Genomic DNA, 72,089 nt, shown 5'->3' on the forward strand with positions numbered 1-72,089 from the left:
ATTAGGCTAATTCAATAATTCAGGTTAGATAGTGTATAGATTTGGAAAAGAGTATTTGGTACTCAGATAAAGACTAGTTGGAAGAATAAAGAGAGATATTAGAGACTGAATAGAAAAGATTAGAAGGGGTTTTGGTTAAAAGATAAGAGAGTACAGAATAACTTCTAGATTTCTGATTTAGAAAATTGGGTCATTTTAGTGGAAGTTATAAGTTTTTTTTTAATTGTCTGTTTCACATTTTTTCTTTTTTCTTTTTTAAAAATTTTTTAAATTGCATTTAGGTTTTGGGGTACATGTGAAGAACATGCAAGATTGTTGCATAGGTACACACATGGCAGTGTGATTTGCTGCCTTCCTCCCCATCACCTATATCTGTCATTTCTCCCCATGCTATCTCTCCCCACCTCCCCACCCCTGTCCCTCTGCCATTTCCCCCCTACCCTTTGGGGGAAAGTTACAAGTTTTATACAGAAGGTGGCATAGGAGGAAAAACAGTTATAAGAGAAAATAAGCAATTTGGTTTTGAACATATGAGGTTTTTATAAATTTGCCCATGAAAAATCTAGAAGGAAATGTTTAGAATAAAGTTTTATCTTCAGATATGGAACCTGAAAAGCAAAACTGATTTTCAGAAATTAATTTGAAATTTATTATTTTATAGGTGAAATGCGAGGCTGTGAAAATGGGGGAGATAAATTTACAAGTGACTTGAGAATAGGCAAAGGATAGGTCTCTGAAGAATGACAAATGTAAGTTTGGAAAACATAAGGTGCCCAGTGGGGGAAAAGAGAAACAAGAAAACTAAAAAGAGTCAGAGAAAGAGCTGACTAGGGGGAGAATAATAAGAAGGATTGGTATCATAAAATAAGGAGGGAGAGGAAATTTACAGAATCATCAGCAAAATATGTATTGTTCCAAGGATGAGATGGTCACTAAATGAATCAACTAATTTTTTTGTTTATTTTGTTTGAGACAGTGTTTCTCTCTGTTACCCAGGCTGGAGTGCAGTGACATAATCATGACTCACTGCAATCTTGACCTTCTAGGCTCAAGAAATCCTCCTACTTCAGCTTCCCAAGTAGTTGGGACCACAGGCATATGCCACCATGCCTGCTAATTTGTAAAGTTTTTGTAGAGATGGGGTTTCCCTGTGATATGCACACTGGTCTTGAACTCCTGGGCTCAGGTGATCCTCCCACCTCAGCCTCCCAAAGTGTTGGGATAACAGGCATCCTGCGCCTGGCCTCAACTGAATTTAACAGTTCCGTTTTGGTGTTATTTTCCATAGTGGATATAACCTGTATACCTGATTTTCTTGGCCCTTTGCATGCAGGAACTGTCAATATTACGACTACTTTCTAGGGAAGCCTAAAGAGCTTTCTATCTGTGCAATTCATATGGAATTAACATTTGACACATCAGACTCCACTCCAAAGATGCCACACTGACCATAGTATGTCTCTTTGAAATCATATACCTGAAGCCTTTGTCAGACTGGTTTAGAAATTCCTTGTATGCTATTCCTCAGCTTTATTGAGTGAAGACATTGAGGTTAGACATGCAGGGTTCATCCTGAGTTCTTCTACTGCCTAACTGCATAATTTGGGGCAAATTTCTTAGTCAACGTAAATATCAGTTTCTTCATATGCGTATTAGGCATAAGAAATTTATTTTCTTTGCTGAATAATTACAATGATTGAATCATATTATGGATATGAAGATAATTGTGTCTGGCATATGGCACATGTTGCAAGAAATGCTGGCTATTGTGGTTTTTTGAATTTTGGTAGTAGCATGTAGTATCATTTATCATAGTGTAGTATTTAATTTGTCATAGTAAAGTTATGGCAAGGTTTGCCTCTTTTCCTCGATTCCTCCCTTCTTCCTTCTTTTTTCTTCCTAGTCCTCCTCATCCTCTTACCCTTTCCTCCTCTTCCTCCTTGTGCTCCTACCTGCCTCCATCTTCACTAGTCTTTCTTTTTCTCCTCCTCCTCCTCCTTCTCCTCTGTCATCTTTGTCTTTTTTCTACATGGCGTTTGATCCAACTTTCTTACATTGGTGGTTTCTCTCAACATTTAGGCTATGCTTTATAAAGATAACATTGGGTGATTAATTGCTTAGTCTTAGTTTGCTCATCTGCAAAATTCATGTACTATCTATCTCCAAGAGTTGGTGTATGGATGAAATTATATAAAGCATATAAAATGTCAACAAAACAGGAAGCTCCCAACTAATGGGATCAATACTTATTTTTCTTAGGGTTTTGTTTTTTGGACCACACTATTATCACATAGATGGGTCTGTGTGTCCCAGGGATATTTTTGGCATTCTTCTGGATATTTTCCAAGGATATCTAATAATATTAACATTTCAAATGTGACTTAGTTTTCTCAGCGTTTTATCTAGAAGCAAAACTTATTTTCAACAAGACTAGAAACCAGATTTCTCAAAGTATTGTTTAGTTATTTTACTGGGGATCTATATTGACAGACATTACTTAATTGTAATGTTTATTGCTATTAAAAAGAATTATAGACAACATACTTAAGAAAATTTAATGTGGCACAGTTCAGGGAATTATCTTTTCTCAATAAATGTGAAACACTGACGGACTGGGAGAGAAGTGTGCAACTCTAGGAAACTAAAAAAAAAAATTAAAGTTCTTTGGAAATTAGAAATGTATGTATTATGTGTTATGCTAAATTACTGAAACATTCCTATCTTCTCAGTTCTTCCCTATGTTGGTCCTCAATAATACCAATGTGCAGCCTCTGTTCTTCCTCCTGATGGGCATTCCAGGACTGAAAGCTGCCCAATTCTGGATCTCCATCCCTTTTTGTCTCCTGTATGCTGTTGCCCTCTCTGGAAATAGCATGATCCTGTTTGTGGTCCTCAGTGAACATAGCTTCCACCAGCCTATGTACTATTTCCTCTCTATGCTTTCAGCCACAGACCTGAGCTTGTCCCTGTGTACACTTTCTACTACCCTTGGTGTCTTCTGGTTTGAAGCCCAAGAAATCAACATAAATGCCTGCATTGCCCAGATGTTCTTTCTCCATGGATTTACTTTCATGGAGTCTGGGGTTCTACTGGCCATGGCCTTTGATCGTTTTGTGGCCATCTGTGACCCACTGAGATATACTACTATCCTTACCAATGCTCGAATTGCCAAGATTGGGATGAGCGTGTTGATAAGAAATGTTGCCGTCATGTTGCCAGTTGTGCTGTTTGTCAAGAGGTTGTCCTTCTGCAGTTCCATGGTCCTTTCACATTCTTACTGCTACCATGTTGATCTCATCCAACTGTCTTGCACAGACAATCGGATCAACAGCCTCCTTGGTCTGTTTGCACTCTTTTCCACTGCAGGGTTTGACTGCCCTTGCATCCTGCTTTCCTATATCCTGATAATTCGATCTGTCCTCAGAATTGCTTCCTCAGAGGAGCAGCACAAAGCCTTCAACACCTGTATATCCCACATCAGTGCTGTTGCCATCTTCTACATCCCTCTCATCAGCTTGTCTCTTGTCCATCGCTATGGCCATTCAGCACCTCCATTTGTCCACAGCATCATGGCCAACATCTTTCTGCTAATCCCTCCAGTGCTCAACCCTGTTATCTACAGTGTGAAGACTAAGCAGATTCAAAAGGCCATTATGAAAGTCTTAATGCAGAAGCAGCTCCAAATCTAATCATCAGCTATCTCTAATTAGAGATAAAGCCATTTTTGAATAAGTGCTTTGTTAGAATGGGGTAATCATCCCAAAGTGCCCACACATGCCTCCAACAGTCCAAATTAAGCAACATACAGGTTATATGACATTTAGTCAATTTCTTGGTCAATAAATCCATGTCATTGCCAACTAAATTATGATTTTGTTTTCAATATAAAGTGAAGAAATGTATATAAACAACTATTTATTTATATTTGTAATCAGCATGAAAGCTACATAAAATATTAAATCAGACTGTGTACAATTATAAAAGTTCACATTTAATGTAAGAAACTTTCTAAAGAAGCCAGTTGTTAATTTCTGAATGACACACAGGAAGCACTTTACTTAGTTTCTTGTTGAAACTCTTGATTATTTGCATGATTCCAAAATAGACATTCTATAGAGTGGATCCTAAAATATATATCAGTGTAATTCCATATTGGATCTTACATAGATGTTGTTATTTTGCCGTTTATGTGCAGGGGATGTCTAATGTAAATACAAGATACTGCGTTATGTGCTCAGCATCAGTTACTGCTGCTGTTAGCTAAAGAGTTAAAAGTTGGTAATTGTATTGTTAACATCCTAGGAGTAAGGATAACACTATTTTTCTTTTTTTTTTTTAACCAATATTAGCCTTGGTATAAGAGAACTTGTACTTTGGCTCATGTTTATCTCTATCTCTGATTTTATGACTCCATTTATAAGCTCACTTTACTAGCAATGACAGAGCAAAGGCTGGCTGATATCCATACATAGATACTTTATAGCTGGTTATTGAATCTCTCCTCTTGATTGAATACTCTCCAGTGAATATTAATATGTGACACATAACTTTTCATCCTTTTTGTCCACTTCAATATACACATCACATGTAGACCTTGTTTTGTTCGTTTGTTTTTGTTTTGTGACAGAGTCTTGCTTTGTCACCAGGATGGAGTGCAGTGGCACAATCTTGGATCACTGCAACCTCCACCTCCCTGTTTCAAGCAATTCCCCTGCCTCAGCCTCCCAAGAAGCTGAGACTACAGGCATGTGCCACCACGCCTGGCTAGTTTTTTGTATTTAGCAGATACGGTTTTTCACCATGCTGGCCTGATGGTTTCAAATCTTCTGACCTTGTGATCCACCTGCCTCAGTCTCCCAAAGTGCTGGGATTACAAGTGTGAGCCATCACACCCAGCCCACATGCTGACTTTTTTATCTCTCTTCTAACAAAGTTGCTAGTTCCATCTGCTGACAAATTATCCAAGCCTTTTAGCAAAGTTCACTAGTCAGTGTATATCCACAGACTTTAGACAACTTCTCTTCCAAACACACTTAATAACCAAGATTGCTACTCACAACTCTGCCCTTTGAAAGTGTTTTCCTTTATCACTCTTCTTTATGCCATCCAAATGTAGGGCTGCTGTGCCACTGCATACAATTTTTGGGTAGCTTGTTTATCTATTCATGAACCAAGACTGAATATATTCCTCCTTTACCAGAAACTTATCAGAAACCCCCAATGAGGCCATGGATGTGAATTAATGAAGAGACATCCATATAACAGTGATAAGTGCCATAGGATTGTGGGCCAACTATTCACATAAATTATTTGTGCTTTTTGACCTTGTACATCATTATCCCTTTAATAATTGTTCAAATATCTCAGATAGGATAACAACATAGCATTTTTCCCATTGCTAAGTATATTATTTTCAATTATATGATTAAGCACTGAAGAATAACCACAAGTAAAGCTGAAAAATTATTGGGCTGACTATGAGATAAATGTTGTTCATAACCCCATTAACCAGTCTCAATAATCTTATAAGTTAACCAAAAGAGAACATGATGATGTGTTTGAATGCCCAAACTCATTAAGGACTCTTAGATACAATGTTAGATAACCTATATCTAATAGTCCTTAAAGAGTTTGGGCATTCTTCTTTGTTTATGACCAGTTATATTTGTAAGTGATCTTAGGGTGTTTGGGGGAAAATCTGGATAATTTTTATTCGATATAGTCAGTAGCATTGTGAGGTACTTCATGGGAGAGACCAAGACTCATATTCAATTATTGGGCACTGTATACATGAAGTGACTTAAATATTTAAACAGGTTAAGGGATCATGATTTCCCAGTATATGGCTGATATAAGCCTGGTGCTTAGAAGTTCTCTATCATAAATGTCTGCTGAGTACACCCTAGAAGAACGTTCATTTAGTTTGTCTCCAGGAAGACTATCATATATTGCAACATATCACTATGGGTCCTGTCACTCTGATAGCCATTCTAGCCTTTCTACCCTCTAAAAAAATTATAACGCCTTATATGATTGTTAAGTACTGCCATGTGGTCTCAGAATTCCTTCATTCTTGTTGTTCATAGGAAGCCCATTTCCACGGAAGCATATTTCATTGTTAAGTGTAGCCTACAGAGCACAGCAACTGCTAACCTTTAAAATTATCCAGACTTCCTCTTATGAATGCATTTCTTTGTTGCCTCTGTAAAGAAATATGTTCTCTTCCCTCATGGAGAAAATAATCAGATGGTAAATTGTCTTGTCTCATGTGATAAACATGCCCTCTTCCCTGGTATTTCCATAGTCTACGTTTTTGCCAAGAATATCTGGCATCTCCACCTAATTTTCTGTGTTCATCATCATATCTAATCTTGACAACCGTCTCAGTAGTGCATCAGCACAGTTTCCGGGTATTCTTGATACAATATTGTACCTAAAATCACGGATCAGTGCCTTAATGTCAATAAACTTTTCTCTATGTCAGTAATGTTCATACCACCACCTACTTCCACTGCTGCCTGGATCTAACACCTTTAAGATTCATTCTTCTCATTTGATTCCAGTTAGTCCAATTACGTAGGTTCTGCAATGCCTTCAATAAATAAGCTATTTTCTCCAAAAAAATGTTAATAAAAATTCTCTTTTCAGGCTTTGCTGAGACCTAACTTGTTATTTTTTTTGGCTGGAATGAGAAATGATAGGGCAGTTCTTTTGGAGGAAAGGTATCAGTTGTGAGGCATCATACTCAGGTTTGGCTTGTGTAAGGTCTCCAGACAGTAATAAATGAATTGTATTTGAAAAGTAAGACGAGATCTGATTCTGCTGCCATGAAATATTGAAAAGTTTGAAGATTTGAAGATTTATGCACTCAAATATCAACATTCCAGGAATGAGGATCTTACTCATTTTCCCTGTTACTGTATTTCTAGTCTTTTTCAAGGTTTTTGATTTTATCATAGAAGATCTGTCAAAACTGAGCATCCAGTCTGCCTTGTAGCTCTGCCACCATTTTCATTAAATTCTTTGCCTGGTTTTTACAGCTATATAATCTATGTCTGAATGAGATAAAGGTTTCTGTCAGTGTTCCTACAGAGAACCTTTGATTTTCGTGGCATACCTGGCATTGTCAGTTGGATGTCCCAATCTGATTAGTTCTTATTTCAAGGTTTCTGAGGCAGATAATAAAATCAGTCCATTCCATAATCGTTAGATGTTTTAGGTAAAAGTGGAAGACTCAATTCAAGATTCTTAGTCTTGGGAGCTGGAAAGATTGATTTCTATAGGAGTATAATCCATTTCCATGTGTGGCTCTGCCTGGGGTGGCTCCAGTCCGCCTTCTCTGGATGAGTTGAGTGACTACCTTGCTAGAAGATTAGTCCTGTGGAGCCTCTGATGTGCACACACATATTCAGGGCTAAGGAGAAGATGTAGAAGAAGCTATCTCAGTTGCAGCACTGGCCTATTATGCCTGCAATTTCAGGTTATGCCATTGTTGTTTCTGTGGAGAGCTAAAGAACAAGCTCAGTGGTGAAATGCTGAAGAAAGCTGTGCACTGCTGGAACTGAGCCCTGGAGGAACCACAAAGAGCCAAGCAATAAAGGAAAGTCATGATTTGTAGGCCTCTGGCTGGCAAACCACAATAAAACCAGGAAGAGAAAAACCTCTTTTCCTTTTAGTGTACCTCCACTACCCTCTACTGACAAATCTTAACATTGTTCCAGCTGGCAAAACATTACAATGTCATCATCGCAGAGCAGGTAAAAAGGAGTTTAGAGTTGAGAAATGGCACATTAATAATAATCCAGACACCATTATGGATGACTATTACCCAATCCTACAGGACCACCTTTGAAGTCTTATCAAATATATCTCAGAATACTCGGCCCAGAAATAGAAAGAAACAATTTATCCACTGGATCTTATTTCCCCTCGTTCAAAGTCTACCCCATGAGTCCTAATTCCCCCCTATTTCTGGGTTGTACATGCATGAATACCAAGTGAGGACATGAAGATGTTTCATCACTCAGCGTCAGTGTTGGGGCAAGAAACAAGAGGTGCATGGTATGGGCCGAGTTTGAGATGTCTTCAGATTCTTTCTGTGTAAAGACAGTCAGTGACTGATGGGTCTGATTGCTGCAACAGTGATTGGAAAACGAGGCTAAAATATTTGCAGTGATGCAGTAGAAGTAGCAAATTCACAGAGTCAACTCAAGTCTTGATATTCTATCCAGGAGCGCTTGTAGGTTCACAGAAAATGCAGTCACCTCAGAATGAGGTATAAGCCATTTCTTCTGCTGTACTGAAAATCTATCCTTGCTCTATTTTGTTATTGTTTTTGGAGCAAGTTCTGTACTTAATCCCATAAATAAATTAAAATTGTATGCTTACCAATTTGTTTCCTTTCTCTTAAACCCCAAATAGAGAAGAGAACTGACCCAGAAAAGGGTATCCACGGGCCAAGTCTTTTAGAAAAGATGGGGATAGCTCCAGGGCAATGGAGAAAGTGCTATGAGCACATAAAGTATACGTAAGTGGTCTCAGGAAGGCCCCTGAGAGAAAAATCCTTTTGCGGGGAATATTTATTATTACTAAGGTTACACCCTTTCATGTTAAAATGGTGATATTAACAAAAATATCATCATTATTTATTTATTGTTGTTAACAATAAATAAAAAGGAGAAGTAAGGTAAAGCAGAAATGGAAGAGGAAGAGCTAGAGCAGCAAGTTAAATCAGAGGAAAAAAATCGAAGGAAGATAATAGATTTTATTTCATCTTCTTACTAAAAATTATCTAAATTTAGCCTTTCTGAGATAAGAGTTCTCACTGTTTTGCTCCCTGAAAAAACACAACAGAACAAAAACAAACTTGGAGTTTTTTTCTCTAGTTCTAGTTGTTTTTTTGACCTGGTGACTCTGTAGCCTATTTTGGATCTGGAGACCATTAAGTTTCCACTCAAAATGATGTAGATACATATCAGGAAGTAATGAAATGATGTACCATAGGGCAAACATGCTACATATTATTCTACTATGATTCTGGACTGATGCTGTTGGAAAAGATACATCAACATTACAAACTTGCGCTGCTTTTTGTAATATTATTAGAAACTTGCACTGCTTTTGGTAATACTGTAGTTAAAATATACATTTTTTGAATATGAAAAATCAAATTGAATTATGTCTCTTATTTTTGTATAAAAATAGGAATATGAGGAAGTATTGCTCTTTGCTTGTTGAAGTCATTGTAGTCGAGGTGCTTATTACCTGCTCAAAACTGCTCTAGGTTTAAGCTCAAGGTTTTCTGGAAGTTTATCTCTGAAAGTTTCTGAAAGCTTTTTATATTTATTATCCTGCTCACTGACTTGATCCATAGTTGTAAACTATAAGCTCAATAAAAGCAATGCATCTATTTTGGTCATCTGTGTTTCTCAGTAGTTGGATACAATACACTGTTCATAATAGGTCATCAAGAAATACACATCAAATAAATGAATGATCATAGCAATAGATATGCTGTTTGTGGTAGGTAACATAAGAATTGATGGGAAAAAGAAATAAAATTTACTTGTATTATCTATTTTAGAAAGGAGGGAGAGATTTTTTTTTTTAATCAGAAAAGGTATTTTCTGAATGGGTGGAGGTTCAAATAAAGATTAAAGTTTGAATGAACACAAGGTCACAGCTCCTTTAGGATTGTCTTCTGTAACTAGGAGAATCTAACTAGGTCTGCAATGTTCTCTTGGTTCCACACCTATGTGCCCCTTTTCTGAGCATTCATTATCTTTTCATGACAACTGCATTTTTTCTCTTTACAGATGCCAGAGCAATAAGTTGAGAAACCTAGGCTGGATATATTGGCTAGAATCAGGGTAGGCCTTCAGGGTTATTTTGTTCTGGTGCAAGAATGATAAAGAGGACCATTCCAAAGGATATTCTGTATCCCTTTTGTCTGTCATCCTCAGCAACCAGTTCTAAACATATTCAGTGCCTAACAAATCTGGTTTCAGTCACCCATCTGTCCAGAGTGCTAGTGCTGCATCTACCCAAGTCTAGTGAAGCCTTGATATAGGGGACCTAAGGCTTTAGGAAAATAATGCAGTGTTTAACTAGGACTGACATTTTCTTGAAGGCAGAATATTAGGCGTCATAATCCTGACTGTATTTATACTGGCATGATCTTGCAGTAAAAGGCTACTAAATACCAAAAAATTCTCATCTTAAGTAGGGTTCACAGCTTTATCAAAGCTCCACGTATTACCAAACCTTCAGAAGTGTTAAGCCAACAAGGCCCTGTTGTAGAATAAGGCTGCTAGTTTATTGGCTTCTTTTCTCCAGTTTCCTGCCTGCCCTAACTGATGACTACAGCCCCCGACTCTATCATACCGCTTGTATTAACCTGAAGATGAAGTCATCATTGTCAGCTATCTAAGTTTGTTCATTTATCTGGTACACTTTGTTTCAGGCCAATAGTACTTGGCTAGATCTTATTTTCTATTTTCTTTGTCTGAAAATCATATGCCCCTTCACAACATGCCAGAAGAACTATAAAACTTGTTTATTTCTAATTTTCTTTGCTTTTTTTTTATTTCTAATTTTCAAAGGTAGTGGGCTGAACAATTTCTCTTCTGAACTTAAGGGTCTGAGATATTAAGCATGCTGTGGCCCTGGGCATTACTTTTTGTTTTGTGAAAGTAAGTGCCTTCGGGGACCAATGCATGTGAAAGGGCTAGATATAAGACAATGAGGAACAAAGGAGTCTATGATAGAGACTTTGTCACTTACTTAAAGCCATCACATTAAAAATATATTTAGACATTGTGATGACCCAGAAGAACACATTTGTGGGCAGGATTGCACCTCAAGTCTGCCTGTCTCTGACCTCTGTGACTGGCTTATGTTGAGTCTTTTAAGGTATACACTGAATCTCAGAGAGAGCCATTGCTGGATTTGCGCTGTCTTTACTAATGCTTTAGAGTGACTGTCCCCAAAGCCTGCACCTGTCATGGGAACAGGATCCCGTCAGTTAAAGCCGTCACTGTGATTCAGAGCCTGCTCACTTAGGAGAGTTTGTTATTGACAGAATTGATGAGACGAATCAAAGCAAAATCAAAACAAAAGTCATTGTTCTCAGGGGAATAGGTGTCTCTTAATTCTCAACAGGATGTTCCTCTGCTAAGGAAGAGTGTGAGGATATAGACAAAGGTGTAGATTCCAGACAGAGTGCTAGAATAGAGAAGCTGCAGAAGTTGTCGGATTTGAAGGCTTTCTATTCTTGGTCTGGAATAAGGTACCTAGAAGCCTCGTAGGTGTTCTGGTGAATGTAACTGAATTTCCTTAGAATGATTTTATCTTTCCCAATGAAAATACTGTAGTTTACAGAGATAAACCTTATGTCTTTCAGAGGAATGGAGGTAAAATGTTTCATGGTTTGTTCAACCTAGGAGATCAAGTTACATTTTGGGCAAGGTTTATGGCTAAAAAGACAAGTGTCCACATGTAGCATGGGGCACTTACTTGTATTTGCATGATGAATACAGTTGAATAAAACAATGTTATCAATACTAACTTATTTATTGAATTATCTGAGTTAGGGTGGAAGCTTGTCAAGAAAGGCCTCAGGAATGAACCTTGGGAATGGCCCATTTTGAGGGGATTTGTTGAAGGGAGATGGATGTTGTGTTACCACTTTTGTCTCTCTGTCAGAATTCTGCTCCTCTGACAAGGACAGGCTGTTAGCCACACTATTGGAGTTTTTAGTCTACAGCTCTTGAAAGGAAAGTTACCCAAAGTGTCAGTAATGCTGCCACCAGGAGTATGAGCAGGATCAAACCTGAATTCCAGAGACAGACAAGTGCACTGGTCGCCAATCTGAAGAGCAAATGCAGAGAAGCCAAGTGCAATAGAAAATATTCTGTGGACAGAGAAAGACAAGAGCTGTGACAATTCTGAGCTGGGCCAGTATCAGTTGCCCTGTAAGGTGGTGAGTACTTTAAACACATACAAATGTGTTATGGGATGCATGGTAAGGAAGCATTGGTCACATATACCACTAAGCCTGCCTCATAGTTCCTAACTGGGTCAACATGAGGCAACGGTCCTTAAAAAATTTTGCAGCGTACAAAATAGGTACTATTTCCCCTTTTCTTCACTACTTTCTATTTCTAACCAAAACTTTCTAGTTTTTCTAGCTGAATACAACCTCCTCTTCATCCACCCTTGCTAAACATGCTTAGAGACTTTCCATGAAAGGACAAATGCTCACACATGGCCAACCTCTCTGTATCACTTAAGGAGGTCTCTTGCTGCCACCAGCCACCTAAGTCATGAGAGCTGGGTCAGAGGAATCCTTCCTCCTCTGCTTACTGAGGTGCTGTGATTACTCACACCGCCCTGTTTCAGGCTACTGTCAAGATCTGGCAAATGGCATTTGCTACCAAGTTTGAAAATCTCTCTGAGGTTTTGGGCCTTTTTCTGTGAATGCTCGAAAAGTAAATCACTTTATAATGTATATAATTTTCAGGCACATATATTCTCTACTACATATGCTTTTTATTCTCTTGTTTTTTATTTTAAAAATAGAAAAATCTCACATGTTGTAGAAAAAAGGCCATGGGCTGAGTTTAACTCTGCATTACAGTTTGCCAGCCTCTGTGGTAGACCAATTATATATGTTTTCACAGACATGTACCAAGATCAATAACATAAGATTCAGGCTTCCCTGAAGTGGTCTTACTATAGTATGAATCCGTGGTTTGTGTGAGCACATGACCATTGACACATTCATGATAACAGATTGTAACAGGTTCCACTTAGTTTAATTGAAATAAAAATTTCAAAAGGTTAGGGTTTCAAAAAAAAAAGGGTATCGAAGCACCTTCTTTCTAGCTAGAAAATTATTCAGAAATATATCAAGGAATAAAGATAGAAAAACAACATAAAGGTTTTAAATGAATCCTGTGGTTAACCTATTTAAATATTTTCCATCATTTTCTTTATGTAGGGAAATGTATATTACCCTTCTTGACACCTAAGATAGACCTATATTTAATTTAACTAACAAATTAATTTAAATATGTTCAGAAAATACAACTAAAAGTTTTTGTCTATTATGCATCTTACTTTAGACCCAGAAGTAGATATGCTAGTGACCGCTCTGTGATGTTTCTGCTCAATAACTCAGAAGTTGAAGTCTCCACATTCCTATTGATTGGGATACCAGGACTTGAGCATGCACACGTTTGGATCTCCATCCCCATCTGCCTTATGTACCTCACGGCCATCCTGGGCAACTGCACCATCCTATTTGTCATCAGAACAGAGCATTCCCTGCAAGAGCCCATGTACTATTTCCTCTCCATGCTGGCCCTGTCTGACCTGGGCCTGTCTTTCTCCTCCCTACCCACTATGCTGAGAATCTTCTTGTTCAACAACATGGGGATTTCTGTTGATGTATGCATTGCCCAGGAATTCTTCATCCACGGATTCACAGACATGGAGTCTTCAGTTCTCCTAATCATGTCCTTTGATCGCTTTGTAGCCATTCGCAACCCCTTAAGATATAGCTCTATTCTCACCAGCTTCAGTGTTTTGCAAATTGGACTGGCATTTGCTATTAAAAGCATTCTCCTAGTGCTACCCCTTCCTTTTACTTTAAAGAGACTCAGATACTGTAATAAACGCCTTTTATCCCACTCTTACTACCTTCACCAGGACGTAATGTAGCTGGCCTCTTCTGACAATAGGGTTAACTTTTACTATGGTTTGTTTGTTGCCCTCTGCCTGATATCAGACAGTGGTTTTATTGCTATTTCCTATGCAATCATCCTGAAGACTGTGTTGGGTATTGCATCCCATGGGGAGCGGCTCAAAGCTCTTAATACCTGTGTGTCTCACATGTGTGCTGTACTCATATTCTATGTGCCCATCATCACCTTGGCTACCATGCATCGCTTTGCCATGCATAAATCCCCTTTAGCTATGATTCTGATAGCAGATGTATTCTTGCTGGTACCACTCTTGGTGAATCCCATTGTATACTGTGTAAAAACTCGGCAGATTAGAGTGAAGGTCCTGGAAAAACTGGCTCTGAAGTGTAAATGATGGGGCAAATGTGTAAGTCACATTTTTTTCCACAATACCTTTTCTTAGGAGAAGGACAGTGTTTCATCCAAATAGGAAATGGTTCTATTTACTTCCCAGTCTTTATTAGCATTAATTAATTAATTGGTCAATCAACTAATCCCTAATGAGCATTAATATCTCACAGCTTTTCTACTTTTGAATAAGAAAAGGCTTCTATTTCATAAACATGTTATGAATTTTTTTTGTCCTCTGGGTGATTGATAACATCAATTCTCAGATACAAGAAGGATGAGTAAAAGTCTTGAGAATTTTCTAATGAGAAGTTAAGAAAAATATCCCTGAACTGTGGCTGGGAGAGCCCTACAAAATTCTGGGACTATTTAACATCTTGATATTGACCTCCTCTTATTTTATTTTCATTGCGATTTACATTAAACTCTATACGGTGTCTGAGTTTGTCTAAGTATGTTCTCTACTTTGCTACTCAAAGTGTGGTCTGCTGACTGGCAGTGACAACATTACCTAGAAAGTTGTTAAAATTGCTTCAGAGGATCTTGTCCTGCTGCAAGCCTGCTGAGCTGGAATCTGCATTTTAGTGAGATCTCGGGTGACTGGCATGTAGGTTAGTGTTTGAGGAACACTTTTCTTGGGTGATGTGAAAGGGGAACATAGAGACCATATCAATTGCTGAAGCAAATTTTGGTGGAAGTCAATTTGGAGAGGAAGTTCTAGAAGCCATGGCACTTGGCAGCATTTACAGTAAAGAAAAGGGGCTGAAACCTTGGTGCTCCATGGTTGCAAGCCCACTGTATTTCTACCACGATGCATATACATCTATCACCAACTGTATTTAAATTTCTATAGGACAAGAGCTGAAAATTACTCAACTTTAACTCTCCTGACAACAAAGTACTCTGTAAATGGTATGTGCTTGGTAGATCTATTAATATGTCAGTTTGAGCTAAGAAAATAGTCTAAAGAAAAAGAGGTAGCATCCTGAAGCCAGATCATCAGGTTTTTCTGGGGTGAAAATTCTAGGGTGCATCGGTGCAGTCATCACCTAGGCTCAATACAGCACTCTCTCCTCTGCACACCTCATAGTAAGAAGTTAACATTGCAGATACATAAGGAGGTTTTGTGAGACATGGGGATTCTTCCCTTGATGCTGCCTTCTGAATTGAGGGGAGCCACATATTACTATTCATCAACAATGACAGCACAGAATCTGCACCACTGGGGCCAACCACACACCCAAATAACTTTAATACCTGAGCCTCCCTAGACTCACCCTCACTTTATGGCATTGTAAGTGGAGCCAGACCAAAGGGCTCCGGTGATCTCCTAATGAGAAATGGTCAGCAAGAAAACTTTAGGAGTCACTCGGACAGTGCGATCCTTATTTAGTACATTAGGGTCCAAGGTTACTCCTAAAGAATAAGATACAGTGTAACTCCGAACTAATAATTTAGAAGATAACTCACAGAAGGCGTAAATAAACACCATCAGCGTTATATGTCTTCTAAACTTTACTGTGATAGCTCAGTCCTGCCAGGGAGGAGATGAAATAAATGGAAAAACAAGGGACTCAGTCAGGAATAGGTCCTCTGGTTTCAGCTCTGCCATTTCCTGCCTGTGCAGTATTAAGAAATTACTTTCTATGTATTATGATATATTGTATTCTGATATATTTCATATATGTTTTAAAATTAAGAACATAATTATTTCTCCATACATTACAGGGATTAAATAAGTTAATATGTTTAAAAGCTGTAAGATCTCAATATGGTCTTCAGACATGTTTGTTTGGACATGGCAGTGTTTGGATGATTTTGTATTAATAGATATCTATACATAAATTATCTTAAATATGAAAAAACATGGAAATACTAGACCTATATTCCCACATGGAAACATTCAAATATTCAATAGACAACCCTCGAAAATTTGTTAGCCTCTTAGTTCATAAAGATCCCACTAGTCACAGTGTGAATATGTACTTGCTCTATAAATTTATATTATTTCCTTGCCTCCTCTAGACATTTGAAATTATGATCCCTGATATGAATTCCCAATCTTCCCCTTCCCCACACCCTCTCTCTCTCCCTCTCTTTGTCTCTGACACACGCAGACACACACACACACACACACACACACACACACACAATTATATATTCTGGTTTTTCTCCTGGAGAGCTTTGTTTAGCAAGCAGACCAACACAGAGATCTGGCTTTTGCAAGGCTTCTCCTGATCTGCAGTTCCATCCACCTCCTGTGTATCACTCCTACACTTTGTTTATAATTGTAAATATATTTGCTAATACTTTCTTCCCTCTGTGTGCTGTTAAGAAAAACTTTTTCCCCCTAACTTAGAGTGAAGTTAATGTGATTTGCAGAGGGAGAATAGTATCCTAGACTGGCCAGGGGTATTAATAAAAACCACTATACACTTGAAGGTTTTGACAGAATTAGCACGGATTTGGCCAGCGTGCAGGAGAGAGTAAGGAAAAGGAGAGAGCAGTTGAGGATCTGCTGTGAAAGAGAGACAGTTTTCTGCTACCCTGATTTAGCAGAGTAATCAACACACGGAGGTAGCCGGAGTATTGGGTTTCAGTTCGATACCTACCACTGACTTATAAAGGACCATTCAAAGCTGGTTTCCACAGGCCAATGTTGCAGTTTTCTGTGTATAAAATGAGATGGGGGGAGGAGATTTTAAAAACTTCCAGCTGTAAAGTTCTTTATTCTGATTAATCATGAATACAAAGTTTAAATAGAGTTACTGTTATTTTTATTATAATTCCAAATCATTTATTGAATATGTCTATGTGCATTATGATACAGATTTTTTACTGTAAGATAAGAACTGCTTTATTTATAATAAAAGACATACATTTATAAAATACATATAAATATATTTAACTTAAGTAAATAATTTTATTGGAAAACATAGAAAAAGCTGTTAATCAATGAAACACGTATCATATACTCTTTCATGTGAAAACTTACCATTAATGTTTATTTTCTTACATTTAATCTATAAATATGATTTAATTCTTCCTAGAAATTCAAAGCATTTGTTTGTTTTGTGAGATGGAGTTTGATTCATATCTCACATTATGTAAATCACACTATGAAGTTATAATAAATAAGTGATATATCATCATTCATAAAAAGATCTGCAAAGCAAAAATGCATACACCCACACAATCTCCTGACCATCAAGCATTATAATAAGTGCTGTGGTGGTGAGCACCTGAGAATTTTTTTGTTGATATATAGCAAAAGTGAACTAAGAGTGTTAGTACACAGTTAGTGTATACATATATACATACAGATATACATTGTATATTATATATACATAAAATATTCTGTATACATATAATTTATAATATGATACACATAGTATTTTATTTCAGTGAGAAAAGGAACGTATTTAACAGGTGATTAAGTTCTTAGTAACTATCCACTTTAATATAAATTTGGAATTCCAACACAAAAAAACTTCTAAATAAAAACTACTGTAACAATTTTAGAAAAAAAGTATAAGAGATGGTGCACTGAATACTTGGAATCCAAGGCTTTTTTTTTGTTTTGAAATGGAGTCTCACTGTGTCACCCAGGATGGAGTGCAGTGGCATGATCTTGGCTCACTGCAACCACCACCTCCTGGGTTCAAGCCATCCTCCAGCCTTAGCCTCTCAAGTATCTGGGACTACAGTCATGTGCCACCATGCCTGGCTAATTTTTTTGTATTTAGTAGAGACAGGATTTCACCACATTGGCCAGGCTGGTCTCAAACTCCTGACCTCACGATCCGCCCACCTTGGCCACCCAAAGTGCTGGGATTACAGGCCCAGCCAAAGACATCTTTTTAATTTAATTTTATTTTTTTATTTTATTACAGTTTAAGTTCTGGGGTACATGTGCGGAATGTGTAGGTTTGGTACATAGGTATAGATGTACCATGGTGGTTTGCTGCATCCATCACCCCATCATCTACATTAGGTATTTCTCCTAATGCTATCCCCCACCTACCTACCCACCCCGCCGATATCCCTCGCCTAGGCCCCCACCCCCAACTGGCCCCAGTGCATGATGTTGGCCTCCTTGTGTCCATATGTTTTCATTGCTATACACCCGCTTATGAGTGAGACATCTTTTTAAAGCAAAATATAGCAAACAGAAAAAATACAAAGAAAAACAAATTTAGATTCGTTTATATAAAACTGTATTTGTTTGAGAATTGATTGACAAAGTCAAAGACAAACACAGATTGGGAAAGGCATACAACAAAAATGTTATGGAAATATTTATTTATTTATTAGGTTGGTGCAGCCGTAATTGCAGTTTTTGCCATTAAAAGTAATGGCAAAACAGCAATGATGTTTGCACCAACCTAATATTTATTTATTTTTGAGACAAGGTCTTGTTTTGTTGTCCATGTGGGAGTGCAGAGGCAAAACCAAGGCTCACTGCAGCCTCAACCTCCTTGGCCTGAGTGAACCTGTCACTTTTGTCTCCCTAGGAGCTGGGATTATAAGCATGTGCCACCATGACTGGCTATTTTTTTGTTCTTTACATTTTTGAAGAAATGAAATATTCTTATGTGGGCCAGTCTGGTCTTAAACTCCTGTACTTAAGCAATTATCTTGCCTCAGATTCCCAAAGTGTTGGGATTACAGGTGTGACCCACCCACTTATATTTAAAATATAAACAACCCAATAGAAAAATGGATGAAGGTTGGATCCAAGAAGACCGAATAGGAACAGCTCTGGATTGCAGTTCCCAGTGAAAATACAGAGGTACAAAGATAACAGAAGACGAAACTGGCAGCAACCCTTACTGCAGCTGCTGCAGATAATCCCCAGGCAAGCAGGGTCTGGAGTGGACCTCAAGCAGCAGTCCTGCAGCAGAGGGGCCTGTTAGAAGGAAAACTAAGAAACAGAAAGAAATAATTTCATCATCAACAAAAAGGACATCCAGAGACCCCATCTGAAAGCCACCAACTGCAAAGACCACAGGTAGATAAATCCACAAAAATAGGAGGAAACCAGCACAAAAAGGATGAAAGCACCCAAAACCAGAATGTGTCTCCTCCTCCAAGGGATCACAACTCCTCACCAGCAAGGGAACAAAGCTGGATGGAGAATGAGTCTGATGAATGGACAGAAACAGGCTCCGGAAGGCGGGTAATAACAAATTTCTCTGAGCTGAAAGAACATGTTCTGAGAGGCTGAACTCGGGTTCTGACAAGATGGCCAGGCTGCCCCACAGGACCATCAAGGAAACCCAGCGTTTGCTGGCAGAACCAGTTCCTGGCATCAAAGCAGAACTAGATGAGAGCAATGCCCGTTATTTTCATGTGGTCATTGCTGGCCCTCAAGATTCCTCCTTTGAGGGAGGGACTTAAACTTGAACTATTCCTTCCATAATAATACCCAATGGCAGCCCCTAAAGTACATTTCATGACCAAAATTTATGATCCTAATGTAGACAAGTTGGGAAGAATATGTTTAGTTATTTTGAAAGATAAGTGGTCCCCAGCACTGCAGATCCGCACAGTTCTGCTATCCATCCAGGCCTTGTTAAGTGCTCCTAATCCAGATGATCCATTAGCAAATGATGTAGCGGAGCAGTGGAAGATCAACGAAGCCCAAGCCACAGAAACAGCTAGAGCATGGACTAGGCTATATGCCATGAATAGTATTTAAACTGATCTGATCATCAAGTGTGCATCACTTCTCCTGTTCTGCCAAGACTTCTTCCTTTTTGTTTGTATTTAATGGACACAGTCTTAGAAACATTACAGAATAAAAAATGGAAAAGCCCAGACATTTTCAGTCCTTTGGTGATTAAATGCACATTAGCAAATCTATGTCTTGTCCTGATTTGCTGTCATAAAGCATGAGCAGAGGCTAGAAGAATCATCTGGATTGTTGTGAAAGGTTTAAAAGCAGCGGCCCCTTCCTGCTCTTACTCATTTCCCCCATCCTGGTTTAAGTATAAAGCACTGTGAATGAAAGTAGCTGTCAGGTTAGCTGCAGGGGTGTGGGTGTTTTTCTTTATTTTTTTGATGGGGGAGGTAGTTTTATTTTAATTTTATGGGCTCCTTTCCCCCTTTTATGGTGATCTAATTGCATTGGTTAAAAGCAGCTAACCAGTTATTTAGAATACGCTCTCTAGCCAAGTCTAACTTTATTTAGACGCTGTAGATGGACAAGCTTGATTGTTTGAACCAAAATGGGAACATTAAACAAACATCACAGCCCTCACTAATAACGTTGTGACTTTACTGTCAAGTGTAGATTCCCTCCTTCAAAAAAGCTTGTGACCATTTTGCATGGCTTGTCTAGAAATTTCTGTAAATCTTATGTTTTAGTAGAATATTTTTTGTTATTCGACTTTGCCTTTGTACAGTTTATTTTACTGTGTTTATTTCATTTTCCCAATGTGACAATTGTATTTTAAAATTAAAACTGATGGAACATTCTGTCCTGGTCCACCATCTGACAAATTGAATGGCAAGGGGTAGATTTTGCCAGTTTCTTTTCACTGATGCAGATTTGCGTTAAGAAAGTGTTGAATGGAGTATTTATAAACTGGCCCTGAGCATGCATAAAGCATCAATATCTGACCTTTTTTAACCTCCTAGGAATTTGAAATAAATGTGTTTGTGTTGTCTGATTAGATGATCATTGGTGTCTTGCCACAATGTTTAAATATTACTGTACAGGAAAGTCACAGCAAAGAAAGCAGTTGTAACTGACATGTAGGACTTTCACACTTGTGCCACATTTTTGCCTAAAATTTGGGTTATGACCTTTTTCTTGGTTCTTGTCTGAAAATTTCATCTGTAACCTTTGGTATGTTGTTAAGAAACGCTGATCTGATAATCATTTGGGATTTGCTGAGGCATTTGTGAATCTTTCTTATAAACCTGCAGATCTCAAGCATCCAGCTTGCGTGTAACCAGAAAGGTTTATTCCTTTGAGAGCATCAAATCCTCAATCAATGATGATTCTTGCTTTCATCCCTCTAGTATTTGCTATAGGAGCTCCTTTTATTCTTTAATTTGAAATTCAGTAATTTTTCTTCTTCATTGACAGAGTTCCTCCCCTCACAAAACTGTTCTTTAAGTCATAAATGTAGCCAGTCATAAATAAATGAATGTTAACTTTTGGGTTGGAACTTTGTTTCTTGCAGTTTAAAGTAATGGCTATTGTAGCCCATTTGAATTTTCTTCATTCTTATTCTCGTAATTCTGGAGTTTCTTCAGATTGTGGTGTATTTTATTGTGCTCCTATGTAAGATGAAGAATTAACTATTACAATTACATTTTCAACGTGAAAAAAAAAAAGAACATGTTCTAACACAACGTGGTGCTGAGAAGAATGTATATTCTGTAGATTTGGGGTGGAGATTTCTGTAGATGTCTATTAGATCTGCTTGGTCCAGATCTGAGTTCAAGTCCTGGATATCCTTGTTAATTTTCTGTTTCATTGATCTGTCTAATATTGACAGTGGAGTGTTAAAGTCTCCCACTATTATTGTGTGGGAGTCTAAGTCTCTTTGTAAGCCATTAAGAACTTGCTTTATGTGCCTGGGTATTCCTGTATTGGGTGAATATATATTTATGATCATTAGCTCTTCTTTGATGCATTGATCCTTTTACCATTATGTAATGAATGGTATGCCCTTCTTTGTCTCTTTTGATCTTTGTTGGTTTAAAGTCCACTTTATCAGAGACTAGGATTGCAACTCCTGCTTTTTCTTGCTCTCCATTTGCTTGATAAATCTTCCTCCATCCCTTTATTTTGAGCCTATGTGTGTCCTTGCACGTGAGATGGATTTCCTGAATACAGCACACCGATGGGTCTGGACTTTTTATCCAATTTGCCAGTGTATGTCTTTTGATTGGGGCATTTAGCCCATTTACATTTAAGGTTAATATTGTTAAGTGTGAATTTGATCCTGCCATTTTGATGCTAGCTGGATGTTTTGCCCATTAGTTGATGCATTTTTTTCATTGTGTTGATGGCCCATATACATCATAGAATACTATGCAGCCATAAAAAATGACGAGTTTCTATACTTTGTAGGGACATGGATGAATCTGGAAACCATAATTCTCAGCAAACTGACAGAAGAACAGAAAATCAAACACTGCATGTTCTCACTCATAGGCAGGTGTTGAACAGTGAGAACACATGGACACAGGGAGGGGAGCATCAAACACTGGGGTCTGTTGAGGGGGGCAAGGGAGGGACAGCAGGTGGTGGTGTGGAGGTTGGGGAGGGATAACATGGGGAGAAATGCCAGATGTAGGTGATGGGGGGATGAAGTCAGCAAACCACATTGCCCTGTGTGTACCTAGGCAACAATCCTGCATGATCTGCACATGTACCCCAGAACCTAAAGTACAATTTAAAAAAAAGAAAAAAAAAAGAAAATGTGTTACATATACAAAATGGAGTATAATTCAGCCATAAAATGAATGAGATCCTGTCATTCATAACAACATGGGTGAAATTAGAGGTCATTATATTGAGTGAAATATGCCAGGCACAGAAAAACAAACATTGCCTGTTCTAACTTATTTGTGGAATCTAAAAATAAAAACAATTGTACTCATAGACATAGAGAATAGGATGTTTACCAGAGGCTGAGAAGGGTAGTAGGAACCTGGGGGAAAGGTGAGCTTAGTTAATGGGTATAAAAAAATAGGAAGAAAGAATAAGACCTACTATTTGATAGCACAATAGAGTGACTATAGTCAATAATAATTTAATCATACATTTTAAGATATCTAAAAGAATGTAATTAGATTGTTTATAACACAAAGGATGACTGCTTGAGGGGATGGACACCTGATACTTCATGATGTGATTATTTCACATTGCATGCCCGGATCAAAACATCTCATGTACCCCATAAATATATACACCTACTATGTACCCACAAAAATGAAAATATTTACATTTTAAAGTTAGTCAATTATTGTGCTACAACAATTGTGCTCCTCATAATGTGCACATAATTAATTGTATTGACATCAAAAAATGAATTAACCATGTTCAGAGAATAAATCTGTAGTTACTCTGTTAGTTAACTTTTGCTGTAACCAACTACAAAATCTCAGATGCTTACAACTACAGCATTTGTTATAATGCTCGCTGGTTAGTAGGTTGGCAGAGAACCTCTTGGTCTAGGCTGCTTTGACTTGCTGGCTTTGCTTCAGTTCTGCAGGTATCAGGGACTGGCTCCAGGCTGTGAATTTGGCTCAGGTTTGCACCATGTATCTCCTTCTGGAAACCAGATTCAAGGGGAAGTACTACTAGGGAAGCACTACCCTAGTACAAGAAATCAAACCTTGCAGCAAAATCACACTGAATTTCTTGCTTTTATCACATCCACTAACATCCTATTGACCAAAACAAGTCATGAGGACCGCATTGACCAGAGAAAATCGTGTGTCTAAAGTCAGAGTGAAGGTAAATACAATCTGTCCACTTTGTCCCTCCTGATGTGGATGTGAATGAATACTGCTGCTACTAAGAAGTAAAGAATTGAGACCGATAATTCCAAATGGCACTTGAAAGATTCCATTTATGTAAAATGTTGTTTTACATAAGTGTTCACTAAATAAGTAATTATAGTTAGGTTTGGGAGATATAATTTAAGATTATTCTTATTTATTTTTTTCTGAAATAAGCAAAAATTTTAAAAATTAAATTTTATTTTAAGCTGACATAATAATTATGCATATTCATAATGTTGTTTTGATGCATATTATGTATAGTGATCAGATCAGGGTAATTAGCATATTTATAGTCTCAAACACTTCTCATTTCTTTATGTTGAGAACATTCAGTATACATATATAATCAAAAATATACTAACATTTTAAAAACTAAATGAAGAATGAAAAAAATTATATTCTCTCTTTGTTTTCCTGGCCTGATCAGAGTTGAATAGCCCATCTCTTGGTGTGAAAAATCTAAATGAGAGACTTACTTGCATTTTCCTCATTTATCTAATTTCTAAGGATTGGTCAGAATTCTTACTTCTTAAGGAATTACAATACAAATGGAAGATCTATATAGCCGAGAAGAATGTTTCTGTCTTATTTTTCCTTTGCTATGTAGATGATTAACTCTTCTAGCTTTATCTAGTATTAAGGTATAGATATAGTGACAGGATTAACAACGATAAAATAACAATGGGCACACACTTGGATGGTTGTGACAAGATCTGGACTCTGGCCCTTCCTGGACATAACCCACCCACTGGCATAGGCCACTGATATGTAATGTGCCAGTGGATGGGTCATGTTCACTCTTTGGGGCTTGTAAACTGTCATCAATATACACAGGCATACTTCCAGGGACAGGAAACTACATCCACATATATGCCATCAATATACACAGGCATACTTCCAGGGACAAGAAACTACATCCACATATATGCATTTATGTGTACGTGAATGATCATTTCATGCCTGATGAGCTGAGTTCTCACAGAAACTTTAGTATCAGGAGGCCTGTACCACCAAACATGAAGGGACATCCTCTTCACTGAGCACAACCCACCTTCCTGGGCTGCAACCTTTGAGTATTCTCTCTCTAATCTCCTTCATCTTGACACTATAGAGAATAGGGTTTATCAATGGAGGAAGCAGGAAATGGACATAGGAGAGAGGAGTATGAGTACACTGAGTGATTGGCAGCTCAAGATGATTAATCAGTGCCAGGAGGATCACAGGGAAATAGAAGAGGAGCACGGCAGAGAGGTGGGCAGCACAGGTTTGACCAGACTTCCAGCGATCCTCCTTGGACTCCACACCTTGCAACACCTTGCCAATCAGGCCATAGGAGAAGAAAATAAGCAGGGGGTCCAAACCCAAGGCTGAAAGAACCACAAATAGGATGTAGGCTGCACCCCAAACTCCTGGTCAGGCCAAACGGGCCACATCTGGATGCAAGCAGTAAGAATGGGTTAGGACCTGTGGGCGGCAGTAGGGCATATGGGCCAGCAGAAATGGCAGGAGCAGATGGAGACTCAGGCATCGAAAAAACAATGGCCAGGATGATTTTGCTAATTACGCTGTTGCTGAGGAGTGTTGAGTAGTGGAGAGGTCAGCAGATGACCAGTGCCCAATCAATGAACATGGCAAGCAAGGCAGAGAACTCCATGACAGAAAAGACATGGACAAAAAGCATCTGTAGAAGGCAGACTGAGGCAGGGACAGTGTGAACACCAGCAAAGGCAAGGCTCAGCAGTGTGGGCATCAGGGCAGTGCGCAAGCCAACATCAGACACATTCAGCAAGAAGAGGAAGAAGTGCATTGGGCGGTGCAGGGCAGGCTCCCATGCAATGATCCAGAGGATAGTACCATTGCCCAGTGCAGAGAGAAGGTAGACAGCAATGAGGGGCATTGTCCACCAGGAGAGTGCACTTGACAGGCCTGGCATGCCCACTAGCAGGAAGGTGGGAGCGATTGAAGTGCTGCTATTGGGGGCTGCTTGAGTGGGTAATACTGACATAGTTCAGGATTCCATGTTGAACTCTGGAACCTGAAAAATGATTAGAAAGGTTTACTTAAGTGCCTGCTAAATTTGCATAAATCTTTCCAAAATAGCCTGCTTGTTCCTTCCTCTGACTCATGCACACACACACAAACATTTCCTCCCTATGCACACACCTATCTTAATAGGATTTGCAGCATTCATTCCTTGCCTTTGAGGTTTTTCTATAGCTGTCCTCATAGCTTTGTGGTTCTATTTCTTTCCCAAATTGTTTTCACATTTTTTTTACCTTGTGTCTCCCTGTAGTGTTATTCCAATTTTTCTCCTCCCTTTATGACAAACATTTAAGGAAACAGTCTATCTACCCATATTTTTTTCTCTTCCCAACTCCAAACAATCTGACTTCTAGAGTGCCTTAAGATATTTACATTTTGGTGCACTTTAATTGTTCTTATTAAGTCACCAATTACTCCTTTATTTCTAAATTAAGGGGCATTTATTTTTTCTAAGGTTGATTTATTTCTTAATGAGCTTTGGCTATTATGGATCCATTTTTACTTTTTTTGTTGTTGTTGTTATTTGACTTGATTCTTCACCACTTTCTTTCTTTCTTTTTTGTTTTTTAATTGCATTTTAGGTTTGGGGGTACATGTGAAGAACATGCAAGATTGTTGCATAGGTGCACACATGGCCGTGTGATTTGCTGCCTTCCTTCCCCTCACCTGTATCTGTCATTTCTCCCCATGCTATCTCTTCCCACCTCCCCACCCCCCATCCCTCCCCCATTTCCCCCCAACGGACCCCAGTGTGTAGTGCTCCCCTCCCTGTGTCCATGTGTTCTCATTGCTCAACACCCATCTATGAGCGAGAACATGCAGTGTTTGATTTTCTGCTCTTGTGTCAGTTTGCTGAGAACGATGGTTTCCAGGTTCATCCATGTACCTACAAAGGACACAAACTCATCGTTTTTGATGGCTGCATAATATTCCATGGTGTATATGTACCACATTTTCCCTATCCAGTCTATCATCGATGGGCATTTGGGTTGGTTCCAGGTCTTTGCTATTGTAAACAGTGCTGCAATGAACATTCGTGTGCATGTGTCCTTATAGTAGAATGATTTATAATCCTTCGGATATATACCCAGTAATGAGATTGCTGGGTCAAATGGGATTTCTATATTTAGGTCATTGAGGAATCGCCACACTGTCTTCCACAATGGTTGAATTAATTTACACTCCCACCAACAGTGTAAAAGTGTTCCTATTTGTCCACATCCTCTCCAGCATCTGTTGTCTCCAGATTTTTTAATGATCACCATTCTAACTGGCGTGAGATGGTATCTCAATGTGGAGCTACAGTATGGGAAAGTTGAAAAACTTTACTGTGATTAAGACAATATTAGTGTGAAGTAGAGAGTGATAAAGTGAAGATGAATTTTGTAATTCTTAGAATAATTACTTAGATGTATATTCCAAAATATAGCTAATAATGTGTTAATAGAGAAATCAAAATGGCACAACCACTGAATGGTTCCATGGTAATGGACTGGATATGAAGAAGAGAGGGAGGAAAGACCTGAATTTTAGTTTGGGCAACTGGTTGAATTATGGTGTGGTTAGTGATTTGCCAAAATTAACCTTAAGCAGATAGCAAGAAAACGTTTTATTTTTGTTTTCATTTTACAGTATTTGCTATGTTAAATTTCAGTTTCCTATTTGCATTACGGTGGAGTTATCAAGTAGGAAGCTGATCTGGAGAATAAAGACAGTATTGTAGCCTGAAGATATACACTTGTAGTTAATCAGTATGCAGATGATATTTAAAACAATGATATTTGACGATATCACTAAGTAAGAGAGTGGAGTTAAAGAAAAAAACATCGAATAAAAGATACACCAGAGCCAGGCACTGTGGCTTATGCCTGTAAACTCCCAGCACTTTGAGTGGTCAAGGCAGGTGGATTGCCTGAAGTCAGGAGTTCGAGCCCAGCCTTGCCAACATCATGAAACCCTGTCTCTACTAAAAATACAAAAGTTAGTTGGGTGTGGTGATGAGCACCTGTAATCCCAGCTATTCGGGAGGCTGAGGCAAGAGAATCGCTGGAACCCACGAGGCTCAGGTTGCAGTGAGCTGAGATCACACCATTACACTCTAGCCTGGGCGTCAAGAGTGAAACTCCGTCTCAAAAACAAATTTAAAAAAGACACACTGACATTTAGTGCTCTAGGAAGAAGACATATAATCAAAGAATAATAAAGAGTGTAAATTAAAGTAGGAGGAAACATCAGGCAAACATGGTTTCAGAGAAATCAACAAAGAAAAATAATTCAACATTGCAGCAACATTTTACTGTATTGAAACCTGAAGAACAAGCAGGAGAGTAAGACAGAATTTTTGCTGGGTTTAGCAATAAGCAGGTTATTGGTCACATCTGCACATACTCTTTCAGTGGTGTGGAAAACAGCATTTACTGAAGTGAATTGAAGAGAGAATGGGAAGTTATTGACAGGGATTGTAGACCACAATGTTGAGAGGCTTTGCTATGAAACAGAAAAGAGAATGAGACAATAACACAACGACATGTGAAACAAGGGTAATTTTTTCTTTCACCTTGTTTTTAGATAGAGAATTATAAAAATTAAGCTCTAGGGTATAATTGTATTTTGATGTACTTATTGATGCACATTCATATAGGACTGAGAATAATTCTGAGTTTGTATGGGTTGCTACCACAGATCTGTATTAAGCAAAACCAGGTCCTCTGGGAACAAGACAAAGTAGTGTAGCATGCTCAGAAGCCTGGTTCTGACTAGTCTTTGGTCCTGGGGCAACTCCGGAAAGTCACATGTTCATGTCTCCATAGAATCATTTCAGAGGAAATTCTGGGCAAGGCTGCTGTTGGTTTTAAATCTCTGTGCTGTGGTGGTTGATACATCAGAAAGGACTCTTCTAGATCAGGCTTTGGGTAAGTTGGGGAAAAATCTGAGCCCTCAGAAGTGCTTTCTGTGAGGATCTTGTCACAGAATGGCAGAGACTGCAGTATGGACAGTTCGTAGAAAAATGTAGGGTCTCCTGGGTGTTAGCAGTGCTGAATGCCTTTCTGGCTGCTCCAGAGTAGAATTCATTAAAAAAAAAAAAGAGAGAGAGAGAGAGAGAGAGAAATGTAAAGGTCAGCACTGAGTGGTAAAGGTAAAGGAGATTGTGTATTGAGCACAGTTCATTATGTTATCTCCAATTTGAATTTAACGGCAGAAATTTTCACTAAATGTTGATCTTCTCCTTTAGAACCAAATAGAACTTCAAAGCACAATAATCAGAGAGCTTATATTTAAGCTTTAGTTTTGAGACGTGATACAAGTTAATCAACTTTTCTGACCCTTGTTTTTCTAGTGCATGCAATAACAGTAATAACAGGTTTTGTATCTTTAAATGAGATAGGGCATGTAAAGGGCTAAGAACAGGGCCGGGAACATGAACAAGCACTCAATAAATATTAGATTGTTTATTATTAAAGTAGTAAAATAATTTTAAAATATTGGCCCATTATTCCTTTTATTGTCTATCTAGGGCAACACACAGGATATTGCTTGTGCTTTTTACATTGCTTGTGCTTTTAAATACCAATAAAGAGTCTATAATGATCATAATGCTCAGCAAGCATTACTTCTTCGTTTTCTTCTCCTTTTCATTAAAATAGAACTAATGCTTCTAACTGTAGATGTGGGAATTAGGCAGAAAAGGAAGTATGTGTTTCTACCAAAAGCTAGTCAGCAAAACAAGAGTCCTACAGATCATTGTCCTCCTATGCCCCTCACCCCTGATCCCCTTCTTCTGAGTCCCAGCTCAAGGTCAATAGCAGATAGTTTCTTATCCTAGTGATACTGGTCTATGAATCTCACAAGAAACAAGTCCAAAGGGCTAGCTTTTACTTAGCAGCTCAGATCCTTTAAGAGTATAGTATGCTCATGCCTGTTTCTTAGAGAGCAGCCTTTCCACCTTCCCGCCTAGGTAGAAGAGTATAGAAGTGAAGTTGAATACTACATAGACAGGAAGGAGCCTCAGTGCTCGCTCCTTCTCCGTCTTGACCTCCACATACTTCTGAATCTATGGAAGCTCCTGCCCTATTGCTGTGAGGAAAGTTCAGGCTCCACTCTCTCCATGGTCTACCACTATTATTGAGGGAGACAGAATTAAGCTAAGCCCAGCTGATGAGACATGCTGGACATAAGGACCCACCTGTAAAGCATGCTTTCATTCAACTCCAGCTATACAGTACACTCATGTAGCTCATCTTGCTTTCCATGTGTTCTTTGCTAACAGGTCTTGGAAGAAAAAAGAAAAATCCTTCTTTTTGTCCTCTGATTACTCATGACACATTGGTACTTTGCAGAAATTTAACAGATTTGAAGTCATTAATCAATAAGTAAATTAAACATGGTTAAATTTCCTTGGTTCATGAAATCTTAAGGAATCAGGAGCCTAGTTTACTATCCATGCCCCAAATTCTGGAATGTCTTGCAGGTCTCTAGGATGAAGCTGCTTGGATTGCCAGTGTAGTGTCTCTTTTGTGGCTGCTCATCCCTCATAATCAATTTTCTTATTCTTTGCTTTTTCTTACTGATTTTTACTACATGTGAATTCTACTAGTATATTGTCTTTTCATCTTTGGCTTATCTGAAACTTGCTTTCACTAAATCCTTTACAGTAAGCATTAGTGATGAAGTGCAAAGTCACTGAGACAGAGCCACAGAATCCACTGTCTTGAACCCTGCAACAGCCACTGCCTGAAAGCCACTGGTATTAAATGTTGGAATAAACTGGCTGACGGATAGACAGATTTAGGCAATACAGAATTTGATCAAAATATATAAATTATATACATATATATGTAGGTGCATAAATTTAGAATCATATAAATAGATTTCATGACAAATATTTTGAGAGACATTTTTTACAGTCAAGCAAACATTACTGAGTTTATAGATAATACATGGGCATTTATTATATCTGAACTTTATTGAGTCTTTACTATTTTCCTGGTGCTCATCTAAGTGCTCTATCAATATTCCAAACACATACTCTTAACAACCCCATGGTAGGTACTATTATTTTCATTTTTATTTTAAAGAGGTGAGGAATTAAGCACAGTGATTATTAAATAACATGTTCAAGGTCATAAAGCTAAGATTCAAACCCCAGAGCCTTTATTTTTAAAGCTATTTTTCTTTTCAAATTTGCCAAACAGAGTCAAAGACAGAGAGATATAGGTAAAGAGAGACAGAGATATAGGTAAAGAGAAACACTTATTATATAACTGATAGACCCTCAATCCAATTGGACCCATTATTTTTCAAGAAGTCATTGAGGATGTTGGTATTTTTTAAGTCTGCAGTCTGCATCTGCAATTGTTGAAGTTTCAATAAAATGTTCTGCAGTGATGAAAGTTTTCTAACAATCATAGTTTCACATGCTCTACAGGGAGTAGGAAGACGAATACAGCAGGTAGCAAGTGGTTGAAGTTTGCTTAAGAATGAATTATCAAACAGCTAAAAATTGACAATTTAAAGAGGTTGTACCTTACATAGCATTTTATTTTTTATTCCTGGGATGATTGACAATTTTCTTGGATGAAAAGTGGAATGATACTAAATCATGAATGCAACTGCTATACTGTCATTCCCATTAACTCCCTGTTTGTTTTGTTTATTCATCATTCATGTCTGCAGAAAATGATGTGTTTTATGACAGACGGACAAAGCCACATTTTCATCAAAGACTTAGATGACAATATATTTTTAAATGAAAAATAAAACAATTGGTGTTTGGCTCATGAGTCTTTCATGGTCATTTGGAACTGCCAATGAAAATAAATATTGCATAGAAAAATGTAAAAAATATTGAACAACCATTTTATCCAATTCAGTAGCCATTAGTCACATGTGGCCATTGAACATTTAAAATATGGCTAGTACCAGTAAGGTAAAATTGTAATTTAATGTAATAAATTTAAATTAAAATGGATGCATATTTCTGGGGACTACCATATTGGAAAAAAAAATACTGCACTAAACTACTGACTGAGAAATTTGGAGTAATTTCTTCTATCTCATTCATTCCCAAGTATCCAGAGCCCTCTGTCTCTTGTGTGTAGCTCTGGATTTTGTCTGGTGGATTTGTTCCTTTCAGTGACCAAGGCTACTACTTCATTTTTTAAAAAGAATACCTTAAAGAAAGAGTTCTTAACCTAGGTCCATAGATGCTTTTCAAAAATATCTGAATTCATTTAATTTTTATGCAGAACTTTGCTTGTGTAAGTGTGTATGGTGTGTTGGTGTGTGTGTGTGCCTGTGTGTGTGTGCATTCTTAACTGAGAGATTCTTTGTGGGATTCTCAAAATGGTTATGATAAATGCAAAGTTCAGAGCCACTATAGCACTACTCTTTCTTTAATCCTGAACCTTTGTCAGCTGTGGTTAGACTGGCCTGAAAAGGAGATTAGCTCAGCTGCACATTTGAATATATGTTCTTAAGATGACACCAGAATATTAAAATGGAAGATAATTGATTGTGTGGCATCAAGATTTTAATCTTTTTTTTTTTTTTTTTTTTTTCATGTTCTCACTCACAGGCGGGTGTTGAACAATGAGAACACATGGACACAGGGAGGGGAGCACTACACACTGGGGTCCGTTGGGGGGAAATGGGGGAGGGACGAGTCGGTGGGGAGGTGGGAAGAGATAGCATGGGGAGAAATAACAGATACAGGTGAGGGGAAGGAAGGCAGCAAACCACACTGCCATGTGTGTACCTATGCAACAATCTTGCATGTTCTTCACATGTACCCCAAAACCTAAAATACAATTTAAAAAAAAGATTTTAATCTTGATCTTTAATCTTCTTCATTGCAAGCAGTAGACATTAATGTCTGTGATTCCCCATAGACTTAACTAGGCCTTACTTGGAGTTACAGTGAGAAATGTAATTGCTGCTAACTAAAGATGACATTTATTAGAACAGTCACACAGGAACATGGAAGAAGGAGAATGAATCTTTTTTACGGAGAAACAGGAAAACAGGTCTAGATGAGTTTTGATACTCAGGGCATTGACTTCAGTAATCTGAACATTATTTGAACCTGTCTTTTGGGAGATTCTCCATGGATAGATTTAATCTGGCTGAACCATATATTAGTTGTAAAACTCTTTAAAGGTATTAGATATCATTCTGCTTCCTAATAAAGAGAAAAATGAATCTCAAAATTCCTTTCTAGATGCACCTTAGGACAGAGAAATCTAACTGCAAGGAAGAACATATTGAAGAAAAAGGGCCTCAATAAATGAAAATGACAATGGGAAGACTGGATATTTCTGAAAAGGTACTAAAGCATCTCTTTTCTGGCTCCTGGGTATCTGTTTTGTATTGCTGCCATGAGAAGTTACTACAAACTTAGTGGCTTAAATTAATATATATTTATTTTTAACAGTTCTTTAGATCTGAAGTCCAAAATGGGTCTCACTGGGCTAAAACCAAGATTTAAAACATTTTTTAATGCAATATTTTCTGGAGACTTAGGGGACAATTCTCTTCACTTACCTTTTCCATCTTCTAAAGGCCACTCATATTACTTGTCTCCTGGGTACCTTCCTTCGTCTTCAATGTCAGTAATTCATGTTCAGCCCTGCTCATGCAGCCATCTTTCTGGTTCTCTGCAGCTGACAAAGATTATTCATTTCTAAGCAGTCCTGTGACTTGATTGGACCTACCTGGACAATGCAGAAGAAACTCTAAATCTCAAGGTTCTTAACTTTAACTACATTTGAAAATCCTCTTCTGACATGCAAAGTAAGATGTTGATAGTTTTCAAGGATTCAGATCAGGAAATCTTTGTGGGCTATTAATCCTCCTACCATAGTAGGTCTTTTTAAAGTTCCTTGGGATCAACGTGACTTCTTCCTCCCTTGCTTGCTGCCAGCTCAGATCCTTTTAGTACTCACAGACTCTTAAGAATACAGAAGTTCGGAGCTTTAAATTCCTTAAAGTGTATCTTTCCTCCTCCATCTCACATCACACAAGTGCCAAAGAGGGGAAGGATTAAGAAATTGAGTACCACAGAGGGAAAGGATCGTATCAAAAACAAAACAATTTAAGATCACAACCAAGATGTACACACACACACATCCACACATATTTATATTTGCACATCTATGTTTATGAACAGTCCTTTTATTGGGATTGTGGTTGCCTGTCCATGTCTGTCCCACAGACCCCAGCTGCATGATGGTTGAATAAATGCACTCAGACACAAATTGCCAGTGAACGAGTGGGCTAAGGGGTCATGAGCCACTCACAGAGAGAGATTGCAGCTACATGACCCTGACCAGTTCCCCCCTCCTCATTTATTTAATATAGATTTAATAACAGAGGCTCTAAGTCAGTACACTTGTAGAGAAAGATTAAAGGCCAAGTTCCAATGTCCAAAGCAAACACCATTAGTGGGTAATCTCCCTCATCAACCTGCCCCTGAGAGGGTCATCTGGCTCAAAGATTCGTTTTAATACCACATGAGTAAACAAGCTAGCTAGGCAAACTACTCACTTTCTATTGTATTTGCACCCTAATATCCCTGGCTCTTGCAAAGAGATTCTAGCTGCCTTCAGTCAAGAACTATAGAAAAAACTCTTAGACCTGCCAAACGAGTTTGACTATGTTCTATAACTTTCTCTACTATTTTTCTCTTAGTATTTTTGCCACTACCCTGAGTGAATTCCCACAGTTGCCAATATATTCTTCATGGTTATTGGTGTTACTGTTTATTATATACATAAATACACAATACCAAATTTTTCCCTAGTATTGTAGTCTGCAAGACCGGTAGCTTCTTGATATTTTTGAATTGCATATGTTCCTATTAGGTTCAGATGTTGACTGAGGTTTTTTGTTTGTTTGTTTCCTTTTCTCCTAGATATTTTAAAATTTGATGGTTAGTGAAAGCATTCTTGCTTCATGCAGCAGGGGCTATTGGTTTCTGTATCAAGCTGAACATGGATGTTCAAGAATAATATTTAAGTTACTTCCTCTTACTGCTACCATCTCAACACTTACAGTTACTGATTCCATTTGAAGCCTGTTTGACTTAATGAGCTTTTCTCTTTTTTCCTAGTCAAACCTCTATTCCACTATGTCATTACTCAACCAAACTATTGAGAACCACCAGAGCTTCTTCATCCTGACTGGGATTCCAGGAATGCCAGAGAAGAACTTATGGATGGCCTTGCCCCTCTGTCTTCTTTACAGTACCACAATCCTGGGAAATGTCACCATCCTAGTTGTCATCAAAGTTGAGCAAAGTCTCCATGAACCCATGTATTATTTTCTAGCCATGTTAGCTGCCACTGACCTCAGCCTTTCACTGTCTTCCATGCCTACCATGGTCAGTGTTCACTGGTTCAACTGGCGTTCGATAACTTTTAATGTCTGCCTTATCCAGATGTTCTTCATCCACACATTTGGGGGAGTGGAATCAGGTGTTCTGGTGGCCATGACCTTTGATCGCTTTGTGGCCATCCGCTTTCCTTTGCGCTATGCTACCATTCTCACTCACAGTGTAATCAGCAAGATTGCAGCAGCAGTCCTGCTACGGAGTGTGGTGACTGTGCTCCCTGTGCCTTTTCTTACCAAAAGGTTACCTTTCTGCCACTCCAATGTCCTCTCTCATGCATACTGCCTCCATCAGGATGCCATGAGGCTTGCCTGTGCTGACACCAGTGTCAATAGCATCTATGGCCTGCTGGCTGTGATCCTCATCATTGTACTAGATGCCTTGATACTTTTGGCCTCTTAATTCTAATTCTCCAGGGAGTATTGGACATTGCTTCCCAGGAAGAGAGGCTCAAGGGTCTCAACACCTGCCTCTCTCATATCTGTGCAGTTATGCTTTTCTATGTGCCTCTCATTGGCATGACTCTAATTCATGGCCATGGGAAGCATTTGTCACCAGTAATACACACATTCATGGCCAATATCTACCTGCTTCTCCCTCCTGTGCTCAATCCCATTGTGTACAGTGTTAGGACCAAGCAGATCTGATGGCGGATTGTCCAGGCCTTCTGTGGGGCTAGGGTTGGCCATTAATGGCATCTACTATTTCCATGTAAATGCAATCGAGTTAGACAAGAGTATCAAATACAGTACTATCCAATAGAAATTCCAGCCTAAATGGATATTTTCTTATTTCTCTTCTGTTTAGTAACCAGTAGCCATACATGGCTATTAAATGCTTGAAATTTTATTAGTGCAAGGTGAGGAACTGAATTTTAAATGTACTTAATTTTAGTTGATTTAAATGTAAATTTAAGTAGTCATATGGGGCTAGTAGCTGCTGTATTGAACAGTACAAATGTAATGGGTTGTCAAATTAAATTGCAAAATGGTTTTGATAAGAGCAATAATTTATTTTAGCTTAATAAAAACATAAAATTTTATACTTTAACATAGTATTAAGTAACTTTCAAACATTTATGTATAATAAAATTTACTCATCTTGGTATATTGTTTCATAGGTTTTGACAAATGCATTGTGTTACTTACCACCACTGAAACAAAGATACAGAACAATTTTATAACTTTCCCAAATTTCTTTATGTTGTGCATTTGTGGTCAATCACTCTATTATCACCCACCCTCTGGCAAGCATTGATTGGGTCTCCCTCCCTGTATAGATTCCTTTTCCACAGTGTCATGCAAATGAAATCTTGCATTATATAGTCTTTCATGTTTAGCTTCTTAATAAAATGCTTTTGAGATTCACTCATGTTATTGCATGTATTGGTAGTTTATTCCTTTTTATTGCTGAGTAGTTTTCTGTTGTATGTCATGGTATAATAACTTTTTTTTGAGAATATAGCTCTTATACTCCATTAGAATCACTCTGGTATTCAGTGATGAACATAGAGCATTTCTTTTCTTTTGTCTTTGTTTGTGTATTTATTTATAGATTTTATAACATAAGGCATACATTTTTAAGAGGTTGGAATCAGAAAGGAAAAAATATTGAAAATAAATAGCATGTGCAGAGTTTGAGGAAATGGTGTAGTCAGTGAGTTGGAAAAATAAGAAATTTCATATAAGCTTTATATCTCAAGCCGGACGCGGTGGCTCAAGCCTGTAATCCTAGCACTTTGGGAGGCCGAGGCGGGTGGATCACGAGGTCAAGAGATCAAGACCATCCTGGTCAACAAGGTGAAACCCTGTCTCTATTAAAAATACAAAAAATTAGCTGGGCATGGTGGTGCGTGCCTGTAATCCCAGCTACTCAGGAGGCTGAGGCAGCAGAATTGCCTGAACCCAGGAGGCGGAGGTTGCGGTGAGCTGAGATCGCACCATTGCACTCCAGCCTGGGTAACAAGAGCGAAACTCCGTCTCAAAAAAAAAAAAAAAAAAAAAAAGCTTTAGATCTCAATCTCAGCCTCACTTCTGTTCAGAGGGCTTTTCTGACTTGCACTTAATATATACTCTGTATGAACAGGGACACTTTTATCCCACTTCATTGTATCCCAAGTGTGTAATGTAGGTTAGAAAAATAGTGGACACTTAATATATATTTTTGAATTAATTAATTAATGAAAACTATATTATATTTGATTTAATACTTCCTATTTTTTCTGTTCCTATTTAAAATTCATAAATCTTATTTGGAATTTTCACAGTCACATATCTTCACTGATAGGAACCAGGGAAAGAGCGTAGTGTTTACTTATGCATCTGAGCATTACCTGATGTGCAACTCTATGAAGTTACCTGATCTTCCTTGATACTCAGTGGGATAAGCACCTTTGCTCAGTCTGACTCATACATACATAATGAGAATATATTTGGAAAATGTTTTAAGAAGCACATAAAGGGCCAGGTGCTATGGCTCATGCCTGTAATCCCAGGACTCCGGGTGGCCTAGGTGGGCAGATCACGAGATCAGGGGTTTGAGACCAGCCTGGCCAACATGGTGAAACTCTATCTTTACTAAAAATACAAAAATTAACCAGGCATGGTGGTTGGTGCCTGTAATTCCACCTACTGGGGATGCTAAGGCAGGAGAATTGCTTGAAGCCAGAAAGTGGAGGTTGCAGTGAGCCGAGCTTGTGCCACTGCACTCTAGCCTGAGTGACAAAAAGACTCTGTCTTTTTGGCACCAGGGGATGGGTGGAAAGTACAAAAGGCCAGGGTAGATTAGATATAATCAGGATTGTTAATTGACTGTCTACTGTGAATAGCTGGATTCCAGTCTAAACGAAGCTTAAACCAGATGTGGGCACACAGTTGGGAATCAATCTATGAAACTGACAGATTGAGGGTCATTCATTTAAATCATAGTTCCTGAAGATATGAATGGAAGCAGTTGGCATTAGAAGGTAATATAGCATGTTGGTTAAGATGAAAAGCTTTGAAATAAGACTTTTTTCGAAGTCTTGAGTACCATTTCTGGTACTATTTCTGAAATAGGCTTGAGTACCATTTCTGCAACTTACTAACTTTTAGACAGGAAAGTTACTAAAAAATCTCTCTGAGCTTCAGTTTCCTCAGCTGTGAAATAATAGGTAATAATACGTAACTCATAAGATTGATCATGAAAAAATAGACAATATATTTGAAAGATATAGTTTCTGGCATGTATTATGTGTTTATCAAATGTTAGGTTACTTATGCTTAGAAGGTAGATGGCTCCAGATATGACTTGAATAGGAGGGGTTCTTAGGAGGAGTTCCTGTGTAAGAAGAGGGATATAGGATTAGCCAGGGGAGTAATGAGACCTCTTAGGAAGAGGACATATTGAAAGCAGAGAACAATGGGATGACTCTTTCTGCCTTCCTAATCCAGCTCTGACATTCAAGGAGCCTTCCTGCATGAGAGTCCTTAGCCTAAGGCTAGGTAAAGAGGAATGGTTATGGTTATTTGACCCAGGCAGGCAGCTTTTGCAGATATCCATTACTGTCAGCCTCCAGGGCTAGGGCTCTTCTCCCAGCCCCTGATGGATGGGATTTGCTTGGGCCTGGGAGCAGGGTTTGAAGGTAAGTCTCAGAGATATGGCTGAGTTGCCTAGGGGAATATAAGCATATGGGTTCCATCACTCTTACTCCAACCAGAATGCTTACTAATCAAGAATGCTTTCTGTTGCCTGGGGACTCTACTGGGTTGCCTATAAAGTCCTTGCTTTGGAAGCTGGTTTAGTCCCCGCTCTGTTACGGGACTGAAGAGAAGTTGGTGGTGTTTCCTGCTGATGTGACCAGGTAAGGCAGGAGTGCAAATCTGGGGAAAAAAAAACTGAAGGAGAGGGAGTTTTTTAAAAATGAAGGATGGTAAGATAAGGAGAGGAAGAAGATAAAACAATAAATTGATGGGAGTTTTAACATGCGATGAAGAAAGAGAGGGGTGTAACAGATACTGGAAGAAATTGAGATAGGGAGAGAGAAGACAGGAGGAGAGAGAAGAGACAAAGGCAAAGGGCAATAGAACTCAAAACTTTCTTTCCATGGCGATAGTCGTTTGGCAATCAATCAGTGTTGCTAAATGAAACTTTCTGTGTTTCCTGATCCTGTTACTTTCTGATCCTATTACTAGATAACTAGTAACTAGCACTGAGAGATTAAAAACATGCATGTCCAAACTTTAAAAAAACTCAAACTTCTGGCAGAAAAAGAATATGGTATTTGCATATGTAAATGATCAATATCAGCTGTGCCTCATTATTAAGCACCAAGTGAAAGGTCCAAGCAAAATGTGGTGCAAAGATTGAAGTAGAGGATAGTTTTAGCTTAATATGTCACGTAACTGTCAGGGTAGATTCTGAATTGTGTAGGAAATATAATTGTGTTCACAAATTAACAGAAGGTAGGGTTGGTAAATGAAGAGGATGGGTCTGTTACATTACTGAGCCCAGAAAATCTGGATGTTGACCTTTGGGTCACTCAGTTATTGAGTGGAGTGAGTGTTATTCAAACAATTTCACCTGGCCTTCTGTATATGAATGGGCAGATGCTATCTTCTTCCTGGCCAGTAGGATGGAGGCTTATACCTGAAGAGAGAAAGCACTAACATAGTGCTCTGGTTAGCTGGCAATGTTGAGAAAACCTTGATAAACTTAGGCACTGAACTGGGACCTACCACTGGCTTCAGAGTGTATGAGCTCACAGAGAGAAAGCCCTCTCCTTCTTTTTCTGTCTCCATTACACAGAAAAATTTCCCCAGCAGCAAACGGAGCCACTGTCTCCTCTCCTTTTACCCCACTCACATTATCCAGTGTCATTTCTTTTTTGTCTTTATGAGATATCATTCAAAGAACTGAGGATAACTGCTATCTGCTTTACAAACATCTCATCTCTCAGTTACTTTTCCACCCCAAACACCCCTCTGCATTCATCAGCATGATGATAAAACCAATACAAACATATGTAGACTTTTACACATAGTTTCAAAAACACTTGGACTCCACATTCTTTAGATGAGTCATGAGAATATAGCTCTCTATTTGCTTATTTCTCATCTCTATCCCTCCTGTAGATTATATACAAATATAAAAGAATGTTAAAAATGTTTATATTTTAAAAGAAGGAAATTAACATTCAGCCATCCAAATTTGTCTCATTAGCCTGGCCTCTCAGATCATCTGAAGTTCAGTAAAAAATAATAGACTTTGGAGTTAATAAATTTGGTTTTGAATTTGAATCTATTTAACTATTTTAGCCTGCATATACTATTTAACCTTCCCGTGTCCATTTCCTTTCTTTAAAACAGATGAAAAAGTCTACTGTAAATTGAAAATTGTATATAAAATGACTAATAAAATGTATGACACGTAATAAGAATCTTAATTATTTTTCTTTCCTCATAGTTCAGTGTCTTCAACCAACCATGGCGATATTTAATAACACCACTTCGTCTTCTTCAAACTTCCTCCTCACTGCATACCCTGGCCTGGAATGTGTTCATGTCTGGATCTCCATTCCAGTCTGCTGTCTCTACACCATTGCCCTCTTGGGAAACAGTATGATCTTTCTTGTCGTCATTACTAAGCGGAGACTCCACAAGGCCATGTATTATTTCCTCTCCATGCTGGCAGCTGTTGATCTATGTCTGACCATCACGACCCTTCCCACTGTGCTTGGTGTTCTCTGGTTTCATGCCCGGGAGATCAGCTTTAACGCTTGCTTCATTCAGATGTTCTTTGTGCATGCCTTCTCCTTGCTGGAGTCCTCGGTGCTGGGAGCCATGGCCTTTGACCGCTTCCTGGCTATCTGTAACCCACTGACCTATGCTACTGTCCTCACAGACAGGATGATCCTGGTGATAGGACTGGTCATCTGTTTTCGACCAGTAGTTTTCTTACTTCCTGTTGTTGTAGCCATAAACACTGCGTCTTTTCATGGAGGTCAAGAGCTTTCCCATCCATTTTGCTACCACCCAGACGTGATCAAATACACATATTCCAAGCCTTGGATCAGCAGTTTTTGGGGATTGTTTCTTCAGCTCTACCTGAATGGCACTGACTTATTGTTTATTATTTTCTCTTATGTCCTGATTCTCCGTACTGTTCTGAGCATTGTGGCCCCAAAGAAGCAACAAAAAGCTCTCAGCACTTGTGTCTGTCACATCTGTGCGGTCACTGTTTTCTATGTACCAATGATCAGCCTGTCTTTAGCACATCGCCTCTTCCAGTCCACCCCAAGGGTGCTCTGTAGCACTTTGGCCAATATTTACCTGCTCTTACCACCTGTGCTGAATCCTATCATTTACAGCTTGAAGACCAAGACAATCCGCCAGGCTATGTTCCAGCTGCTCCAATCCAAGGGTTCATGGGGTCCTAATGTGAGGGGTCTTAGAGGAAGATGGGATTGAAGGTAGGAAATTGTCAGGACATGAATTATATTTCAGAAAGGAAGGGATTTGGGGCAGTCTTATCCACAGACATTTTGGTTGCTGAGTCAATTCCAGTTGAATTTTTGGAGTGGGAAGAAGACAGTAACTTCCCCCGAGTTTATCAAAGAGTTTCATTTTTTAATGCCATAATTTAAAACCAAATTAATTTAGTTTAGTCCCTGAACCATTTTAAACAATGACATGACTCCTGTGCATATGAAAGCAGAATAAAGTCACTTTAATATAGTGGAATAAGTTAGTTATCTCCTTTAAAACAGTAATTTTTAGAACAGAAATAAATTACAATTTTTTTTTCACATCCAGCTGAACATTTTTTTAACCCTGAGGTGACATTTCCAGTGAGGCAATGAAGGTTGTTACTTGAGCTGGTAAAAGGAAAAGTTACATATGTGCACAAAAACACACACATAGAAAGTTTTAATTAAAAACTTTAGGAAAGCCTTGCCCATTGGTTTCAGTTCCTGGAGTCACTTCCAGAGGGCACTGTATCCTTACAAATATACTCCCTATACCTCTATCTTTCTTTAATCCCTTTTCTTCTTAATAGAAGTGATACTTTTTCAGTTTTAGTTAGTACTTTGCATACCTCCAATCCATCCAATATCTAACATTACATATTGACTTTTGTTATTTTCCATTGCCTGTGTATTCGAATACAGTTCTAATCCTGATTCCATAGCGACTCCACTGCTAACTCTCAGAACTGCAGCTTTTTGTTTGTTTGCAATTTTTTCTTGGGTTGTTAATTTTTTACCTAGCTATTAACTGCTTCTACTCCGTAGTATACTCATCACTGTAGAATTGAACAGTAGTTTTGATGCTTTTCAGCTGGAAATTTCTAGATTGCCTTTATTAACCATATTTATTTTGTGAAGAAGTAAATTCAGGTGCAGGGTTGTTAGGGTGCTGGAGATAATTCTTCAATTTTTTTTTTTTCACAGTTTTCACAATTTCATCCTACCTAGGATAATTCATGTCTGAGCACTGCCGATCAAGCAGGTACTTTGATTTGAGCCACCTGTTTCCTCCCCTTATCTCAACTTCCTATTCCTTGGCAGATAGGGAACACCTGTCTCAATCTGGTTTCTTGGCCTCAGTTTTCTTTCAAGCTGCGTTGTTCAGCTCAAGCACTGACAACTTTGTGATTTTGCTTCGCTTGGGCTCCAATCCCTTTTACTAACAATAATCACATACCATTTATATTTAAAATTATTTGCATGAGTTTCCTTTTATACATCATATTCAGGTAATTGAGATTGCGGAAGAGTGTGTGTCAGGACTCACACACTTTTTAGGTGAGGAAACACAAGTGAATGACCATCCTTAAAAGTAATGCAATTATAAGTAAAATTCAGTTTTTCAAACTCTAAGTCTCTCATTGTAGCCAAAATGTTTCTTCATCTTGTGCACTCAGAGGGAAGTCTTTGTATTTTATTATACCACAATTCAGTATTTTATCTTTCAACTTTTGTTCTCATATTGCTGCTAAATAAATGTCTCTGTGGTTCGGTCCTCATCAAAAGGAAAATAAATACAACTATTATTCAAAAGTGCAAGAATCCAAAGATACAGGATAGATATAGAATCCAAAGGTATAGAAAAGATGTAGAATCTAAATACATATCTAGTTTCTAGACATCTGATGCCATACAATTTTCCTGAGTGTATCATACTATGACAGTATCTTTGACCCTGAAATTAACTTGTGGCAGGGCAGACATCCCAGATCACACACTAATCTAACCATCCAAACTTTTCTGCCTCAGTTATTTCAGATGTCTCTGGCTTTACAGTCGCTCCTTTTGAAGACTTTTCTAAAAGTTTTCCTTGGTAAACTTACAATTTTCTATTCACAATTTAGAAGTTTCAAAATATCTGGAAAAACTGCTTTTTTGTTGTTGTTGTTCGTTTGTTTGTTTTTTTAATTTTCTTAAGTTTGGTGTCAAAATTTATTGGCTAAAAAACCTAACAGGACATTGTATGAACATACTAATGGATCATAATTTACTTTACACATTTCATTTCAGAAATATTTCTATGTTTGAGTGCAGGGTAATACTTCCAGAGAGATATGGCTCTTTTAAAATATGAAATATAATTGAATTCCAAAGGTTTTAGATGAACAATTGTGAGAATGTGTGATACTTCTTCCAGTTTTATGACAGTCATAAATAGTGTGCCATATGTGTGTTAATCTTTGTCTACTCAAAGATGTAGTTTTTAATACCTGACTCAAAATGCAACATTTTCACTCAACACCAAAAACATTTTTATCAATGTACTCCATTCCTATAGTAATTGTTAATAGGCAATGAATTTGTGTTTTGTGATTTTAAGCAATGTATTTTATATATTTGGAGTTTTTCTGATTATGAGTGTAATATATAAAATTAAAATGTGTGAATGTGTTCAGAAATAGAAAAATATTTAAAATATAATAACAATTATTTGCAATCCTATAGGGAGATTACATAATATAGGCATGTGCCCCATAATTACCTTTCAGTCAACAAGGACCTCAAATGTCTTATGGGACCACAGTAGTCCCATAAGACTACACTACCAGTATTTTTGCTGTACATTTTCTGTGTTTAGACATACACAAATACCATTGTGTTAGTTACCTCAGTATTTAGGACAGCAAAATGCTGTACAGTTTTGTAGTCTAGGAGCAATAGGTTATCTCATAGGTATGAAGTAGGCTATACCCTCTAGGTTTGTGTAAATACACTATATGATAGTCACACAATGATGCATTTCTCAGAAAAAATTCCCCTTATTAAGCAACTCATGACTGTATATAACCTAAGTGTATTAAACCTGTTTTTTTTAAATAAACCAACACATGGGCATACATACATGTACATTTAGAAATTAAGATAATAGTTTATATGGAAATGTATGTCTTAAATATTTGCGTGCTATTATTCATTATTCTCTATTAAACCATATTTTATATTAGATTTTACTTCTAGGAAGCTTTGCTTTCACTATCCACCAAAATAGGCCCTTTATTAGATGTATAATTAAAATGATCATACTTTGCTAATTTGTTACTTATTTACTTATTTTCCCCACCACCTGAACTACATGATAGTAGGCCTATGTCTAATGTTTCATTTAATTTTTAAAACCAATTCAGGCTTTAGCAAGCACACTTTGTTGTTGATGCTGTGTTGCATTGGTGAATAACATGTCATTATATTTGTATGTCATGGTTTATGCTACTATTTCCTATTGCTTAACACTTCAGTAACCCTTGATATATTTTCTTATAAATATATATTTGATTCTATCTCTGATTATAGATTTCCAGAAATATAAATGATTAAATTTAGAAGGAGGCAAAATAACTGTTGGTCTCCTTGGGTTGACCAACTGTAGTGGCTGAATTTGTGGGCTCTGAAATCATACTTTCTGAGCTTAGATTTAAGCTCCTAACACTTTATTGCGCTATATTACTGGAAAAGTCATTAAACTTCATAAATCTTTAACTTCTTAACCCAGAGAAGAAGAGGAAGTAATAAAATCTACCTTTCCAGTCTCTTGCAAAAGTTGATGCTGTTAATTCTGGTAAACATATAGCCCAATGCTGGCACCTGGTTAGTACTAGATATATTCTATTGTCATTATCTTCTAAACTGTGACTTAAACGTTATTCATATAACTAATTGCTTTTCAATAAATATATGTAATGCTTTTGTTCTCATATTGCTGCCGAATTAATATATCTTTGGTTCTATCTTCATCAAAAGGAAAAAAATACAACTAGTATTCAAAAGTGCAAGAATTCCAAGATATATATAGTTTGTAGCGTCTGACCCTAAACAAAGATTAAGGACAGAAGACTTTATTTTAGACAGACAGCCTGTTGGCAAACCCAGAATAAAACCACAACCTTAAGGATTATTTGTAAGAGACTTTGTGAACTTTGACAAGAATTACAGGGTTGCTTTTTTCTTTTTACTTTTCCATTGTAATAGCTTTGTAGTTATTTAATCAAAGAACTTACACCATCCAGACATAATTTATTTGCTTATATTTCAGTAGAATTTAAAATTATCTTTGTACTTATTTTTTTGGTGGGTGATAAATATCACATGCACAAAAATATGAAATGTTGAATAGGTTTTCCTTTTTCCTCCCTGTGTTATTTGACTACTCCATCAATTTTATATTAGGTTCTGATATTTCTTGATTATATCTTACATTTTCAGATCTTATATATGTTGCAATGTGATTATTCTATTTCCTTGATCTAATCAATTTGTTGAGTAAACTGGACAATTTTACAGCTGTTTAATAAATCTTACTATTATATTAAGCTTTATTATGGTTTGTAATGTATTTATTTTTATTATATATTTTCCAGTTTACTCTTATATCTCTGTTTTAAGAATTATTTTAGTTATTACAAAATAAATGTTACTGGAAGCTTAATTAGAAGTATATTAAACCTGTTAGATAACTGAGAGAAACAGATAATTTTTAGCCTATTGACTCTTGATCCAGAAACATTTATTGACATTTTATGACTTGAGTCATTTCCATCTAGTACAGATTTGTATTTCTGAGTTGAGGAGAAAAACTAAAAACTTCATTGTTTCTTTCACAAAAATATGTTTTCTTTTTCTTGTGGTTGAACAAAACATGATCTGTTTTTCAGGACAGCTTAATTGACTTGAAATTTATAGTTACTCCTTACTTATTTTGGCAATAGGTGTTCTATCATTTGAGATGTTTGTTGTGCTTGTAATTTATCAGCATATTCTGAGTTGTTAAATACTTTTTTGTTGTTGTTTTGGTTTGTTTTACAAAACAAGCTGGGAAATGTGTCAGACTACTAGTCAGATGCCAGTTTTATACACTGTACAAGTGCTGGACACATACCAATACATTTGATCAATGCAATTCCTCTGAGGAAACAAAATACAAATTAAGAGAAACAGACAAGCAACTAATATTTATGGCATAAATGGAGACTGAGGTCACAGAAAAAGACTTTAATAATGCCGCCTGGGAGGAGGCAAGCAAGATTGTTCTTCCCTTCCCCAGTGTGGGCATAGAGTCAGGATCAACCATCAGACAATAAGAACTCACCTAAATTCACCTGGGGACATAGACTATGTAAGATTATTTCACCATATAAAATATAAAAGATTGCTTGAACCTTCTTCAAAATGGTTCTTTGAAACAGAAATAATAGTAATTATTTGTGAGCTCAACTTAGGTAATAAAACTGAAATAAATTAACAATAGTTTTCTACTAATTCATAGCAGAAAATTGTTAAGGATTGACTTATTCTAAATTTATGTTTTATATCTTTGTACTAAGTACCCACAAATAAAAAATAGACATGAGACAAACGCATTTTACAGAAAATAATTTGAGGTACCTAAACATCTTTGGTTGGCTATTTTCTTTAAAAAATATGAAACTATATAACCATGCATATTATGCTATATTAAATATTACATAGGTATTTCATGCTAGTTTAAAGTTATTTCTAAGCTCTTTGTGACACTGAAACATTAGATAGCAATTTAAAATATGAAATGTCAGTTTGCTGAGAATGATGGTTTCCAGGTTCATCCATGTCCCTAACAAAGGACACGAACTCATCGTTTTTGATGGCTGCGTAATATTCCATGGTGTATATGTACCACATTTTCCCTGTCCAGTCTATCATCGATGGGCATTTGGGTTGGTTCCAGGTCTTTGCTATTGTAAACAGTGCTGCAATGAACATTCGTATGCATGTGTCCTTATAGTAGAATGATTTATAATCCTTTGGATATATACCCAGTAATGGGATCGCTGGGTCAAATGAGATTTCTATTTTTAGGTCATTGAGGAATCGCTACACTGTCTTCCACAATGGTTGAACTAATTTACACTCGCACCAACAGTGTAAAAGTGTTCCTATTTCTCCACACCCTCTCCAGCATCTGTTGTCTCCAGATTTTTTAATGATCGCCAGAACAGAAAATCAGACACCACATGTTCTCACTCACAGGTGGGTGTTGAACAATGAGAACACATGGACACGGGGAGGGGAGCACTACACACTGGGGTCCGTTGGGGGGAAATGGGGGAGGGACGGGGGTGGGGAGGTGGGGAGAGATAGCATGGGGAGAAATGACAGATACAGGTGAGGGGAAGGAAGGCAGCAAATCACACTGCCATTTGTGTACCTATGCAACAATCTTGCATGCTCTTCACAGGTACCCCAAAACCTAAAATGCAATAAAAAAAAAGAAAAAACAAAACAAAAATATGAAATGTCTAAGCAACCATAAGACCTATTATTTTAGAACATATGTTTTAGATACATGTTCTCATCAAGGATATTAGTACTTAAAAATACTGTATTTTAAAATTTTTTTCCTATTTCTTACCAAGAGCACAATCATTCCTCTGTTCTTTACATTAACTATGGCTTATGGCACCTTGGATTAGCATAGAGAAAAGTTGTTTTTTATTAAGAAATGTTATGAGATAGTTTATTGCTATAATTCAAGGCTGTGAAAATGACAAGGTAGAAGACTTACTGGATCTGCCTTATAGGGTCCAGCCCTATAGGGTTCTGTGAGCCGCTCCCTGCTGGTGAGGAGATGAGAAACTGTAGAAATAAAAGACACAGACACAGAGATAGAGAAAGGAGAGTTTGGGCTCCAGGGTCCACTGTCAACCAAAGCTCGGAGGCCTGCAGTGGCCCCGAGTGCCTGGACGCTCTGACTTTTATTGAGTACAAAGCAGTGGGCAGGGAAGGTAAGGTGAGGTAATGGTGGTCGGTGATAGGGTCAGGTGAATCACGTGTCTTAAAGATAGGGGACCCAATGCTTTCAAGCAGCCTAGGGGAGGAGAAAACCTAATGTGTTAGGAGCTCTTCGCATATTTGTTAGAAATGTCAAGGACATTAATTCTTATCTTCTGAGAAAAAGAGAAACCAGGTGCAGAAGCAGGGTGTGAAAGTAGACATGGAACTTGACTGCTGAAGGACAGCATCACATAGAGACAGTTAAGCCCCTGGATGTTTGTGGGCTTTTCTGACAGCTGTCAGGCCTTGCCACAAGAGCTTGGAGAAGCGGAGTTTTCTCGTAACTTCCCCAGGAAGGAGATGTCCCGGCCATTTTGGACATCTCCGTCCCTAGCTGGCTCAACAGCGGGGTCTTTAACAGCGCTGGCACTGCCGCACAGCCCAGGCGCCCTCCAGCAGCCCTTATGCGGGTGTGACAGAGGGCTTAGAGCATTTTGCCTTAGGATCACTTTGTTCACAATGTCACCTCAGTTCCATGCTTCATAACCCGGTAGTCAGTAACATTAAAGGTTATATTGAGTATATATCTTTATGTATAAGTAACTATAAGATTACATATGATTATATAAAGGAATAACTATGTGCCTACATTTCTAATTCTTTTCTAAATCAATATTTATATGAGAACAGGCTGAGGCTTCAGACCCTTGCCATGGCACTTGCAGGGTTTTCCCCCTACACTACATATTTAATTGTTAAGGAAGACACAAAGTGAGCGAATTGTTAACCAACTCATACTTGACAATAGACTTCTTTCACTTAAATGGGAAATCAGTAATTCACACAAAATTTGACTGAATGCTTCTCAGCAGATGCCACGTGTCTGAAAATCACCTGAAAGAAAACCAGCAACTGGATTGCGGTGATAACCTTTAATCTTCGGCTCCTTGATAGTCTTTCTCTGCAAGGGAATACAATCCCTGCTTTCACATATACTTATCCTTGTGCTATAAACAGTGTAACTAAAATGCTGTTTCAGTGTGTTGGGTCATGAGTTCAATAATATTCTAAGACTGTCACATACGTACTTATCAACGGCCATGTGAGTCCTTTGTTCACAGAACCCTTAAACAGCTTATATGCTGTACTGATTATAGTTATCCCTCGTTATCCACAGGAAATTGGTTCCAGGATTATGGAATCCTAAGGATGCCAAAATCTGAGGATGTTCAGTCTCATGTAAAATGGCATAGTATATGCCTCTTACCTGTACACATCCTCCCATATACCTTAAAGTGTCTCTAGAATATTTATGACCAAATACAATAAAAATACTATGTAAATAGTTGTTATGCTATATTATTTAGAGAATAATAATAATAAATTATCTATATTTTCAGTACAGATGCAATCCATTATACATTTTTTCTGAATGCTTTTTATCTGCAGATGTGAAACCTATGGGTAAGAAAGGCCTATTATATACGAATAATTTAAAAAGATAATGATAAATCACTGGTCATACTTTGCTTAGAAAGATATTACTTTCTTTCTTGATCCCAGCTGATCTTGCACCACATTTACCTACACCATTGTTGTAGACCCAGTTTTCCCAAAACCTTTTCACGAATTTGCCGTGTCTTCACACAATATACAATGGGGTTCATAAGAGGTGGCACTAGCAAGAAAACGTCAGCAATGAGGATCATGGCCACTGGGGACTTGTGCTTGCCAAAGCGGTGCATGGATGCCAAAGCAATGATGGGCACATAGAAGATGAGCACAGCACAGATATGGGAGACACAGGTGTTGAGGGCCTTGAGCCGCTCCCTGTGGGATCCAATTCCCATGACAGTCTTCAGGATGAAAACATAAGACACAGCAATGAACACACTGTCTGACATCATACAGAGGGCAACAAAGAAACCATAGAAGAAGTTGACTGTGTTGTCAGAGCAGGCCAGCTTCATGACATCCTGATGGAAACAATAGGAATGAGAAAGTAGGCTTTTCCTACAATATGTCAACCTCTCAAGAGTAAAAGGAAATGGAAGTACTAAGACCATGCTTTTAATGAGAAACGCCAGCCCCATTTTGGCAACTCTGGCACTGGTGAGGATAGAGCTGTATCTCAGAGGGTTGCGTATGGCCAAAAAGCGGTCCAAAGACATGACCAGAAGCACTGAGGACTCCATATCTGTGAATCCATGAATAAAGAATTCTTGAGCAAAGCAAGCATTTGGGGAGATTCCCGTGGCATTGAATACAAAGATCCTCAGCATAGTGGGTAGAGAGGAGAGGGACAAGCCCAGGTCAGAGACAGCCAACATGGAAAGGAAATAGTACATAGGCGCATGGAGTGAGGGCTCAGTTCTGATCACAAAGAGGATTGTGCAATTGCCTACGATGGCTACCAAGTACATGAGGCAGATGGGGACAGAGATCCATACATGAGCACGCTCCAGCCCTGGTATTCCAATCAGAAAGAAGGTGGAAATCTCAATTTCAGAAGAATTGGAAATGTGCATGTTGAGTTCATTGAAAAGTCTTTATTCTCAGGTCTGAAATGACACTCAATACAGGTCTCCTTGTTCGTTTCCCTCCTTTCAGCATGTCGGTCTAGGAAATAAAGAAAATGGAATTGTGAAAGATTTATTATTTTAAGAAATAAAAGAGAGATATTACTTCTAAACAGATTATTAAAAAGTCAGATGTTAATTGAAAAGGAGAACCAGGAATATGGGTACTATAATATGTCTTTGTTAAATCCTCAGAAAACATATCCACAGAAAGAGCAGTAACTTTCAAACAAATTCCTCTTGTGTTATCAGGATTTGTCTTACCCCATTTCAACAAAAAATTGTATAGAGGCAGAATGGACTATAGGGCTCCCTTCCCTGATCTGGAATGAACCTAGAATAATAATAATACTAAAAGAAAAAGGACTAGGGAACCCCAGGGAGTAGTTACTAGTTTTGAAGAATGAATAAAATTAATGGTTTCTTCAATTTCTAGTCATTTGCTACAAACATTTTTTTCAGGGAAGATGTGATAGACTGTTCTCCCATTGCTATAAGAAATGCCTGGAGCTGGGTAATGTACAAAGAAAAGAGGTTTAATTGGATCATGGCTCTGCAGGCTCTTCTAGCATGGCACTGGCATCTGATTGGCCTCTGGGAGCTTTTACTCACGGCAGAAGGTGAAGCAGGAACAGGCATGTCACATGGCAAAAACAAAAGTGAGAGAGGGAAGGGAGGTATCACATACTTTTAAAACACCATATTTTGTGAGATATGTCCACTATCAAGAGGACAGTACCAAGCCATGAGGGATCTGTCCCCATGACCTAAACACCTCTCAACAAGCCACATCTCCAACATTGAGGATTATATTTCAACATGAGATTTGGGTGGGACAAATATTCAAACCATATCACCAGGCTCTCAGCTTCTAAAGCTGTTTTTACTCACAAGCTCTCCAAAGGAAGCAGTCCAAAGTAAGGACACAACATATGCCATGTATGATTGACTATTAAACCTCTCTTACAGCATAGTGAAAATCCCACCTTTTTGTATGGCAATGGATACAATGTCCTTACGTATGATCAATCCATAATGGTGCTCTCCATCTTTGAGGATGGGAGGAGAGAAGAGATTCTTGGACTTTGTAGTTCAACGTATCAACGTACACTTTCACAGCTACAGAGTGGCCCAGTTAACTAAACTATAACAAGATTGGAGACCTAGTATGTAACAGATGAAGTGGGTTGGTACTATCTGGGTCCATTTTTTCCCCGGCATCATAAGATAAATAGCTGTTCCACAACTCTAGAGTGTTTTCATTGGTAACTGAATCAACTATGTATATTTGAGAGTTTTCATTTGCTTTATGGCATTAAGCATATCCAAGCTGATAAGGCTCCAATATATATAAAGCATCCATCTCTACTCGTTGGCCTAAAAAATAAGGTTTTATTGAGGAAATAGGGCATGGTAAAAGAACTCTTGACAATTAGGAACAAAACCACACACTTTTCAATGAGTTTACCCTCCAGAATGGGACTCTCATGAGTCATTAAGGGCAAATCCTCTTCTAGAAGACCTGGGCCACCTTCCAAAGAGGATAAAGCAGCTGTTTTGTCATGATCTGGGTAATAGCAACTCTCTTACCTAAAGTCCACAGGGAGAAAGTGTGCAGAGATCCTTTTGGATAGTGTATCTTTAATTCTTTAGCAACTCCACTAGGTCAACTTAGAAGTGTCTTGCTCCTTAAAAGTCTTCCCTTCTAATCACTCCAGGCAGAGTCCATGTATCCCTACCGTAATTCACATTGCAACTCTGTTACAATACCTCAATTTTCCTGTGATTTGCTATTTATGTGTCTGCCTTTCACAGTAGCCAAACAGAATCATTAAAAGCCTAGTTTGTGCTAGACCAATCTTGATATTTTCTGCACCAAGCACAGTGCCTGGCAAATAGCATACATCCAATCATTATTATTTTAATCTTATTAAATTAAATTGATTTCCATTTGCCAAAACTAATATTGAGAATTATTTTTGTTCTGTGTGAGTCACTGAAGCGTCTTTCTTTCAAAGCAGGTACTATCTGTAATTTCTATATGAGGATCTTCTCTGATTTGAGGATGTAAGAGTCTTGCTTTGGCATGACCTTTGTCATTTTCCTGTAGCCAGAGAGCAGAGTGCATTGATGCATTTTCCTTATAGTTATTCAACTGTTCAGATTTGTTCCAGTGTGAATCTCATGTTGATTCATTATTAATATTAATTTAACATCTATTTTAATAAATTATGATTAATTCCTTTCACTCACATAACATTTTACATTTTCTTCTGCTAAAGTCAATCTTTTCCCAGCCTGGATTTAACCCTCTGGCTTTGGAAGATTTTGAAGTTCTACTTGATTCCTATCTCTTTCTTCTTGATACCCTGGGCTTTTCTCTCAACTCCATTCTATATGCCATTGTCAAAGTCATGTTTAATGCCTTGCTTTCTCCCCAGTCTGGATGTAAAAAGGGTCTATGTAGTATAATATATGTTATATGATATCTTATATGTTTTATGTAAAATATAATATGGATCCAATAAACTTATGTTTTAAGGTTTAATTATCAAAGTCAAAGTAAGTGAATTAATGAATGATAAAACAATGTTTACTTATATAATCCTTCATTCTTCTAATATTTCCCTTCATATTTATATTAAAATCTATACTTCTTACCATAGCTGATAAGGCCCAATAGGAAAAGACCACTAGAAACTTCTTTAGTGTACTACAATCACACTCTTTTCAGCAGTCCCTCAAACATTCCAACATCCTTCCATCTCAGGACCACTATACTGCTGTCTTCTCAGCTCAAATGCCCTTTCCACAAATGTTTGGGTCATTGTTCAAAAGTCATGTCCTCAGAAAGGTCTGCTTTGAACACCCTCACTGCCTGAGTCATTCTCTTTCTTTTTATTCCTATTCATTTCTTTTAAACAGTCTTATCTTTTTAAGTGTTTACAGTAAGAAGAAAAATCCAACTCTATCACTATATTGTTTTATGTACCTCTGCCACATAGTAGACCTTCTTTAAATAATTTTAGATAAAATGGAATAAATACCTTCTATTAAGACAACATGAATATATTTTTGGTCTAATGAGATCAATTCTGGATTTATAAAATTTATCTTATTAAAATATCTTGTGGTAAGCATTAGTTAAAATAATGTTATTGGCTGGGCACAGTGGCTCCTACCTGTAATCCCAGTGTTTTAGGAGGCTGAGGCAGGAGGATTGCCTGAAACCAGGGGTTTGAGATTAGCCTGGGCAATATAGAGAGATCCTGTCTCTACAAAAATAAAATAAAGTAATATTCTTTAAATATTAAAAATAATTCAATATTAATGGAGTGGATAAAAATAAAATAAAGTTATTAAGATAGCTCATAAGCCTTTGTATATGTCAGTATAAAATTAATTAATTAGGTGCTTTATTTTACCCCAAAATGCCAAGGTGTGGGGAAAGTAGACATAGAAGCAGAGTGGGTTAAAAGAGAAAATATAAAAATCAGGGAAATAGGCGTTAATTGTTATTGCATTATGCTAGATCTTTTATATCTGCTATTTCATTCAATCTTCACAAGTAGTATTATTTTTTATTCACAGATTTGAAAACTGAAGCATGGAGGAATTAACTTCTCAAAGAACGGATATTATTAACACGTGATTTGAATAGATGTCTGATTCTAAGCTTTTAAATCTATATCTTGTTTTTGATCTCATGTTAATTAATATGATTTAAAATGTTTCAAATGGAAGGAAATTGCATTCTAATTGAGGATATATACAAATTAGGTTACAGCATGCAATATAAATATTAAGGAAGGCCAAAGCCTTGGGATTCACTTCATGTCAGCTTCTTTGCCCTATAGAGTCACCTCCAGACTGATTTTAATCAACAAATGTCTTTTCTATCTAATTTCTGAAGAAATACATCATATAAGAGGAAAAAATACCTGTAATTATTGTTGGTAGCAAAACTCAACAAATGGAGCCAACTCTGAAACACAAGAGCAATATCTGCTAAGCCAGATCAGGAGGGAAGCAAGGTAAGAGATGGCTGAAGCCTTAAAAAGCTGAGAGGAGAAAGAAGAGAGGGTAGCTAATTTTAAGAGAGGAGCAAAAAGAAAACATTGGGAACTATTACTGTGTGCTAGATTATTTTTATATTCTAATACTTCTGCTTTCCAAATCAGTTCATTTTACTTGTTTAAACTTGAAAATATATATTTATGTATGCAGCCCTGTGGTTTTATTTATGAACAGGAAGTAGTAAAATACCAAAATTTCTACTTTGAGAATAAGAGATGGAGTTGGCACAGCCCTGATCAGTCAAAAACATAATATACCTCCCATATAGCCACATTTTTAATTAAAAAGGGACTAATGCATTTTCCCCAAGTATAGTACCTTATGTAGAAAATTTACTCAAATATTTTTAAGTAAATTAGTTTGCAAAGAAAGCTTCAGATTTAATACTAACAGTTATTAAAATTCAGCATCATCTAAGGATGCATTTCCTAGATGATGTCTTAAATTCTTTATATACATCACTCTACTTAATTATCAGAGCATTCCTATGAAGTATTATTAGCTCTGTTATATAAGTTAGGAAAGAGAGACAAATGAGCAGGTAATAGAACTAGAATTCAAACCTAGGTCTGTGTCATTCTTCTGCTGAATGCCACGTATTACCTTATACTGCTTCCTCTCCAACTGTATATTACCCATTTGGCATAACCAGGTTGTTCTTTGGTCTGTATTCCAAAGTTCTTAAAATTACTTGAAATCATAATGTCATTTCACCTGCTCTTTCTTCCAAGACTGAAGCCCTCACCTCTGAGTCCACTCTAGTGGCTAGAACCCTGTTATCTATGGTCTGACTTCTGACCCTGAGAAGTCTGCTTTTCCTGTTCTTTGCTGGGGCAGATCATTTGCCCTGCTGTCAGAGGAGTTGTCCTATTCCACAATCCCTATCTCCCACAGAGTTCTGAGTCTACCTGTATTTTCTCTAACTGTGAACAAACAATTGTATGATTTCTGAGATGAACAGTAGATAGGTGAAGTGAAGTGAATAATGCCAACATTAAGGGATAGCTGAAAGACTTAGTGGCTGGGCACAGTGGCTCACACCTGTAGTTCCAGCCCTTTGGTAGCACAAGATGGGAGGATCACTTGAGGCCAGACATTTGAGATCAGCCTGGACAACACTGGGAGACCTTATCTCTACAAAAAATAAAAATAACTAGACAGGAATGGTGGCACATGACTGACTATAGTCCTAGTTACTCAGGAGGGTCACTTGAGCCTAGTAGTTTTAATCTGGAGGAAGCTATGATCACATCACTGCACTCCAGGGTGAGTGACACAGCAAGACCCCATCTTGGGGAAAGAATAAATCTCACTTATAAGTGGGTGATGAACAATGAGAACACATGGACACATGGAAGGGAACATCACACACGGAAGCCTGTCATGGGGAGGGGGATAAAGGAAGGATAGCAGGGCATGGGGGTTAGGGGAGGGATAACATTAGGAGAAATACCTAATGTAGGTGACAGGGTGATGGATGCAGCAAACCACCATGGCACATGTATACCTATGTAACAAACCTGCAAGTTCTGCACATGTAGCACAGAACTTAAAGTACAATTTAAAAAGATAAAATAAATAAATAAAGTTTTCATAATTTTCCAAATTTTAGTGAATGTCTCCTCTTGTCTGGCAAAGATAACTCCAAGATAAGCTTCCTGTATTTCCCATTGAGATCATTTTGTTTATTTGCTTTTCACAGCTAAGTTCCTTCTATGTCAAAATTTTGGAGTTTCTATTACAGCCACCTTCATGTATGTTCTTTCCAAGTCTCAGTTCTTAGAGCACTTATATTTCAGACACACTTGAGGAGATGAAGACATATTACAAAGCAATATTATGTTATGGCCCTATTTTACTTACCATTTAATCACATAGAAAAACAGAAATGAGTTTATCCTAGCGTCTTCTCTGCCTCAATGGCCCATGTCTGCTTGCCAAGACTTTTATCTACACACCACCGATTCCTTGATCTGTCTTCTGAGTTTTGCTCTCATGGGACACTGGTTCCTTCAGCCCTGCCACCCTCTGTAAACAAATGATTTGCCTGAAACATTTCCTGGAAATTCTTAGAGGAGAGTCTGGGTCAGGATCAGATCACAGCTTTAACTCACTAGTTCCCACAAGGCATTGCCATGGTCAGACAGTGATGGACTGAAAGTTTTGAACTAAACATAGCAGAGAGTTCACTTAGAGATTAGGAAATCAGCTGAGGCTTCCAAGAAATCACTTAACTCCAGATTAATCGATGTATTATTCTAGGTTCATGTTTCTTTGCTGCTGCTTCTTTTTTCTTATAAACAAGGGAAGTGTTTTCCCTTTTTTATGAATAAATTATAATTCACACATAGTATGATGGATAAACACAAAGTGTACAGCTAAATTGATTTTTAGCCATCTATACAAACAAGTAACATTAAAAAAGAGGAGTGCTAAAATCGGAAAATCTGAATGTGTATATTTCTTTGTTATTTCTGTTATTTTGTTGTGTCTTTTGAAACTTTGCTACCACATGTAGATACATTAAGATGGCTATGACTTCTTCATGAATGTACCTTTCATCATTGCAAAATGTCTATTTATTCCCTGGTAATATGTCTTACTTTAAAGTCCGTGTTTGCTAATAATAATATGACTACACTGACCATATACATTCATATGCATAACATATCTTTTTATATCACTTTACTCTTAACCTGTCCTTATATTTAAAGTGCATTTTATAATCAGCATGTATATTTTTAATTCATTCTGACAAGTGCTATTTTGTAATGAGGTCATGCTATCAATCCATTTATTTTTATGACTATCATTGTCTTACTTATTTCCCCCATCTTTTTCTTTTCTTTGTTATGGCTTTCTTACTTATTTTGAATCTTTGAACCCAGTAAAATCAAGTATGTTTCAGTATTCTATTTTATTTCCTCAACTGGTGTCTTAGTTATACTTGGTTGTATTTTTTTAAAGTTGATCCTTACAGTATGAATCCTTAACTTACTATAGTCTATCGTAAATAAATATTATATTGCACATATGTAATACAAGAAACTTTTAATAGTATACTTCCATTTAACTCATATTTATCCTGTATGTAATTATTGTTAAGCACATACTTCTACCTGTGTTACAAACCTCGCTATATGCTGTAATTTTTAAATGGTAAATAATTGTCTAGCAATTAAGAAAATATTAAAAGGTTTCTATTTGTTCAAATATTCACCCTTTTTGACATTTTTTATTCTTTTCTGTTCATTCCACTTTTCCCCTTATATTATTTTATTTTCCCTAAAACCTTCCTTTAGCATTTATAGTGTGAAGGTCTTATGGCTATAAATTTTCTCAGGTTTTGTCTGTCTGTAAACATGAATATATATATATATATATATATATATATATATATATATATATATTTTAATTAATCTATTTTACTTTAGGTGCATACTATATCTGGCATTTCTCCCCATGTTATCCCTCCCCGCCTTCCCCTCCCTCCCCACATTTCCTGCTGTCTCTCCCCTACCCCCCGCAACTGTCCCCTGTGTGTGATGTTCCTATCCCTGAGTCCACGTGTTCTTATTGTAAACATGAATATTTTACTGTCCTTTTAAAAAATAATTTTGAGGAATTTTGAATTCCAGGTTGACAAAATGTTTTCTTAGTACTTTCAAAGATAATTCTATTGTTTTAAGTATGAGATTGTTTCTCAAGAGATGTTTACTGTCATTCTAACCATTATTTCTCTACATGTGTATCTTCTTCCCCTCTTATTTTAATATTTCTCTCTATTTTTTTGGTTTTCAGGATTTGACTATAATGTGTTTATGTGTTAATTTCTTTGTGTTTATTCTGTGTGGGGTTGTTTGCTGGGCAGCTCTTCTCAAACATAAAGGGTTCATTCCTCTCAGAGTTTCATTTTAAGTCTTTCTTGTACCTACTATTCTTTTATTGTCCTGCAGAAAATTGTTCTGTTCAGGACTTTCTCGTTGTTTCTATGACATTTAATGTATTTCATATCTTTCCACATTCTAATGATGAATGTGAATCTGTGGGTTATATTAACAAAAATAATTTTAAAAGAATATTTATATTGTTAGCATTGTTTATCTTTGTCAAAAATGTCCATGGGTATGTTTTTAATATACAAGAGACAGACATTTACTTACCTCCACCATATGAAGAAATCCAAACTTATCTATTCCAGAAGTCACTGGATCTATTATTTAAAGTGGAATTTATTAGAAATTCAAGAAATTGACTCTTAATGAAGATTAGTGTTCAGGAGTTTATTTATTTTCTATTTATTTTATTTTTTTTCTTCTCTCTCTCTCTCTCTCTCTGTATGTGTGTGTGTGTGTTCTTTCAAGAAAGATACCTGTAAGAGTGTAAAGGAAGCTTTATTAGTTAGTAAGATAATTTGACAGTCAAGACAGTAGCAATTGGGGCCACTGTCAATGATACAGAAAAGTATGAAACAGGAATAGCCCTTCAAGATTATCCTAAATTGAAGCAAAGTCTTTGTACCCTTGCATTAACCAGTAACTGACTGTGGCCTGCCCACGAACAAAGGTTTTAAACTGGGTGAGGCAGAACAATTTCGATCAGAACAATTCCAAGAAAGGACTTATCTGTATTCCTATAGCAGCCCCAAATCCAGGAATCTAGGAGCTGATGTCTCAGTTCTGAAGTAAGGCTGACAGAGAAATTCACTGCATAATTTTTTGTAGTCTACTCTTGTATCACTCAGATTCAACTGCTTCATTTGGGAATAGCTCTTCTCATGTTTGTGTTGCTTATTTCCCCCAAAAGAAGACACAATCATGAAAACTTTTTGAATGAACTACAACATACTTCACTGAAGCTGTTCTTAAAACCTCAACTGATCTTATCATCTGCCATCTCTATAATCCATTCTAAATTCTTCTTTAGTAAAGCCTACAACCTTTACTGCCTAGGTGTCTTTCATGGTAAAGTGACCAGATCCTTTTTCACAAGAGGTAAAAATGTCTCTATAGAATGACCTTTTCAGGCTATGGCTACTGCACTTGCTAATTTATAAATTTGCCAGATTAGTACCAAGAGACAACCAGTCAACTATCTGGGTACTGAACATATTCTTCCATTCATTAGAAGCCCTTATCTTTTCCTGATTATCAAGGATTAACTAATTACTCTATCAGGTTAATGACTTCTTTCCTTGCCAGCTTGAATTTGAGATCAAGGTTATTAGGCAAGAGCTTAACATAAATTTTATTTATTTATTTCATTTTAAAAAATTAATTATAAGATCTTCACAATGTCTCCCACTCTGAAAAGGGGGAACTTTAGCTCAACAGAACCTAAATTGCAGAAATGGGAAACACAAATTTCCCAAGTAGGTCACTAAAAATGGTAAGTGGGACTACTTCTAATTTCAGCACTTTTGTTTCCAAATACATGTATTCAATTATTTCAGTCACAGCTCTATATACTGATTGTTGGTATGTTGTACATGATGCATCTGGGGTGTGTTGTCTCATCATCACTAATGTCGTCTCTAAGGTGGAGACTCAACTGCACTTATTTTATTACTGTACCAGCTTGGAAGGTTTTGACACACAAACATGATTGTATGTCTACTGTTACAATTATTCTAAAATGTGTTCCTTTTTATGAAGTGATATAACATAGTGTCCTATGCTGGTGTATTAAACTTTCTATAAGCCCTGAAATACTAGATTTGGCTATGGCCCTTCAAGAGAATAAAACAAACCTATACCCATCATATGTGTTAATTTCTATCAAGTTCATTTGCTGCTTTTTGTGGGGTAGAATAATTTTCCATTAAGTGGCCACTTTCTACTCAAGGAGTGATGCTGCATTGGGCACTTAACATTGTTTTCTATCATTGCCAGGTTTATGTTTAGTAGAAAGGAAGTTTTATCATCCTTGTTGAGTGGGAAGCTATGTTTTGAGTTTATGCATATTTTTCATCCTGCCACTATAGCTACTTCAGTTAGGAGCTCATTATGCCACCACTGAGGTTGCTTATATCAGAAGCTAGCTGATACAAATTGTCAGATCCAGTAAACATTCTTTATAGTTTAGGTTGTTTTCCATGATATATGGACTATGATGAACATTTATCTGTTACATAAATATCTTCAAACTTTGTTCTAACTTCTAGAACCATCCACATGCCACATTGTCCCTCTCCCTCTTTGCCACTAGCATTCCAATATTTCTCCTTCCAACAGCCTGGTCAATCAGCCAAGTTACCCACCACTAACAATAAGTTGAATTTTTGTATATTCTTACATAGAGCCACCTCCTTTTTATACAAAGAGGATGAGTATGTCCATCAGCTGATTTATCCATTGGATATATTTCTCCTCAGCAGTATCTCTCAGGGTCACTCAAAAATGCATCAGTAATACATCTACAGTTCATTTTTGGCATACCAACTTTACTCATTTATGAACTAACTTGGCTTTCATCTTCCACCAGCTGATCACAAGGGATCATCCACGTAGCTTAGGGAAAGTACACCACATTGCAAGAGTAGTGCACTAACATCAGTGAGTTTTGCATGACCTCTTTGTGCTCTTTCAGTTCTGCTTGACGATCTTACTTGTGCCTCAGCCTGAGTATACTTCTTTCTGTTATGTGGGTAGAATTAGCACTCAAAGTGAGGCACACGCTGCCTTCAGAGTTTCAGGAGGTCACTACATGTGGTACCTTCTTCTTGGTGGAAAAGGAAAAAAAAGTGTATTAATTTGTCTATTACCTCAGAGAGGCTGTCCCAGTTTTTCCTATACCACAGGATTCCTAAAAACTTCTCTGATGTTTAAGATTCCTACACTTCTGTGTGGGTGTTTATCTCTATCCTCTACCACCTATGGGGTACTGTGTTTTAACAAGAATGCCAATACCCTTGCATTTCATGCTTGCCTACCAGATTAATATAATGTCATTGATATAGTGGGCCAAGAAAATATTATGCAAAATGTCCAAAGAAAACAAGTATTTTTAAATTATTATAGAAGATGGAAGAGAATATATTTGCCACATCAAATGCCACATACTTGATAATCAAGTCCATGTTAATCTTCCCTGGTGTAAATACTGCATTTGACATAGAACTTTCAACTGGTATTTCTACTTGGTTGAGACTGAAGTCCACAGTAGTCTTCCATGACCCTTTTCTTTACACACTCAAAAGTAGCCAGTAACAGAATCTACTTTACAAAGAATTCTCTACTTACAAAGAAATCTTGTGAGCTATCTTCCCTCTGAATGCTATCTCAGTTCACTTCAGATGACAATTTTAACAATAAGTTGCTACAGCTGTCAAGGACCATCAACATTTCATCTTTAACCAGTGATGTGGTTCTTATTGTGATGCATGAAGTGATTAATCCACCTCCCGAATTTCTTCTTGGCAATCTGTTTTTTAGAATCTTTTCTGGTATCAACTGGCTTAGGTTGGATTCTCTGGGAACAGAACCTGTGATGGAGATTTTTGTGAAAATTATCTACCAAAAGGGTGCTTTCAAAATAAGGGGAATGAAGAAGGTGCAATAGGACAGTAGATGAAAGATGAGCAATGAAGTGTTTTTGCTTTGTGAATGATGTCAGCCTGATCTTACAAGGAGCTCTAAAACATAGGTCGAACCACAGAATTTGTCTAATTTTGAGGCAAGAGGAGAACCTTTTGCATCTCAGATCAGCAAGTCATTTGCCACTGGTTCCCCAAGGTGAGAGACATAGCTTTCTAAGCAAGGCAGATCCCAGTCGGCTCAGGGTAATTCTCAGGGGATAGGGTAGAAACAGGTTTGAGCCATTATCGGCCAATATTCACAGCATCTGTGACACTGATGAACCACTCTAGTGAAGGACATCTCGGCAGGGGACCAACAGTACACACACATATGATAATGTTAGACATGTGGGATATTTCAGATACATTTATCTCCTTTTGCCCTTTGTATTATTGCTGGCATGCATTTAAAACTCTACGTGTACTTAAAATTTGTATGACATTGCTATGAATATTTTTGTGATCCTGTTTGTTCATATTTAACTACTTATTTTCTTTATTCTCTGCAATTTTCTTTTTTCCATTAGTGGGCATTTTATTCTGCCTGGACCACCTTCTATTATTATTAGTAGTAGTTATACCAACATTAAAAATTGCACTATTATTTTGTATTTTATGCTGTTAATAAATTATATTTTTGTTTCCAAAAGAGGAGTAGGAAAAGAGAAACAGGTACATCTAGGTAAAGTGAAGGTCAAAGTGGAGAGTTCTTGCTTTTATCCTTCAAGAACTTACTGAGCATCTGATTCTGGTGAGTTTAAGGAGCTATAAATCCTTTTGGAAGCCTAAATCTAAGATTTCACTAAACAGCTTATATCTGTCTATGGGGAGGAAGAGTAAGTGGCTTCAGTGTGTGTGCATACATGAAGAAAAAATATATTATGGCCTGAGGGTTAAATAGGAAGGTTAAATATCAGGGTGTTTTTCTAATACCCTAATTACTTAATAATATGACAAATAAAAGTGAGCTTTATGGTCAATTAAAAAATACAAATTGCTATTGTCCAGTCTAAGACTTGATGTCTGGAGGGAATGGCTAGGGAAATTTTGTTGAAGTAGTTATTTGTCACTGGTATTTACTGATTATCTTCATCATGTTAGAAACTGTATCAGACAGTCCAGCATAAGTCTGAGGTAGGTACCATTGTTTACAATATTTCACAGAAGAGCAAACATCTGCTTAAGCAGCTTTCCCGGATTCACACAGGGTAAATTGCCAAGCTGAGATTTATACCAAGCTGTTTGTGCATTAGTTGGAGAACTGTTTTTGCCTTAAAGAATAGCAATGCTAAATGGCATGGGCAATATTTGATCTGTGGACTGTCTTCCTTGAAACATTCCCTTCTTTTGGCTTCTATTATATTCTGCCTCTCTGAATATTCCTTTGCAAGATGCTCTCAACAACCTTCCTTCTCTTTAGCATTCAATGGGATTTAAATTTTGTATTACTATATGATTTCATTTACTCTTTGGTTTCAGATACCATCTATCATGTCGGTACTACTGAATAAACAGCCTTGTTGAACTATCTCTTCTGAAGTTCGTCCACATCCAAATGCATAGTCTGTGTAATAATGAGTTTACCACTGAAAATATGAGAGGAATAGACATCAATATCTCTTAGTTCCTGCCCCAGAAGAAAAGGGAGAAGGTGCTAAGAAATGATTCTACATATTTTACATTCCTTCCATTCATATTCATTCTTTGCATATTTGCTGAGAGCCTCTTATGTTCCACATATTATATTGATGACAGATACATGAGGATAAATACAACCTTTTCCAGACCTTTTAACATTGAGTAGTCAATGTGTATGGTAGTAGTGGAGTTGGGCAGGATACGTTATAAAACACTGCAGAATCTTCTATAACCAAAGATGCATGAGAGATGCATTCTCTGAAAGATCTAAGTCAGTATCCTTCAGCAAAAGGGGCGGGGGGAAGAATTCCGAATTAAGTGCTGATAAGAAAGCATAGTCCAACAAATACCAGGAGAATGGTTTTAATGACATCTCACAATCTGCTACCATCTTCACAATATACTTATCCTTTGCATTAGGTTCACTACCATGGTGGGAGATTAAAGTTCAAACTGTTCAAGGCTTTTTCCGTGTAAAAGATGCAGATCCATTCACAAGCTGCCAAAATGTTTCTTTTGTTGTTGTTGTTGTAGTATTTTAGGTTTTTGGGTACATGTGAAGAACATGCAAGATTGTTGCATAGGTACACACATGGCAGTGTGATTGGCTGCCTTCCTCCCCATCACCTATATCTGGCATTTCTCCCCATGCTATCTCTCCCCAACTCCCCACGACACGCTGTCCCTCCTCTATTTCCCCCCAACAGACCCCAGTGTGTGATGCTCCCCTCCCTGTGTCCATGTGTTCTCAAAATGTTTCTTAGAAGACAGTACCTAGCAAAAGTGAAATATATTGGTCCAGGGCTGCTTGTTATTTACTACGTACTTTAAAAATTATCCTCAAAAAAAATCACAAAATACAATATAAATTCACAGTTAAGCTTTCACAGAAAGGAGCTCAATAAATTTTCAGTGCCCCTGTGTTCTCCACTGAAGACTGATGACATTTTTTTTCCTGCAAGCTGAAGTTTAAAAAATTCTGGAGTGAGGATACCATGTCCTGTTCTCTCTAGCCTTCCATTGGTTCTACCTTCAACTTTTGTATTTTTGCATTTTTAATTGAAAGTATTAATTTCCTAATTTTTATTTATGCATTTACTTAGAAAGCTTATTAAATAATAGCTGGAATATATGATGGTTATCTTAGAGATATCTGTTTCTCTGATAGTTTTACTAATTTTGACCTGTTTATCTTGAAGGCCAAAAACTTGATGATAAGTTGCAAGATTGCATAATTTACTTCTGAAAATATAACTTGTATATTTTTAAAAAGAGACTAAAACAAAACCAGGTTCAGTTTATTATGTAGGTAAATTTTTAATGTTTTATTTCAAACAGAAATTGGGAGGTTTGGATTTTTTTCATTTAGAATTTATTTGACTAAATATGCATTTATTTGACAAATTTCTATGACTAAATTCAGAGATATGAAATAAAATCTAATCAAGATAGATAAGATAAACATGCACACGATACTGCTGTAAAACTTAAAATTGTTTCTTGAAATAAAATGATAACATGAAGTGTGAATTGTAAGTGTTTGGGCTAGGAAGTATCACATTTAATACATGAATATATACATGAATAAATAAGGATACAGAGCTCCAAAGGATTCATCCTCTGTTTTATTTCTCCAACATGTTCTATTGGAAACTACTGTGTAATCGATGTTAATATTTAAAGAAATTTGTGGTTTATAAAGATCTGTGTTTGGAACTTCATAAACATCTATAATCATCAAAACATACCAAAATTGTATTCATTTTACAGATTTAAAATAAGGCCCAAATAAGTTAAAGTCGAACAAAGGGCAAATGTGTTTGAACAGAAATCATTGTGTTTATTGTTATATAACACTTGATATAACATATATATTTACTCATGTGTAAAATGTGCGTAAGTACCTACCTATTAAGTGTAAGAGGTAGTCTATAAACTTATTTACTTTATAGCATTTAATGACTTAATATTTTCCAAATATTTGCAGTGATCTCTGAATATTTTCTTAGACCATTTCTTCTTTCTTTTTTTTTTGTGGGGGGGGACAGAGTATCCCTTCGTCACTAGGTGCCAGGCTGGAGTGCAGTGGTGCCACCTTGGCTCACTGCATCCTCCGCCTCCTGGGTTCAAGCAATTCTCCTGCCTCAGCCTCCCGAATAGCTGGGACTACAGGCGCGTGCCACCACACCCAGCTAATTTTTTTGTATTTTTAGTAGAGATGGGTTTCACCATGTTGGCCAGAATGGTCTCGATCTCTTGACCTCATGATCCACCCACCTCAGCCTCCCAAAGTGCTGGGATTACAGTTCTTAGACCATTTCTTTCAAACTTTCTACATAAAGCTCAGATATCTTATTTTAAAGCCAATATAGGTACTGCTGAAGACCATGGAAAAAGGAGTAGGAAAGACTCTAAGTGTCTTATTACCATTTCAAAGAAGCTCCACTTTGATATGTTTTATATATTTGGATAGAAATTTTAAAAAGTAGGGCCAGGAGTGGTGGCTCATGCCTGTAATCCCAGCACTTTGGGAGACTGAGGCAGGTGGATCACCTGAGGCCAGGAGTTTGAGACCATCCTGGCCAACATGGTGAAACTCCATCTCTACTAAGAATACAAAAATTAGCCAGGCATAGTGGCACACACCTGTAATCCCAGCTACCTAGGAGGCTGAGGCAGGAGAATTGCTTGAACTCGAAGGGTGGAGGTTGTAGCGAGCTGAGATTGCACTATTGCACTTCAGCCTGGTGACAAGAGCAAAACTTCATCTAAAAAAAATGTAAAAAGTCACCAACTTAGGCCAAGTTGTTAGAAGTGACTTTACCATGCTGGAGAATATGAACATGCTTAAGAGCTTCTGGTTAATTTTGAAGAGTGCAGTTGATTAACAGCCAAATATGCTTTTGAGTATAGTATATGAATGAGCCCCTTATCTCCACAAAACTGAGTTTTAACCAAAAGCATGACTGCTTTTCATTTATATGGTTTCAGATCTGGCTAATGAGCTCGTATCTGCCTCATCATGTCTGATCTCAATAACACCGAAGTCAAGTTTTTCCTTCTGATTGGGATCCCAGGACTGGAACATGCTCACATTTGGTTCTCCATCCCCATTTGCCTCATGTACCTGGTTGCCATCATGGGCAACTGCACCATTCTCTTTATCATAAAGGCAGAGCCCTCACTTCATGAGCCCATGTATTATTTCCTTGCCATGTTGGCTGTCTCTGACATAGGCCTGTCCCTCTCCTCCCTTCCTACCATGCTGAGGATCTTCTTGTTCAATGCCGTGAGAATTTCACCAAATGCCTGCTTTGCTCAAGAATTCTTCATTCATGGATTCTCTGTCATGGAATCCTCAGTACTTCTAATTATGTCTTTGGACCGCTTTCTTGCTATTCGCAATCCCTTAAGATATAGCTCTATCCTCACTAGCAACAGGGTTGCTAAAATGGGACTTATTTTAGCCATTAGGAGCATTCTCTTAGTGCTTCCATTTCCCATCACCCTAAGGAGATTAAAATACTGTCAAAAGAATCTTCTTTCTCACTCATACTGTCTTCATCAGGATACCATGAAGCTGGCCTGCTCTGACAACAAGATCAATGTCATCTATGGCTTCTTCATTGCTCTCTGTACTATGCTGGACTTGGCATTGATTCTTTTGTCTTATGTGCTGATCTTGAAGACTGTACTCAGCATTGTATCTTTGGCAGAGAGGCTTAAGGCCCTAAATACCTGTGTCTCCCACATCTGTGCTGTGCTCACCTTCTATGTGCCCATCATCACCCTGGCTGCCATGCACCGCTTTGCCAAGCACAAAAGTCCTTTTGCTGTGATCCTTATTGCGGATATGTTCTTGTTGGTGCCACCCCTTATGAACCCCATTGTGTACTGTGTAAAGACTCGACAAATCTGGGAGAAGATCTTGGGGAAGTTGCTTCACATATGTGAGAAATAAGAATGTGAATAATCGGGTAATAAATTATCAACCGGTAAGCATTTACTGGCATTTGCTGTGTGTTTAATGCTACAGAAGTCACAAATGAAGGAATGGAGGAAGGAGTTGAAAGCTGTGTAGTGCAGAATTTATAATAAAGTTGAGAATATAATTTAACAGGATAGAAAAAATAATCAAGAGATATATAAGATATAGAAGTTTAATCAACATTTTAGGAGGAGTTGAAACAAAACACTTATATGATGAAGCAGCTGGATTTGAGCCAGCCCATAAAGAATTAATAAAATTAGGGCAGATTGAGATTTTCATTCAACTAGTATCTATTAAAAGTACAGATGATATACAAAGTCTAAGCTCATACTATCAAGGAAAGGTAAAATGGCAGAGCACATAGCAGCTATGAAGGATGCTGATCTGATTAGAATAGAAAGCATAATTTAACAAATAGCAAGTGATAGTGTTGCATAAGATAAGTGAATCAGATTTTGGAGCACTTAAGAAAAGCTTTGAAAAGTCTAAATTCAGGAGGTATTGGAATGCCAATTTAGTCTCTGCATGATAAATTTAAAGAAGAGTGTGCCTGTAAGCATGAGCAAGATGGATTGAATTTGCAAAAGATGAGGAAGATTGACAGGACAAAGCACAATAATCCTGCTGTAAAGTAATGACTTAGGAAAGGCAGAGAGAGAACAAAATCATTTAGCTGTCATTGTTATTTTTTTTTCTAAAACCGACATGTAATTTATAGAAAATTCGCACACATTTAACTAAGTGACTAAAAGATAATTTTAAAACCCCTATGATTTTGCTGTTTAGTTTTTTCCTGTGATTTAGTCTTTCCCTTCACCTTAAAAAAATAGCCCTTCTAATATGTTTTTAAAAATTGATTCCTGCTGGACATGGCATTTGGCGCCACAGTATTTTTCATGGAAATTTATATTTTAAACTGTTTTCTCATGTAGAGAGGACATATTTTATGGAAAAATCAAATGATTGTATATTCAGTTGAAAACACAATTTGAAGGATGACAAACAGTTAAGACTGACATAGCAATCTCTCTGGGCTACTGAGGTAAGAGTATCTTAAACAGGAAAGAAAAGCTTTTCGAAGTAACTGGAGGTTTGAATGACAGATTTGAATTTTGTCTTGAGGATTTGGCACAGGCAACTGAATATTCAAAAACCGGCAACTACAGAGAATTTGAAACAGGAAACCGGGATGCTGCTTATCTGCCATGACTAGGAAAGTAGCCATGGCCCTCTTAGACAACGATCCTTGGATATAGACATGGGAGTAGATAGATATTTTAAACCAAGTTTGGTTGTCAAACTGTGAAGATCCTACCTTGCTAAAGTCTCTCTAATATGCTTCTTTACCCATGATTTTCCACTACTGTTATTTTAACTCACATTTAAAACTTCCCCTGGATTCTCCAGTCAAGCTATTTGAAAGATCTTTCTAAAATGTAAACTTAACCAACTTAAAATGCTTCGATACCTGTGCAGCAACTTACAAGATAGTGCCAAGGCTCTGTATATGTATAAAGCCTTTACCATCATTCAGAACCTGCTTTTCTCACTGTGTTCTCTGTCAATATTCTCTGTCTTACACTTCAACAGAGCAACATAAACACATCATGTTACTTATATCCAAACCTCAGCTTTTTGTGTGTGTGTTTTTTTTGTCAGAAATGCTGCATTTGTTTTCTATTTCTGCATAACAAATTATTAAAAACTTAGTGGCTTAAAACCATACAAATGTATTGTCTTACAAATCTGTAGGCTGGAGTTCTGACATGGGTTTCATTGGACTAAAATCAAGATGTTAGCAAGCCTGCATTCCTTTTTTAAGAAATAGAGGAAGATGTGTTTCTGTGAATTTTCTGGGTTCTAGAGGTAACCCACAATTCTTGCCTTAGGGATCCCCTCCTTAATCTTCAAACCAGGGACTTTGCATCTCCTGTGGCTTCATTCTATCATCTCATCTCTCTCTGACCATGGCCAGTAACAAGTCTCTACTTTTAAGGACTCATATAATTAGATTAGGTTCACCTGGATAATATTGGCTATTCTGCCTACATTAAGGTTTTGAATGTTAATTAAACTGCAAAGTATCTTTTGCCATGTAAAGTAATATATTTACAAATTTCAGGGATTACAATGTTGAAATCATTAGGAGAAAGTGCACTCTGCCTACCAAAAATACATTTCCTCAATTTCTCTTTATCTTGTTTATTTCTCTAGCAGGACATAGCTAGATGTACTGTATTCAGCTTTGCTGACACATTTTTGCTCCAAGTACAACAAATTTATGCTTAAATTTTGTTCCCTTTCTTATACACTGATTGATCTACACCATAATTTAAAATAAATAGGAGTCTTTAATTGTTTAAAAGATGGTTTACATCTCTGCCAAATTGTAAACTCCATATGATACTTATGTCTGCACATCTTCGTTTTTCTGTACCTCTAGGGCTTAGCACATATTAGGACAAAGAAAGGCCCAATAAATATCTGTTGGTTAATTTGTAAATGTGTGAGTGACTGTTATGGAATAAAAAAACTGCTCATTTCCTAAGCTCAAAATCGTAAGCATTCCCTGAGGATGGAGTTCTCAAATTATAATATGTCAATCATATCCAATTGGAAGATATCATGACTTCTTCAGGCAGTTCCTTTCCTCCTGCTACCATCATGCCAGGCCTAAAGCACAAACTGTAGTGTCTGCCAAAACGTACTTGTCTTCTCTGCTAAAGGCCTGAGGTACTCAATAGATATTGGTTGCGTGAATACTAAACCTACAGTCACTGCAAATTCTGATTTCTCTGTATTACTGACTACACTTTTAGACAGCCTCCTTCTCTGTTTACCACTTAAGTATTTTTGACAATAATTATTTATAATAATCTTTGTCATCAACAAATAACAAATAGTGATTTCAGCAAATAATGGACTTTGCTATCTCTTGGCTTTTTCTAAGAATACTTGCTTTGCTTAGGATGCTATTTTTCCTTAATTTCACCCGGATAACTTCTTGCTGACCTTCAGGAATCAGTTAGTAGATCATCTGAAGTTGTAAAATATTCCAGACACCTTCACTAGACAATTTCTTGAGAGTGGGAAATGTGTCTTGTTCATCAATTTATTCCTATTAATTTTTACAGAAATTGTTCAGTGAGTGTTGAATAATGAATAAATGCTCAGATGTCAGTCTTGTCTAGTACCCCCTCTCTCAACCATCTTCAATTCACTAATTAATGTAGCTTCCAGCTTACTTCACTCCAGCCACACTGGTCCTCCTGCTGTTGCTAAAACACTCAGGTTTATTTCTAGCTCAAGACTGCTACACTTGTTCTGCCGTTCTTCAATGTTCATCCCTCAATTTTTATTTTTAAAATACCGAACTCCATCATATCATTCATAATTTTGTTCAGAAAATCCCCTCTTTATAGAGGCCGTCCCTGCTCATCCATTTAATTGCTCTTAACCCATCACCCCACTATATTTCCTTCAGAGTACTTAGCAGTGTGTGAAATAGTTAATCATTTCCTATGCTGTTGTCTGTCTCTACCACCAAAATGTGTCAAGAGAACAGGTTTTGTTATCCTTTTGCCCACTATATTCTTATAATGTATCCTTAGAGAAAGGATACAACTTTTTTTGTATCCTTAGAGAAAGGATACAACTTATAATGTATCCTTAGAGAAAGGAAACAACTTTTTTTTTTAACCCATCTAACTTCTGCTTATAAGCACTTTAAGCCTTAACTTAGGCAACCCCTTTAGAAAACCACCTATGGCCCTTCATCCCCTCAGGGTAGTTTCTGGGGTCCCTCATTCACTTGCTACACATTCTTCATGGTATTTTTGGTCTGTTTTATTATGTTTATGATTTATGTAAGGAATTAAAATAACTAAAGTTTATTGCGAATAAAAGAACACACTAAGAATTATCTTTGAA

At 37.3% G+C, this 72,089-nt stretch overlaps 7 protein-coding genes and 1 pseudogene across 7 annotated transcripts; 6 read left to right on the forward strand and 2 right to left on the reverse strand.

The window, feature by feature from the left end:
* The first annotated feature begins 2,680 nt into the window (after positions 1 to 2,680).
* LOC101040951 (olfactory receptor 51F2) lies at positions 2,681 to 3,774 on the forward strand. Its single transcript, XM_010334239.3, has one exon. It carries the CDS (start codon positions 2,739 to 2,741, stop codon positions 3,687 to 3,689), a length of 951 nt encoding a protein of 316 aa, XP_010332541.1. The 5' UTR covers positions 2,681 to 2,738; the 3' UTR covers positions 3,690 to 3,774.
* A 9,384-nt stretch (positions 3,775 to 13,158) lies between these two features.
* LOC101050062 (olfactory receptor 51A7-like) lies at positions 13,159 to 14,100 on the forward strand (annotated as a pseudogene).
* Positions 14,101 to 19,337: 5,237 nt separating this feature from the next.
* Positions 19,338 to 19,892, forward strand: LOC101040629 (ubiquitin-conjugating enzyme E2 N-like). Its single transcript, XM_039471344.2, is given in 2 exon segments — positions 19,338 to 19,489; positions 19,491 to 19,892. Coding segments are annotated over 2 exon segments (456 nt in total). The 3' UTR covers positions 19,795 to 19,892.
* Positions 19,893 to 24,654: 4,762 nt separating this feature from the next.
* On the reverse strand, positions 24,655 to 25,626 carry OR51S1 (olfactory receptor family 51 subfamily S member 1). The gene is given in 3 exon segments (XM_010334238.2): positions 24,655 to 24,692; positions 24,695 to 25,157; positions 25,159 to 25,626. Coding segments are annotated over 3 exon segments (969 nt in total).
* Positions 25,627 to 34,788: 9,162 nt separating this feature from the next.
* Positions 34,789 to 35,741, forward strand: LOC101049733 (olfactory receptor 51H1-like). The gene is given in 2 exon segments (XM_010334646.1): positions 34,789 to 35,446; positions 35,449 to 35,741. Coding segments are annotated over 2 exon segments (951 nt in total).
* Positions 35,742 to 40,511: 4,770 nt separating this feature from the next.
* On the forward strand, positions 40,512 to 41,495 carry OR51T1 (olfactory receptor family 51 subfamily T member 1). The gene has a single exon (XM_010334237.2). The coding sequence runs from the start codon at positions 40,512 to 40,514 to the stop codon at positions 41,493 to 41,495; it is 984 nt and encodes a 327-aa protein (XP_010332539.2).
* Positions 41,496 to 49,878: 8,383 nt separating this feature from the next.
* Positions 49,879 to 50,826, reverse strand: LOC101049434 (olfactory receptor 51A7-like). The gene has a single exon (XM_003923836.1). The coding sequence runs from the start codon at positions 50,824 to 50,826 to the stop codon at positions 49,879 to 49,881; it is 948 nt and encodes a 315-aa protein (XP_003923885.1).
* A 16,364-nt stretch (positions 50,827 to 67,190) lies between these two features.
* On the forward strand, positions 67,191 to 68,129 carry OR51A7 (olfactory receptor family 51 subfamily A member 7). The gene has a single exon (XM_003923380.3). The coding sequence runs from the start codon at positions 67,191 to 67,193 to the stop codon at positions 68,127 to 68,129; it is 939 nt and encodes a 312-aa protein (XP_003923429.1).
* The last annotated feature ends 3,960 nt before the right edge of the window (positions 68,130 to 72,089 follow it).

Source organism: Saimiri boliviensis, chromosome 6, assembly GCF_048565385.1.
Source record: "Saimiri boliviensis isolate mSaiBol1 chromosome 6, mSaiBol1.pri, whole genome shotgun sequence".
Taxonomy (NCBI): domain Eukaryota; kingdom Metazoa; phylum Chordata; class Mammalia; order Primates; family Cebidae; genus Saimiri; species Saimiri boliviensis.

What these genes read in the sequence shown, in the direction of transcription:
- LOC101040951 (XM_010334239.3), top strand. Translation starts at nt 2,739, where the DNA reads ATGTTGGTCCTCAATAATACCAATGTGCAGCCTCTGTTCTTCCTCCTG.
- OR51T1 (XM_010334237.2), top strand. Translation starts at nt 40,512, where the DNA reads ATGGCGATATTTAATAACACCACTTCGTCTTCTTCAAACTTCCTCCTC.
- LOC101049434 (XM_003923836.1), bottom strand. Translation starts at nt 50,826, where the DNA reads ATGCACATTTCCAATTCTTCTGAAATTGAGATTTCCACCTTCTTTCTG.
- OR51A7 (XM_003923380.3), top strand. Translation starts at nt 67,191, where the DNA reads ATGTCTGATCTCAATAACACCGAAGTCAAGTTTTTCCTTCTGATTGGG.